We start from the raw sequence: 71,549 nt of genomic DNA, 5'->3' as shown, positions 1-71,549 counted from the left end.
CGTTTGTCAAGTGAGGGAGTCAGGGCCGTTGTTACTCTACCACAGGGCCAGGCATCAACAGACACCACCAGCCACTTCCCCACAGTCAGTCAGACCTGGGCCACTGAGTCCCCTTGCCTTGTTGCTTGGCAGCTTTCTTCAAGGCCTGGCCTGGGCAGCCACACCCAGCATTCTCACCACACCCTGCAATTCTCGCCACCCAGAAGTTCTTGCCACACCCTGCCTGCTCCCGGAAGGTAAGTGAGGCCTCCAAAGAAGGGCTGCATTGTGTGCTTGCCCTCTTGGCCTCGGCTCTGGAGGCCCCAAATGGGCCTTTGGCTTACAGACTCGGCAGATCTATAAATGGTGAATAGAACAGAGGCCCTCCTGAACTTCAGCTGACCTCCAAGCTTGCTGGTTCTGAGGGACAAGCGCCTGGGCACCTGACTTCAGGGAACAGAATTCCTACACCACCCAGAAGGGGGAGGGGAGGCAGAGTTTGCATTTGGGAAAGATAGAGGGAGAAGCGTCATGCTCCCTGGGGAAGACTGAAGTTTGGTCATGTCACCCGGAGTAGAAGAAATTGCTGGGACATCAGTGACGCCCTCGGCAATGAGAGATGACTTTGAAGTTCCTTTCCGTGGAGCCCCGACCTGGGCAAACAGAGCGGCTGAGGCATACAGAGTGCTTGCTGCACGTCCCCGCTGAGCCTCCGAGCCTTACCTTATTTGTGGATCACGCTGAGGGTGAAGCTCACTGTTTTCATTTCGCTAGCCAGGAAGCTGTGGTCCAGAGCCAGTCAGCAGGCTGCCCAGGGGCCGCTGATGAGCCCACAGAGGAAGAACTAGGTTCTGGACCTAGCCCCTGCCTCGATGCTGCTCCCGAGATGTCAGAGGGAAACATCTTGAGTCTACTTTTGTCTGTCACTGGACACGCAGAAAAGGGATTGCTTTGGGGGTGTCTTTATCTGTTTTGACTGCTGCAATAAAATGTCACAAACATTTATTTTGTGACTCTTTACAAACAGCAGAAATATGTTGTTGAGAGTTTGGGAGTTTGGAAGTTCAAGACAGAGGCACTGACAGATCTGGTATCTGGTAAGATGTCCACCTCTGGTCATGGGGGGCAACTAGCTGTGGTTCTTCCAGTAGGAAGAGGCGGAGCACTGGCCCCACCCATTCAGGACCTCAGCACCTTACAATATCACCTCATGACTTTCATATACGGGCTTCATAGGATATAAGTAAACTATAACAGAGAGACTGCTGGGCTGGAGAGATGGCTCGGCGGTTAAGAACACTGCTCTTCCAAAGGTCCTGAGTTCAAATCCCAGCAACCACATGGTAGCTTGCAAACACCCATAATGAGATCTGACACCCACTTCTGAGGTGTCTGAAGACAGCTACAGTGTACTTACAGAATAAATAAATAAATCTTAACAAAACAACAACAGCAACAACAAAAACAGAGAGACTGCTGAAGATCTCCCCAAAATCAGATCTCCTCAGAGTAGCAGGGCCATGTTTAGAAGGTTGGAAAAAAACTTGGCTCACTTGTCCTAAAAGCTTCAGAGTGGCACAAGCCTTTAATCCTAGTACTTGGGAGGCAGAAGCAGCCCGATTTCAGAATTCAGCTTAGTACAGGGTTCTAGGACGGGGTTGTCTTGAAAAACCAAAAGGGAGTTGGAGAGATGGCTCACTCGTTAAGAGCACTGGCTATTCTTCCAGAGGACTCTGGTTCAATTCCCGGCACCCATGTGGTAGCTCACCACTGTAACTCCAGTTCTAGGAGAGCTGGCACTCTTACACAGACATACACGCAGGCAAAACACCAATGAACATAAAGTAAAAATAGATCGCACTCCTTGTTACCCACGTGTACTGAAAGGATAAAGGAATGCAAAGATCCCCTCACCGAGACTCTGCAAGGGGCAGTTCTGCATCTGACCTCTGGTGTGGCCTCCCTGGATTGTCCCTGTGAGGTAATTTCCTGCAAAGGATGTGACAAATACCCCTAGACAGAAAACTCCCCAGCACACAGACTGAACCCTCCAAACTTTACAAAACACAGGCAGCATCCCATATTGTCCAGGGTTTGCAAGACAGTGGTAAGCAGGCACTCCCACTGTAGTGTCTGGAAGTAAGCCTGGCTTGTTAGGCTCTTGGTTAAATGCCCCTTTTGCAAGTCCTCCAAGAACTGTTCTGAAACATCAACTTACTTTTCTCCATGTTCTGGATCTTTCTTCTAATTGGTATGCTTGAAATATTTCAACACTAGCAGACAAAGGTTTGGGATCCGAGTTGTTTTTTTTTTTTTTGTTTTTTGTTTTTTGTTTTTTTTCTCAAGTGGGAACCCACATAGTTTAAGTCATGGGTGCCCTCTGCTGGAGACCCAAGAAGAAACAAGGCCTCTAGCAAGAGCTGGCCGGAAAGGTGCTCCCTCCCCTTCTCCTTGGCTCCTCCTTCTGTCCTTGGGAATGCCAGTGAGGCCCAGAGAGGAAAGAGCTAAGATATGAGAGCACGCTGGGACGTCAAATCCTGGTTCCTTGTGACCTTGGGTTACTGAATCTTTCTGTGGTTTACCATCCTGAAAGACTGTGATAAAAGTTAGAGCCTACGGCTCAGAACACCTGCAAGATGTAAATGAAAGCCTGTCATGAACACTAGAGGAAGGCCTGTAACAATACTAAGAAGCATTCTTGGCACAGAGAGAGGGGTGTGCTACCCGGGCATGCATTGGTGGTTGCTCTATGAATGGCATCATCACTTTTTTTCCCCGACTAACAACATTTAAAAGAAATCTTTCTTCCCCTGCCTGAACCCCAAGGGTCACCCTCATGGCCATGAGGAATTCTAACAATTTAGGAGTCATCAATGGGGAGGTGCAGCTGAGAGGGCTCCAGCAGAGATAATGCGCACAAACAATATCGTCCATCGACAAACATCCAGTGACTCAGCTGTGAACCACTCCTGCTTTGGCATGGACCTTGGAGCGGTAGTTTGGAAGGGATGGAGGAAGTCACTCACGCTCTTGCTAGCAAAGGAAAACCTTTCCCAAAGGTGAATGGTAGACTACATCTCCTATCATTCGAGTGCTTCCAATATTTACTGGGTGTCTGCACTTAATCTCTCTGATGGCAAAATAAGCTGTGTATGATCTTCTGTTTCTGGGATTGGAAAGCTGGCTGTAGCTTTCTGAGGAAGCAACAGCTAATCTCAACCAAACAATTAGAATTCTCAGAAAACTGGAGATTATACAGGTGCACATTCACATACAAAATAGGACTTACGCACATACAATGCACATGTCTGCAAGTCTACATGCTTAGATTCCATTTTAAGGTACATGGTGCACCTATGCATACACATGTGAATGAAGTATGCTTAGAAATAGCCCGGATGCCTTATAGATATTTGTGACCATTTGGGTCAAATTTTGGTGGTTGTGGGAAAGGAAGTAGACATGGAAGATATTTGAGGTGTATCTGAGTGCCTCAGTAGTTGAGGGATTCCCAAGCACTGCGCTCCGGTATGGCTGGATGTAGGGCAGGATGTGGGTCTTCACCAGACAGCAGGGCAGGCCTTAGAAAATGACATTGTATCTAAGCAATGCAACAAGCAGGTATGCCTAAAAGGTAGATTTTTGCCATGGTGACTTGCCATGGTGACGGTGTGGCAGAAACAGAGGCAGAGGTAGAGGCAGAGGCAGGTGGATCTCTGAGTTAGAGGCTAGCCTGGTTTACAGAGTGAGTCCCAGGACAGAAAAGGCTACATAGTCTCAAAAACAAAAACAAAAACAAAAATGTAGTGGTGAGTTTGTTGCTACACAGCTTTGTCTCCCACCCACACACCATCTAGGCACTATCTTTGGATCAATCACACACACACACACACACACACACACATACACACACACACACACACACTAGCTTATTTTTAAATGTCTTGGCTACTTCAAAGTCTGGGCACTCCTTAATCTTCCCCTGGTACCCCAAGCCCAATTGGGGATAATTTCACATGGCTGTTTGGCTTTATCTCCCTCCTGCCTCTGCTCCTGTGCCCCATCCTTCTCCAAGTCATGGTAATTCTGCCCCTAGTTCCTCACTGTGTCCTCTCCGGTGAAATTCTAAGCATCCTGCTCCATGCCCAGCCATTGACCATTGACATCTTTACTGATCATCAAAACAAAAACAAACAGAAAAGGACAATAATCTGCCAGTGAAATCCAATGATGTCATAGGTGGATCTACATTTCATGTGCATTCATGTACCAACTAATAATATTCCAGCCAGTGACAGGCTACATATATGATGGGGAATTCCATGTGGTTGAGTCACTTAGTGGTTCAGTTTTGTGTAAGCATGTTCACAAAGCAATGTCAGAGTTCCCTAACAACACATTCTCAGGATGCATCCAGTTGTTAATCTGTGTGGGAATGTATTTGAAATTGCGCAAGACGGAATGCTTACAAAGTCTCACAAGAAACTGCAATTGTCTAAGTTATAAAACACCCAGAATTGCTTAGTTTCAAAGCTTCCCAGACAAATGACTTGTAAACTGTATCACTTCAGCTCTAGGACAAAAATCCATTTCACGAGCTGTGCAGCTGTTCACTCAACTCAGAACTTCCAGACAACTGCGCTGTTATTAGAATTGAAAATACTTTTTTATATTATAAAACTATGTCATGTGAGCATATATAACAAGTAGTGCAGAAAATCACCAGAAGCAATGCATTTATCTCAGACATTAGATGCCATAAAAAGGTTCTGGAGACGTAATAGCCAGCATAATATGATATGCTTATAGCTTAGCAGATCAATTTATGCACAACATGAGCACTCATATCAAAGAAATGAAAAGTGCCATTTAAAGACAGTTCTGCACCAGCTAGCATAGATTTATGAGCTCTGAAACATTTATTCATACTTTGAATTTATTAATATAGGAAAAGTGTCTTTGAATCCCATAGGCAAATCCCAGGAATGTAGTCATTTCATAAGACCCACTGGCCTAAAGATACTACTTGTTTCCCAGAATGCAAAGATCCAAGGTACTTAATTTTGTCTCTTAGTAGAAGAGAAAAAAAAATGATAGTTTTGTTTGATGTATCAGTATCTCATGGGTTTAGTTTTCATAAGTTACCTCTTGAAATACTGAAGAAAATCAGTCTTTCCCAACTTATAAGCCAGAGCCTGCCTTCATATCTAGGCAACCCAGTCCCTAGTGTGTGGTGGTATACACCACACGTGGGTAGACCACAGTTTTACCTACACACTTTGGCTGAATTATTACAGACAACAAGAACTTTTTGAGAGACAAGTTGGAAGCACTACACAGTTGACAGGAGACATTGCTGGTCATTAAGCATTTTGGCATGTCAGGCACAATTATAGCCTTTGGTGCATTTTCTTTTTGTTTTATTAATGCAGTGGTCCATGTGTTTAAATGAACGGGGAGACTAAGGTACAGAAGCATTGAGTTACTGCTTCTCTAGATCATCCATTAGACTGTGGCAGAAATGGCTGCTCCATTGCCTCTTGTTTTGTATTAAATATGTCCATACAAGCTATGTAAAGTGGATGGATAACTGTCAAAGACAATTTTGGAATGAGGCTATATAACTGCATCCTCTTGTTTGGAGACTCCAGGTTCTTAGGATGATGTGGGACCATGAAAGGTAGTCTGTGTTCTGGTTGAGCTAGGCTTAACTTCCGGAGACCCAGTAGATATTTTACAAGGAATGGACCAATTGGCCATGCTCCCAGACACTAGGCTTCTGACACGAGGCCCCAGGTCCATAATTCCATGGCCATCTGTCACATAGGGCAACGCCCCAAGGCCCTGGTATTCTGTCTGGACTCCACCCCCACAGTTACCTGGCAACAGCCAGGTAGGCCCAGCCCGCTATAAGAGGGGCTGTTTTCCTCCTCCCCTCTCTCTTACGCTCTTGTTCTCCTTCTCTCTTCTCTTACTCTTTCCCCTCTCCCTCTTCTCCCCATTCCCTTCCCCCTTCTCTCCACATGGCCATGGCCAGCCTCTACTTCTCTACCTTCTCCATCTCTCTACTCCTCTACAATAAAGGCTAAAACCATGAACTGCCTCTTCCCATCTGGGACAATGGGGCAGGTCTTCCCCTAAAGAGCTACATGTCTAGTCTCCCTCTAGAAGGCCTCCCAGCGTTCCCAGCCAAGGCCACCACCAACCTAAGCCTTCTGCCGACCAAGTCAAGGACACTCTTGTTCCTGCAGAACCCAGCTGGAGCTCTCCCCCCCTTTCCCTCCCCACTTTCCCTCCTTCCACCCCCCCCCCCAGGTCCCAGAGCCCCCACCTGGTTCTCAGCTTTTCCGAGACATCCAGTGACATCTGTGGTGTTCAAGACTGAGGACCTGTCAGCCTCCATGAGGCCCAAGGATCCACAAGCTCTGCCCTGTCAGTTCCCCAAGTGACCCCCAAGGACTGCCCTTTCCCACCCCTAGAGCAGGGTCCAGCGGCCACCAAAGCCTGATACTTGTCTGGCGGTTCCTTGCCCAGTTGCCTGTTATGGGATCATTAACCCTCTTATCATGTAAGCTTATCAAATATAATCCATTGTATATGCTCTGTTTCTTAGCAGTAGTGCTCTTTAGGAAAACAGGACTAATGAAATGTGTGTATATAGATGATGGAAGATGGACTGGTCTTGCTTACACAATAGGAGCTGGTCTTTCATCTATGCTGGAATCCCAAAACATAGGCTTCAATTCCACTGAAGGAATAGATACAGCAAGATGAGGACCATCAGGCCAAGGGCAAAAGCTCCCTTCTTCATGTCCTTATATAAACTTCCAGCAGAAGGTGCGGCCCAAACTAAAGGTGTGTCTTCCACCTCAAGATCCAAATCAAAGATGTGTGCCCTCCTGTCTCAAGATCTGGATCAAAAGGCATATGTCTTCCTACCTCAGAGTTCTGGAATATACGTAGATTTGCCTACTTCAAACCAAGCAAAAATAGTCTCTTACAGGTGTGCCCTCCATTTCTGCATTTCAGTTCATTCCAGATGTGGTCAAGTTGACAACCAAAAGAAGGTATCATAGCTGTGCCAGTAGAAGCTTGGGGAACAGCAGTGCTGAGAGCAGTGTGGGTCCAGCTTAAAAGTCTTCAGAGGGAAGAGTATTAACAGCTGGTATAGAGGACTGCAGTGATATTTTGGCAAAAAAAAAAAAAAATGTGGCTGCTTTTTGCCCTTGTTCTAAAAATCTGCCTGAGGCTAAATTGATGAGTTTTGGATCAATGACATTGGCATGGGAGATTCCAAGACAGCCTAGTATTGACTGAGTCCTGTGGTTGTTAGTAATCATTCTCATGCAGAGCTTTAATGGAAAGGAGAAAACTGGGCAAAGAGAAATACAAAATATACAGTTTAAGGAGAAAAGGAACAACAGGAAGTGTAGCAGAGCTAAGTCCAGTGCTCAAGGAGATAAAAAGTTTAAAGTAAAACCCGATGTTAAAGGGAATAAAGGGAGTGGTGACCTGAGGGTGAGACCCACCCAGCTCAGCTTCCAACTTCTGAAAAGGAATTAAAGGAAAGCCTAGAAGGAAGGGAACCATCAACCACCGAAAGCTGATGTAAATGTACTTGACTAAGGGACAAAACTCAAGACCCATCAAGCAATAGAACTTGGCAGCTTTAGCCTTGTGGTTCTAGGTGCAGAGACAAGATATGAGAAAGCAGTTGTGGAATCTCCTGCATGGCTGAGAAAAGCCACTGAGGCCAGGCATGTGCCCTATTACCCATGACATCAATCCTTGAATCCCAGAAGTGTACTTTCTAAGAGGGTAGGCCAGAGAGGCTGGCTTTATGGACTTCAGGACAGAGTATACACAGTTGGGTACAGAGTCTCTGTAACTGCCACAACCAGCAGAGTAACAGTTCACACGAGGCAAAAAGACAGTTCAGTTCAACATGACTAAAAAGCTAGTGTAGGTTCAAACTTCAGGAGTCTGACCTTGAGTGGTTTATTTTAGGCATGTTTTAGCAGAGGAGAATTTGGTAAAAAACTATCCTGATTATAATTATCTCAGTCCTGTGCACGAAAGACAGGACTACATTGAAAATCTTTGTAGAGTACCCGTGACATCTTCCATAAAAATGAGTTCTATAGATTGAGTGCATGTGACATCTTCATAAAGATAGGTTCTTTAGATGGACAAGCTCACAAAAAGGGTTTTGGGGATGATCCAGTGTCATCTTGGCCACATAGTGAAATAGGTCACAGGCTATTAAACACATCTGCTCCCTGCCTTCTGAGTGAATAACAGGCTATACATCCTTCTATTCTGAAGAAACAGCCCTGCATGTTTAACATTCTCTAGTGCTTATCTAGGAGCACAAGGACCTCTGTGCCTCCCACAGTTGGGGAGCTCTGGGGAACTCTGCACCTTGAGGCCTGGGTTCTCATCTCTGTCCTCTATTCCTGTCTCAATTCTGGTGGCCCACATCTCCCCAGTCAGGGAGGATGTGAGGAAACAGAACTAGGAAACTGTCTAGAGCAGAAGTTCTCAACTTGTGGGTCACAACCCCTTGGGGGGTCGCATATCAGCTATTTACATTCTACATGAGTTCTATAGATTCATCTATAGATACAATTCATAACATAGCAAAACTATAGTTATGAAGTAGCAACAAAATAATTTTATGGTCGGGTGTCAGTGGTCTGTGTGCTAGAGGCTATCCGTGGAGATCTCTGCACTGGCTGCACCGAGCAGAGCTGGCTGGTCAGTGAAGTGCAGGGCAGCTTCTGGTGGAAGCTTCAGGGAGCATCCTCTTCCCAGACAGCGGTACAGCTTGTGACAGATGCTCTCAAGAGGATGGAGTAATTCGCACACCTTTACTCCTCAGGATAGGATCTTATAGACAGTTTTGGGGTGGGGTGGGTCTGACAGCAGGTGCTTCCTATTGGCTTGGCCTGAGATACCTCATCTACATGAGGAGGGACTTGTGGGTGCTGCCCCTACATGACTGATGGCCACAATTCTCTCTATGGGGGTCTCTATGACAGGGACCTGGAGTCGGGAGCAGGAGAAGCTCCTCACGTCCCTTCAGAGTCCCTGGGGCTTCAAGCCTTAGCTCTACCTTACCAGGCTTCCTCTTATGGTCCGCTGCCCCACAGTTTGGGGTCACCACAACATGAGGAACTGTAGTAAAGGGTTGTAGCATTAGGAAGGCTGAGAACCACTGCTCTAGAGTAAAAGTCCCAAAAAATCTAGGAAATGAGAGAATCCCAAAGAAACAGCTGAGCAAGGCCTCCCTGAAGAACAGTCCATCTGTTATTAAGTTCCATTCAATACATACACAGATACATAAACTACACATATGGCACACACAAACTGTATACATATAAACATAAAAGCACATGCTCTCAGACAAACACACACACACACACACAAATACTCTCACAAAAGCACTCACTCCACAATTCACTAACAGAAATACACTTACACGCCAACACACTCACCCAACATTCTTACACAAAATTCACACGCACACTCGCACACTCACATGTGCACACACACACAAACACACATTCTCACACATTCATAAACTCACAAATGAACACATTTACACACATTCACACACACTTACCCAAACACACATAGGCACACACACATACATTTACATAAGCATGCACAAACATACTCTTCCATATACTCTCACACACATGGAACATTTAACACACATGCACACACACAAACACCATACACTCGCCTACACTGCCACACTGAAGTGTAGCAGGCCAGTTTATCTTTCCTTACAGCCTAGTGACAGACTTCAGGGAGAGCAGCAGACTGAAGCCAGGATTTTTTTTTTTTTATAAGTTAGCTGCAGGGGTCAAACATTTGGCAATGATCTCACTAGAGAGGCCCTCGTGGATTCTGCCCTCCCCCGCTTTGGTTCTCAGCACAGGAAAAAATAAAAAGCGATACTGCCTCATGGTGGGGAGTAGAAAGTGAGGAGAGACCGTGAAGTCGGAAAGGTCGCTGATTCCCATTTTTGGAAAACCCCCTCACCACTGAAGAGCAGGGACTTTGCCAGCTCCTGGGATTCATAATGAAAAACCATAGCTCCTGACCGCCAGATGAGAGAAAGGAAGGCTTTTCCACGAGCACAAAAGCTAACAGTCCCATGGAAACGCACTGAGAGCTAAGGTGCTTCCGGCAACATGGGGAAGGAGGAAGCCTGGATCTGGAGCACAGGACGGTCTTCGGGGAATTGATGCAGGGCTTGGAGAAGCTTGTCACACTGTCTGTCTGTGAAAATGCCCATGGAGTTGTGTGGCTTCCACACACTGGCCTCCCGTTGGCAGCCACCGGTGCAGACCCTGGGATAATGACCGGTCACATGTGCTCTTAGGGTTTTCACCGGTGTTCTTGAGAAAGAACAGGAGCTGCAGAGAAACTTTCGAACCCCCTATGAGGTGGTCATGGGGTTGAGCCAGTTGAGAAGAGATGGGGGCTTTGTCAGGGAAAGTTCCCAAGGTAAAATAAAGGAAAGGGCGCATGTCGGTGTTGAATATTTACAAGATCGAATGCTGAGGAGAACTTCATAGCTGTGGAGTTGGACTTGGTGCAGATCCTGACCACGTTAGCTTGGATTACTGTTTGTCACTTTAGTAGTTACTTGCTGCTCACTTCTGTATTTGACCTGCCTACAGTCCGCTTGACCTCCCAAGTATAACCTTTGGACCCCTATTACTAGCAGACTACTATCCTCATCAAACCAAGCACTAAGAAAGCCTTCCGATAGCATCGGAAACCTATTGGGGAGATGTACCAGTGTACTTGGTAGAAGCCTTGATTCGCGATGGTCTTAGTTCCGTAACTAATAAAATCTCACGTGACTCCTTCCACGGCAGAACGTGCTATTTGGAGCAACAGAACCCCTGTCTCTACATCACGGTAACAACTCAGGTTTGGGTCAAGAATGAACTCTCACTCCTCGCTCGCATCAGTTTTGCATGGACAATCTGACACAGGGGAGCCACCAGGAGTTGCACAGGAGGTGTCATGTCTCACGACCGACTTGTTAGAATTCACCGCTCAGCTGAGCTTGCGCTGCAAAGGGTCTGAGGCAGAGTTGAGAGCAGTGAGCCTGGGAGAAGAGCCCACCCATTCCAACCCCACAACGGTTCTGTTGGCTCGAGAAGCACCGGAATACCGCTAAGCACCCTGGGACGACAAGAGGAAACACGCAGGTGTCCCTTCCTTTCTTAAGTCTCCCCGTTAAGGAGGCTCTTTTCTCCCAGACTCTATTCCCCTAAATCCATTCGTTTCTTCCCAGACTGAGAGATGCAAGGGGACTGAATACATGATATAAGCTTTTAATTTGTTTTTAATTACCCTGGCTCAGTAATCTTCCCAAAGGCCCTTCACAGAGAAGTAGTTGTATTTTTCCACTTATTAGCCTCATTCTCTAGGCTGAAAAAAAAAAAAAAAGAATTCTGCCATTTCTCAAAACCTCTCCCTTTCATTCTTCCAATTCCTTCTTTTGCAAAAAGTAATGTGTGTAAAATGAGAGCCAAGTATATTGTGGCTTCAAACTCAGGCATGTTTGAAGCAGGAGCCCGTGGGACTGCTTGGTCTCAGCCCCTGGGGCATCAACCTCTGTGGCCTCTGTTAGTGAAAGGGAGGGGCTTGAATGGCCCTTTGATTAGGCCCAAGTCTGGGGGTGGAGGATGGGGAAAGAAAGGCCTGTTACTTGACACTGTGTTGGGCTTGGCAGGGCTCGGCCCCTCTCTGGCCTCCCTAGAGCTTGCAGGCCCCAGCTGAGGATGCCCTGACTTGGCAAGAACTGAGATGCAAGGAATTCCTGGCTCCCTGGGCAGTATACCAGCAACCCCAAGGGCTTGCTGGATTCCATTCCCCTGCAGGCTGCCCCTCCTCTGAGTTTCCCCTCCCAACACACACACACACACACACACACACCCCGCAAAGCTCTGCGTTAACCGTGTGATTGCTAGCTGATGGCTAGCTGACTTGGAAAGTATTAGTTCTTGTTGTTTGCAAAGAAGAGGAAAACAAAACAACAAAACAGTAGACAGTCAACTCGTCGGAAGCATTCATTTTGGAAGTGTGGGGGAGCTGAGCAAGTATGAGCAAGAGGAAAGTATGACATCATTGTCTAGGGTCCTTACCAATATACGAGGAGTTCCAATCCCAGCTCTTCCATTTACGACCTTGAATAACTGACTTAACCTCTGTGCACTTCTGGAGTCTCCAGATGCCTTAGCCATAGATGGCTACAGTAATAACATCTTCACAGAGCGATTGTGAGAGAGAATGCCTTCCATCCGTACAAAATGCTGGCCGCTGGGTCTGCGGCTGAAGATCACGTCAATGCAAGCTGCTGCGCTACAGCAGGATGATACCCTGAAAGATTTTAAGATTGACAATCAAACATTGACGCTGTGTGACACAGTAATGAAAACCTCAAATCCAAAAAATTTAAAGAACTACATTTATGGCCGTTGTCATAGCATAAAACAAGATGTCTAGGGATAAGCCTAAAAAGATGCACATAAAGTTTAAAAAGAAAATTATAATTTTAAAGAAAAGTGTGTGTGTGTGTGTGTGTGTGTGTGTGTGTGATGCTTGGGGTATGTGTGATTGTGTCCTCATGTGCACACCTGGAGAAGCTAGGTGTTGTGTGTCTTAAGATTACTACGGCTGTGATGAAACACCGTGACCAAAGCAACGTGGGGAGGCAAGGGTTTATTCAGATTATGCTTCCACATCATAGTTCATCACAAAAGGAAGTCAGGACAGGAACTTAAGCAGGGTGGGAACCTGGAGGCAGGAGCTGATGCAGAGTACGGCTTGCTGGCTGTGACTATGCTGGCTATGGCTTGCTTTCTTATAGAACCCAGGGAGGGCCACCAGTCCAGGTGTAACTGCCCGCAGCTACATGGAACAGGTTACCTGGAGGAGAAGCTGGGGGATGTATGGGAAGGCGGCAAAAAGAGGAGACCAAGACAGCATTGCTGTTCAAGGTCTCAAAGTTTAATGGAGAACTCCAAATATATAGGCAGGGGAAAACCCATCCCCCAAAGGCTGGAAGCTTCTCAGCAGAACTGGTTCAGTTGCTCCGCAGGTCCTTGAAGAACAATGGGCTTCACCTTGGTCTGAGCACTCCACTGCAGGTGGAGGGGATATGGCTAACACAGGAGTTCCTGCTCGAAGGCTGGGAGAGGAACTTCACATTGGTCGATGTCAAGTTCCTGCCAGGTGGCATGGCACCCTAACGAGGCACTCTACACCCAGGGATGTCCCCACCCACAATGGACTGCCCACCCACCATTAATCACTAATTTAAAACAATGTCCTATAGGCTTGTCTGTTTACAGTCCAGACTTCTGAAGACACTCAATTCTGAATTTCTTAATCGAGGTTCTCTCCTCTCAGATGACTATAGCTTCTGTCAAGTTGACATAAAACTACCCAACACAGAGGGAAAGGAAGAAAGACATTGACTTTTTACAGAAGAAATAAGAGGGCAGAGGCCAAGAAACAGGCAGGAAGCAGATAGGATCAAAGGGTCACTGTTTCTAAAGCTAAATAGTTCCTTTTTCTTTGGTGAGGATCAAACCAAGCTAGTCAAGTGGCCACTGAACTATGTATCCACCCTAGAAAATAATTCTATTCACTGCAGAAGTAGGGCCCAGGAAGGAAGGAAGGAAAGAAGAAAGGAAAGAAGGAAGGAAGGAAGGAGAAGGAAAGAGAGAAGGGAAAAAGGAAGAAGGATAGAAAGTTGGGAGCACCTCTGTCCAGTAACTTAGAGAGCACAGGCTCATGACTGTCTTCTCCACTCCATCCCTCAGGAAGAAACAGTGCCTCACGGAGAATGGCTGAGATTTTGTTGGTTGGTTGGTTGGTTGGTTGGTTGGTTGGTTGGTTGGTTGGTTGGTTGGTTGGTTTGTTGGTTGGTTGGTTGGTTGGTTGGTTGGTTGGTTGGATGGATGGATGGTTGGATGGTTGGATGGTTGGATGGTTGGTTGGTTGGTTGGTTGGTTGGTTGGTTGGTTGGATGGTTGGTTGGATGGTTGGCTGGTTGGTTGGCTGGTTGGCTGGTTGGTTGGTTGGTTGGATGGTTGGATGGTTGGTTGGTTGGTTGGTTGGTTGATTGGTTGGTTGGTTGGTTGGTTGGTTGGTTGGTTAGATGGTTGATTGGTTGGTTGGTTGGTTGGAGTTCTTTTTTTTTCAGGACTGAATATCAAACCCAGCATTTCATACCCACTAAGCAAGTGCCACTGTGCTACTGCCCCGGTCCCTTCTAAGACAGACTTGATTCTTAGCTGCCAGTTCCTTCTGACTCTGATCTTTCTCAGGTGCACTTGGGGCTGGCTGATGAAGGAAGACCCTGCAAAGAAGAGTGCCACCCACTGAACCATCACAAGCTCAGGCACTGCTGGGCGAGAGGTGGCCCAACTCTGTTACTTACTCTTGCTGGTACTGTCTTCCTGTGTCTAGGTGGGCCCTAACTCTGCTCTCCAGGTTACCCAAGAGAGTCAGCTTAGCCACTGGGTGGTCTTCTTATAGACCATCAATCTTTATGGCCGGCCAAAAAAACAAAAGAAAGAGGCTAGCCACAGCTTAAGGAGCACAAAGGGCATAGCGACAAGAAAGCTAGGCGATACTTTCCAATCAACACAGGCTCTTTGAGCTATGAGCAGATGGGCAAACAGAGCTTTACGTTGGGAAAATTTGCCTTCTTGGAGTGCATAGGTCAATGGAAGAGAGAGATATTAGCTGTGGATTCTACCCATAACTAGCTTTTCAAGTTAGAAGTGTAAATCACGCTCTTTCAAGAATTAGCAGATCTATAACACACGTCGAGTATCCCTTATCCAGAGCGCTTGGAATCAGAAGTGCTTTTTTTAATACTTCAGATTTTCTTTCAGAGTTTGGAAATCTAAACACAGACTGTCCATGTTTGTTGGTGTTTTGTCTAAGCTCCACCCCACACCTACCTGGCAATAGCCAGGTATGCCTTGCCCCAGAGATCTGGCCCACTATAAGAGGGGCTACTTGTTCCTCCTCTCCCTCTTTGCTCTCCACTCTCCCACATTCTCTCACCTCTCTGCCCCTTGGGCTCTCCCTCCCCTCCACGTGGTTATGGCCTGCCTCCACTCCACTTCTCTACTCTCTCTCTATTTTCTCTCTCTCTCTCTCTCTCTCTCTCTCTCTCTCTCTCTCTCTCTCCCCCACTAACTCCCATCCCCTACTCTGAATAAACTCTATTCTATACCATGCCTGTGTGTGTGTGTGTGTGTGGTCCCTCAGGGAGAAGAGGTGTCCGGACAGGGGCCTGCCTGGGCACCCCCTTTCCCACGCTACCATGCCACACTCCCTTAACCCCCAAATCCTCTCCTTTTTAAGCCCTCACAATGTTTATGTTTCCTGTGATGACAGGACCTAGGAAAGGGACCTCAGGACACGCCCCTGGAGGATTATCAACATTATAGTGAGTAATGTGAGAAAGCCCATTTTAGTGGTGGGTGGGCGCTGCCATTCACTGTTCTTTGCTTCTTTTTAGAAAAAAATGTAAATACTATGTGTGTGCATGATGTGTGTCTACAAGATGTGTACATGGTGTACATGTGGACATGGTAAGTGTGTGTGCATGGTGTGTGTGTGTGTGTGGTGTGTATGCATGATGTATTAAGAACCATCTCACTGTCCCATTCTTTGTTTTTTGACTGTTGATGCAATGGGACCAGCTGCTAAAGGTCCTGCTGTCTCGACACCCCACCATGATGGGCTCCTCTTGATTGTAGGGTAGAATAAACCCTTTCTCTCCTAACTTGTTTTTGTCATAGCAACAGGAAGCGGAACCGAGTTTCAAATGCATCCTATACTCACAACCTAAGGGAACTTTAGCCTATATTTTATTTATTATTATTGTTTTTGTTATTATTTGTGGTGTTGGGGGTCAAACTTACAGCCATGCAAATGGTGGCCAAGCACGCCACCCCTTTTTATATTCTTGGCATGTTGTCAGGAGCAGATGTCTCCATTTTGAACATCACATTGACATTCAGGGTTTCAGATTTTACCAGAAGTGGTGGCTCACATCTATAACCCTGCTGCCCAGGGGGTGGAGGCGAGACAGGATAACCTCGGCTATAGAGTAAGAATCCATTTTAGGAAAAAATAATAATAATTCTGGAGCATTTCGGTTTCAGGTTTTCAAGATACTCAACCTGTTATAGTTTCTTGTTAACATAGATCTTCCCAGACAATAGATGATATACAGAAAGTTATTATCAGATGAGCACCTGCAGATCAGAGATAAACGATCACTTGCCTTATCTACTTGTCTATTTGTTGGGACAGAGTCTCACTGTGTAGCCCTGGCTGGTCTGGAACTCACTTTGTAGACCAGGGTGGCTTCAAACTCACAGAGATCCTTTAGCCTGTTTTGTTTCTGGTTTTGAAGATAGGGTCTTGCTGTGTAGGTCATGGCAATCCTTCTGCCTCAGCTTCCCAAGGGTTTCCCAAGGATTTCAGGTACAGACGAGCATCTCTGAGCTGAGCTGACTCTCGGAACTGCGAGGGGCAAATGCACAAATACACCAGCAGTCAGTCAGCAGCTGATACACGGCCCGTGCCTGGTAAAAGCCAGCTGTGGGAGTAAAGCAGTCTTCACCCTTAAAGAGGGATCACCAGAAAAAGAGGGCACTTTGTCTGTTTGTTTTGTTTTGTTTTCTAGTTTTTCAAGACAGGGCTTCTCTTAGTAGCCCCTGTCCTGGAACTCATTCAGTGGGCTGGGTGATCTTTTAACCCTCTAGGATAGTGCAGTTTTAGAAACATGAAAGTGTGAGTGAGAAGATATTCCCGGATGTGTGCTACCACCTCTGATGTGGTAAACATTTACGTCCACCGACAGCTCTTCTGAATTAGGGGAGAGGGTATCCTTGGAAGAGGAACTGTATCTTTTCAATGGACACTGTGTGGACGGAGCCTGCAATGGCAGACCTCTGAGCACTGCTCATTTTTTTCCCCTTTGATCATTTCTTCTCTTCAAAGATGAACGTACTGACTGAGTTGTTCTGGTAGTTCATCCTCCTCGGAGAGCAAGTGAAACTACTAGCATCACCACAAGGTGGCGCTGTAACCCAAACCGTCACAGGAGCACCCCAATTGAAAAAAAACACAAAAACAAACAAACAAACAAAAAAAACCCTAGGTTCTTTTAAAGCTTTCTTTCCCCAGGGCTCCTGCAACTGCTGTGTACTGGCAAACTAGAGCAATCTTGCTGAACGGAAAGTTCTGGTTCCGTAGGTCTGGGGTGGAGCCTGAAATGCTGTGTTTCTAACAGATTATCATGTTTTATTAATTCCATCCCTGGTTCTAGGCCAGAGTTTAGTTTTAATTTCTCTAGTATTACACCTGATTGGAAGGGAGGGAAAACTAAATTGATGGGGAAAGGACTATGCTCTCTGTCAGAGGCAATGGAGGAGGAGGAGGAGGGGAGGAGAGATGAGGAAACCCGGGCAGATCTCTCTGGTCCAATTCGCTCCCGCCTTGCAGCACACACTACGCCCCACCCCCCGCCCCCCAACACCGACCCAGCAGGTGCTCTGGTCCAGGCGAGCTGTGCAGCCTGCAGGACCCTTCTCAGACCTTCTTTCTGGACGTATTTGATCATTCAGTATAGGATTTGCAGTAGCTGAATGCCAGGTGCTTCAGCAAGCACTCCCAAATGCCCCCCAAAAGCTAACCTAGAGGTGACAGCAGAGTCCACACTGGGGAGGGCTAGCCACAGACCGTAAACTGAATGTTAGAACAGGAAGAGCCGCTTTGATGGTGGCGTTACTCTTACATGCACAGTCGGGTCTATTTTAATATATGAACTTCTGCTTTCCTGAGGGAGAGGGCTTGTGGGGAACAGCGCATGAAGTGGAACCGCTTCTTGTCTTGATTCCTGGCAGGCCCTCGCTTGGACACAGGCGCATCTAGAGGGGGAGGAGGGTTGTTGTCAGTGGTTCCTGCTGTTCTTCCTTGGCAGACTCTGACTTTTTATTTTTTAGATCTTGTCTCTCTCTCCCCCTCCCCCTCCCCCCTCTCTTCCTCTCCCTCTTCTCCTTCCCCTCCTCCTCCCTCCCCTCCCTCTCTCCCTCTTCTCTCTCCCACTCCATCTCCCTCTTCCCCTCCCCTCCCCCCTCCTTCTTCCCTCCCCCTCTCTCTCCCTCTCTCCTTTCCTCCCTCCCTCAGCTTCCTGTGTAGCTGAGGATGGCCTTGAACTTCTGATACTCCTAACTCCTCTTTATGCCCTGGAATTACAGGTGTGTGTCCCCGTACTTGGTCATCTACTGCTGGCAATAGATCCCAGCCCTTCTCCAATCCCACAGTCTACACAGCCCTTCTCCAATCCTACACAGTCTACACAGCACTTCTCAAATCCCACAGTCTACACAGTTTGCCATCAAAACAGAATGGCTGGATTTTTGAGACAGGGTTTCTCTGTGTAGCCCTGGCTGTCCTGGAACTCACTCTGTAGACCAGGCTGGCCTTGAACTCAGAAATCCGCCTGCCTCTGCCTCCCAGAGTGCTGGGATTACAGGCATGCGCCACCACCATCCAGCTGCTGGATTTTATTGTATAAAAATTGCAGACGATATAATCATTAATTATTAATTATAAATTCAACATGGATTCTGTCCCCATTTCATTTCCTTATCATAGTTTAAAACAAAAGTGATATGAACAGTTGGCTGTTTATCGGTCTAGTTTAATCTTTGTCTAGTTTCTTACTCAGAAGGCCAAGGCTCTGAAAGTCTGCGAGGCCTAGATTAAATTAACACCCGAGTTAATGTTCTCCTCAGTCTTTCCCCCCAATTTGCATAAAGCCTAGAGCAGAGAGTTCTAGCTGTGCACACGTGGGGAAGTCAAAACTGGGCTTTTATTTGGGCGGCCTTGACTTCTCTATAACTGTATGCAGGAACTGACATGTGCAGACAGGAAGGGGGTGAGCGGGGTCAGGGCTGGCCAGCCGAGGAAGGGGTGAGAGCGGGGCATTTGGAGCTAAGGATCTGGTATGCCCTCCCTGTCCTCCCTATCCTCCCTGTCCTCCCTGTCCTCCCTGTCCTCCCTGTCCTCTCTGTCCTCTCTGTCCTCCCTGTTCTCAGCACCCCCAAGAAGTGTGAGGTGAGCTCTGTACACAAGCATCTCACGGCAAACTGCCCAGCACACCCATGGGCAGGGTTCACATTTTGTTTTGTTTTGTTTTGCTTTGTTATTCAACATATCATTCCCATCAAAACAGAATGGCTGGCTTTTATTGCATGAAAATTGCAGACAATATAATCATTAATTATAAATTCAACATTAGATGACAGGGTAAAGACACGCCATGCCTTTGTAAAGTTTAGAAAGTTCTTCATCGTAGCTAAATACCTCCATGGAGAGAACGGCACTTCATGAGCTTTGACACCCATGGTGTCACCATGACACCAAATCAAGAATGACATCTCATCCCCTTCCAAGTTTCCGTGAAAGCCATTGGAGGAATTTCTCATGGCTTAATAGCTTGGTCAAAGAGCTTGCTGGTCCCAAACTGGCAGAGCAATTATTTTATTTTTATGTTTAAAAACAATCACATTTATCTATTTATATAGGGGACGGAAAATAGCCGGTAGGAGTCGGGTCTCTCCACCATGGGGGTGCCAGGGATGGAACTCAGGTTGTCAAGCTTGGGGGCAGGCACTTCCACTCACTGAGACAACTCACTGGCCCACAAATCATTTTACACTGAATGTCATTGGGTCACTGCCAGCGCCTTGTCTGAAACAAGTCACATAATCATGCAGTGTGTGTGTGTGTGGGGGGGGGGAGGAAGCGTTAATGAATGCCAACCTGCATAAACCAAATATTCTCCTCTTGGGGCTGCCCAAGAGTGTGCACACCCTCTGGGGAAAGCACAGACCCTGTGCATGTCTATATACATGTGCTCTCTGGGCCTTTTGATCAGGATGCTGCATATGTGTCTGCGTCGATACTGACATCACTGTGTGCCTGCACTGGCATCGCACGGTCCCCCGGTGGTTGCTACTATTGTGCTTCTTTGAGAATGTCTTCCCCAGAAATCTGCCTGCCTCTGCCTCCCAAGTGCTGGGATTACAGGCATGCACCACTGCTCTACTATGGTCATAGCAGCCTTATTTATAATAGCCAGAAGCTGGAAAGAGCCCAGCTGTCCCTCAATGGAGGAATGGATACAGAAAATGTGGTATATTTACACAATGGAATACCACTCAGCAATTAAAAACAATGAATTCATGAAATTTTTTAGGCAAATGGTTGGAACTGGAAAATATCATCCTAAGCGAGGTAACGCAATCACAAAAGAATACACATGGAATGCAATCATTGATAAGTGGATATTAATTAGCCCTGAAGCTCTGAATACTGAAGATACAATGAGCATATCAAATGATTCCCATGAAGAAGGAAGGAGAGGGCCCTAATCCTGGAAAGGCTTGATCCAGCATTGTAGGGGAGTACCAGGACAGAGAAAAGGGAGGAGGAAAGACAGGAGAATGGATGGAGAGAAGAGGACTTATGGGACATATGGGGAGGGGGGAACTGGGAAAGGGGAAAACATTTGAATGTAAACAAAGAATATAGAGAATTAAAAAGAGAGAGAGAGAGAGAGAGAGAGAGAGAGAGAGAGAGAGAGAGAGAGAGAGAGAGAATGTCTTCCCCAGAGAAGCGGGAAGGCACGAGGAATATTTGTTTTCTGGAATATTCAGCTTATCACTAAGAACTGGACAGAGGAATCCCGCTTGGAACCATGTGCTCTCTGAGCCTCTTGATCGGGACATCGCTGCGTTTCTAGAACGAAGTCTCTGGCTTCCACACTCTAGGAAAGACAGCAGGGTAAGCCGAGAGGTCCCGCACAGAGACAGCATGGTCCCCCTCCTGAGAGAAGTGGTCTTTCTGTACCTGGTACATTAAGGCCAGCAGTAAGGACATGCATAACTCCATCGGTGGACGGCAAGAGTGACAGTGACAGGAACTTGGCTGTTGCTCTGTCTTAAAAGCCACCCTTGGAAGATTACCTGACATCATGGTGGCTGATGCTGTGGGTATCTGAGAGTGGGGACACAGCAGAAAACACACTGTACCAAGATGCCGTCCTTAGGAGTTGAAGGCAGGAGATACTACAAACTACAGATGGACTCCAGCACACACTGGTAGCTTGACCCAAGGCTTACTGGTGAGCAGTGGAAACTCAAGAGTCCTGAAGCCATCTTTTTCCCCCCTATTTTTGCTTATTTCTTTTTATTTTGTGTGTATAGGTGTTCTGTCTGGGCATTATGCACATGCCTAGTGATTGGAGAGGCTGGAAGAGGTCCTCATATCTCCTGGAACTGGAATTACACATGGTTGTGAACCCCCATGTGTTGCTGGGAACTGGACCAAGTTCTCTGGAAGAAGCAGCCAGTGTTCTTAACCGCTGAGCCATCTCTCCACCCCCCAAAGCCGTCTTGCATTCACTGAGAGCCACCACAAAGGCAACATCCATCTGGTTCTCAGCTTCAGGTGATCCCACACCACATTAACCACATATCGTCAGGCTGCCCACCTTTAATGGAGGTTGGCTATCAGCCTCTAAGAAGACCCTGGAAGCTCCCGGAGTGCGGGGAACTACAGAGGGGTAGGTGGCTAAACCTGAAAAACACCTTGAATGGGAGAAGTTAGGAAGACGAAGGTACACATGGGTCTGTGTTGGGGCCAAGAGCCCCCTGCTTGAAGACTATCGTGAGTCCTGAGAGCAGCGTGTCCCGGGAAATTCAAGTGGTCCGTGGCAGAGGCTTTGCTGGCTGGCACAGCAACGAGAAGGAGGGATGTTAATCGGGGAGCCATGTGGTGTTTTGTATAATCAGCAGACTCTAAAACAGTTCTAGGGCAAACCCCTGAAATCAGGCATACCCCAGGAGGAAGTGGGAGTTGTGGAATGTGTGTGTGCTGGAGACTTGGGGTAGAACAGGGGAAAAACGGGCCAGGCAAGGCGTAGCTCATAAAGTATCAGCAAAAATATACTTACTGGAGGGGAAGAATGTCCCAGGGGTAAATTCTGCATCCTTTACATATTCCAACGTGGGGGTAGCCTCAGCAACAGAGGCTCTGCTGAAGTTCCCGCGAGCGGGACCGGCAATGCCTACTGACAAACGGTTTCCTTCAGAGGCTTGTGGGGCGGCCAAATGCTAGGTCCTGTTCCTGACCCAGCTGATGACACCTGAGAGCGAAAGCAAAGATGTCCCTCTGACACTGTCTGGATCCTGGAGGATGAGGTCAGGGAGCCGGAAGTCCGGTAGATGAGGGAGCCATCCTCGGCTAGCTCACCCGGGATGTCTCCACAGGAGACCGCGAGGCAAGCCGGGAATACATGAATGGATTTAGTATTAATGATATAATGATATAAATGATAGTATTTCCATTCGCACGCTTTAACTTAATTCTTAGAACCTACACTCTTTCATTGTTAGAGCAAGGGCAGCAGGAGCACCAAGGCGCCCTCTGAAGATGGTGCCTCTGCTTGGAGGACACAAGGCTACATTCGAGCTGCGTGGGTCAAGAGTGCATGTTCCATTTGCCTGACTCAGACCTGCGGGATCCCATCTTGGGCTGTTCCTTTGTCATCGGACAATTGGAGCTTGGAGCGCACTATCCTCCAGCAGCATCGCAGAACCTTGTGATAGGGTGGGGTGCACCTCAGTAGTTGGCTGTTAAATTTGAGGTCCGGCCAGATGTAGTAAATAGCTTTGATCTCAGCACTTGGGCAGCGGTGACAGGCAGATCTTCGTGAGTTCAAGGCCGGAGTGAGTCAGAGCGGCACCGTGAAACCCTGTCTCAATGACAACTAAATAAAGAAATGAAACTGGCACTCAAGTGTAAGTGACATCCAAACCCTTGGTTGCCTTTGTAGGGGACTTCGAGATGCACCTTTAGAGCCGGGGTTCCTCAAGGAGCCCAAGGGGCACAGCAGCGCAGGTGGAAACAGCTCAGAGGACGGAGGTTATCCTGGCAAGGTAGCAGGGATTTTGTTTCCCAGCAAATCGCAAAGAGGATCCAGGATGCCCTGGGTCCTCCACATGTCCTTTACATGACAAAATGTTCTGGATTATGGACCAAAGCGATTTTAGACCACCCTTTGGTTGATCTGAATGACAGACTCCATAGCAGGTAACTGATAGCACAGAGTGTGTCTTTGGCAGTGGGTATCAGGCAATGAATACAGGACACTTTGACAGTGGGAGGCTCTCAGCAGAGAGCCCAAATTGCAAATGACATTGGCTATAGACAGGATATTCCAAGGGACCAACACAGGGCTTGCACCTTTAGAATTACCATGCAAGGCTGAACATAATAGGAATCAAATAGAAGAGGTGATAAGGCCTCTTTGCAGTGGCCCAGGAGGGAAAACATTAGCACAGGTGTTTAAGGCCAGAATTGAACGCCTCCATTTCTCCATTTGAAATGGAAAAATCATACCTGAGCATCTGAGGTCTCCCCATTTTCAATACCCCATCTGGTCCTTTTGGGTCTTCCACTGTGGTCGAGAGAAAAGGGAGCTCAGAGGACATTTGCCATCTGCTTGGAGTTTGAGGGTGACAGTTCAATGATGGTTGGAGTCCTTACCACATTTTCTGAGAGAGCAGAAACAGATGATTCTGAGCAATGCAGAAATGCAGGACCGATCGATCACATTTGCCCACAGGTCAGCTTCAACCACGCGAATGGAGAGGTTAGACGCCTGGTGTGTGGTGGGGGCTTGACAAATGACAGGCGGCAAGTGGACCGGAGCCTGCCGGCTGGTTCACAAGATCTGGAGCACCCTGGCACGACCAGATGGTTCAGCTAGCTTCCAAACCGGCACATCCCCCTCACTTCCTGGTCCAGCAGAGTGGGCAGCAGCTGGGACGCGAAGTTCTGTGAGGCTGGAGACTGTGTGGATCTAGAAATAAGGAGCACTCGGCTCCCATACCATTCCTCTTGCCTGGCTGGAAGTCGCACTGGTCACTGCCAGGCTTTTTAGGGACTCCGGATGGCATACCAGGCTCTGAGGAAGGACTTTCTAATTGTCTAATCGGCCCAGCTGTGGAGATAGGAAGGGACTGAGAGCTAAGCCTGATGCTTTCTAATTGTGTGTGCTCTTAACCACTGAGCCATGTCGCCATTCTCTTTTTTTCTTATTCGATGTATTCTTTATTTACATTTTAAATGATTTCCACTTTTCTGGGTCCCCACTTCCATAAGCCCTTTTCCCTCCCTCTGTTCCCCCATCTACTCCTTCCCACTTCCCTGTTCTGGTATTCCCCTATACTGTTGCACTGAGTCTTTCCAGAACCAGGGACCATTCCTCTGTTCTTTTTGGACATCATTTAATATGTGGATTATTTCTTGGGTATTCCAAGTTTCTAGGTTAATATCCACTTATCAGTGAGTGCATACAATGATTGATCTTTTGAGACTGGGTTACCTCACTTAGGATGATGTTCTCCAGCTCCATCCATTTGTCTAAGAATTTCATGAATTCATTGTTTCTAATGGCTGAATAGTACTCCATTGTGTAGATATACCACATTTTTTGCATCCATTCTTCTATTGAGGGATACCTGGGTTCTTTCCAGCTTCTGGCTACTACAAATAGGGCTGCTATGAACATAGTGGAGCATGTGTCCTTATTGCATGCTGGGGAATCCTCTGGGTATATGCCCAGGAGTGGTATAGCAGGGTCCTCTGGAAGTGTCATGCCCAGTTTTCTGAGGAAACTCCAGACTGATTTCCAAAGTGGTTGCACCATCTTACAATCCCACCAGCAGTGGAGGAGTGTTCCTCTTTCTCCACATCCTTGCCAGCACCTGCTGTCTCCTGAGTTTTTGACCTTAGCCATTCTGACTTGTGTGAGGTGAAATCTCAGGGTTGTTTTGATTTGCATTTCCCTAATGATTAATGATATTGAACATTTCTTAAGGTGTTTCTCAGTCTTCCGAAGTTCCATAAAGTATCTTGGGGTGACTCTAACCAAACAAGAGAAAGACCTATATGACAAGACCTTCAGATCTCTGAAGAAGGAAATCGAAGAAGGTCTCAGAAAACGGAAAAATTTTCCATGCTCGTGGATTGGCAGGATTAATATAGTTAAAATGGCCATCTTGCCAAAGGCAATCTACAGATTAAATGCAATCCCCATCAAACTCCCAACTCAGTTCTTCACAGAGCTAGAAAGAGCAATTCTCAAATTCATCTGGAATAACAAAAAACCCAGGATAGCTAAAACTATTCTCAACAGTAAAAAAACTTCAGGGGGATTCAGTATCCCAGACCTCAAACTTTACTACAGAGCAATAGTGATAAAAACTGCATGGTCTTGGTACAATGTCAGGCAAGCAGATCAATGGAATAGGATTGAAGACCCAGAAATGAACCCACACACCTATGGTTACTTGATCTTTGACAAAGGAGCTGAAAACATCCAGTGGAAAAAAGATAGCCTTTTCACCAAATGGTGCTGGTTCAATTGGAGGTCAGCATGCAGAAGAATGCGAATTGATCCATTCTTATCTCCTTGTACTAAGCTCAACTCCAAATGGATCAAGGACCTCCACATAAAACCTGACACACTGAAACTAATAGAAAAGAAACTGGGGAAGACCCTTGAGGACATGGGCACAGGAGAAAAGTTCCTGAACAGAACACCAATAGCTTATGCTCTAAGATCAAGAATTGACAAATGGGACTTCATAAAACTACAAAGTTTCTGTAAGGCAAAGGACACTGTCCAAGGACAAAACGTCAACCCACAGATTGGGAAAGGATCTTCACCAACCCTACATCTGACAGAGGGCTAATATCCAATATATACAAAGAACTCAAGAAAGTAGAACCCAGAGAACCAAATAACCCCATTAAAAAGTGGGGTACTGAGCTAAACAAAGAATTTTCACATGAAGAACTTTGGAGGACTGAGAAACACCATTCTTTTTTTAACCAAACCAAAACGGGTGGTGGGGGCGGGGCGGGGCAGGGCGGAATGTTGGTATTCTGTCTGGACTCCACCCCACAGTTATCTTTCAACAGCCAGGTATGCTCCTCCCCACTATGATGATTACCGGGTAATAGCCAGGGAGCCCTGACCCACTATAAGGGCGGGGGGGGGGAGGGGAGGAAGGGAGGGGGCTTCTTGCTGCCTCCCCTCTCTCTCTTACTCTCTTTCTCCTGCTTCCCATTTGCTTCTCTCTTGCCCTCTTGGGCTCTTCCCCCCCTTCCCTTTCCTCCTCTCTCCACGTGGTCAGGGCCGGTGTCTACTTCTCTACAATCCCCTCTCTGCCTTTCTCTGCCTCTGCTACCCCCTTAACTCCCTCCCCATGCCCTGAATAAACTCTATTCTATACTATACTATTGTGTGACGGGTCCCTCAGGGGGAAGGGATGGGCCACACCTCACCACACCCCGTAGAACATATCTTTTACCTCTTTATTTTTTTATAATCACAACCCTCTCCACATACACAACAGCACACGCTCGCCCTTCTATCATGCACAGATACACAGTAATAATAACATTTATAGACCATTTGTGTTTTGAAAACTCTTACCAAAGTGAGGATATTACCATGAAATAGCTGAATCCTGGTGAGCTTAAGGCTAACCAGCTCATCTTGGAATGATGTAGAATAATTCACTCAAGGTTTGCAGGGTCTGTTGCACCTCTCCAAAAGCCAAAAGCCACAGTGTACTAGTTCCCAGCCTCCCTCTGCCCCACCCCACTGTGTCTTCTTTGGGTTTTCCTTTCTGCCAAACTCTCCACGGTAGGGGCAAAGGGGCACTGGGCTACAAGGGGCACTGGGCTGCACGGCAGGGCCTAAGTTCTAGTTCTGGCAAGATGTTAGCAATACTTGGCTTCTAGATCCAAGGCCCTCAGGTTGGAAGTCTCAACAAAACAGAGCAAAACAAAACAAAACAAAACAAATCCCCTGCTAACCAGGCATGGAGGTAAATACCTACGGTGCTAGAACCCGGGAAGTGGAGGGGAGAGTTCAGGGTCATGTTTGCCACAGAATGAGTTTAGGGTCACTTTGGGCTATGTGTAATGTGCCTATAAATAGATAAATAGCAAAAAGAAACAAATCAAATGAAAACAAAATTACTGGAATCAGATGTTTATAAAATATAAACCATAAGAAACAAGTAGATATAAACTCTAGTTTAAATGTTATGAGTTGGTTTTTTTGTTTAGATTAAATGGGACAGAACATAGATGGCTATGTAGGTAAAGACAAGCAAATTTTGCCAGTTTAGGCTACTGTCCTGGGTATGTGAACAAGCTGACATGGCACTATGGCTTCTTCAGAAGAACAGTGTTCTCTCTCTCTCTCTCTCTCTCTCTCTCTCTCTCTCTCTCTCTCACACACACACACACACACACACACAGACACAGACACACTTGGCTGAACTCCCATTCAGAAGGCCCAAGGACATAGTCTTTTGTCTGAGCTTTGCTATTTTGTCTTCCATACATGCTAATGTAATTCTAATTTTAAACCATAGGGTGGGATTAAAAAAAAAAAGGCTGAACCACCCGAGGCTCTCAGGAGAACTGACCCTGGGGTCATGAGAGCAGGTGAGCTGGCCCCGCCTTCTGATGATGGCAGCTCTGGGAAGCCTAGCTGGTCTGTGCTGGAGATTCACCCTGGTGGTGTGAATAAGGGAGAGCCCATCTGCAGACCAGCTCAGCTACTTACTACCTAGACCCAGATTCAGGGCTCTTGAGGGGGCCCAGCCCAAAATGTATATCATCTGCAAATGGTTGGGACTCCTAAAGGGGCCAGTCCTGCTGACCCAAAGCTGCAGGATCTCCATGGCTCTGGGCAACAACAAGATGACTGGGAGGACCCCCCATGAGGAGCCAATATTGGACTCAGACCAGACCAATGACTCATTGCAATGAGCATTTGCTAGTGAAGATGCGTGGACAGAGGGATCTACTGTGGGACACACTGTGACCCGCTACAGCTTCCACGATGAGACGATGAGACGTTTGCTACGCTTTGTCCTGGTTTTGTTGTTGTTTGCATTTTTTTGGAGGGAGAGGTTGTAAGAACCAAGTGAAGCTATGAGGATTGGGGAGATAAGCAGGACTGGGGTGTATGACGTGAAACCCACAAAGAATCAATATAAAGCTTAAAAAAAGGAGAGATGAGAAAGGGTGGGCTGCTTAGGAGAACTACTAAGGAGGGATCTACTGTGGGACACACTGTGACCCGCTACAGCTTCCACGATGAGACGATGAGACGTTTGCTACGCTTTGTCCTGGTTTTGTTGTTGTTTGCATTTTTTTGGAGGGAGAGGTTGTAAGAACCAAGTGAAGCTATGAGGATTGGGGAGATAAGCAGGACTGGGGTGTATGACGTGAAACCCACAAAGAATCAATATAAAGCTTAAAAAAAGGAGAGATGAGAAAGGGTGGGCTGCTTAGGAGAACTAGCAAGGTCACACAGAACCATTCTGGCAGAGAACAAATTACATGGTCCTTCCTCCAAGGTCTGCAGGAGGACTGCTACCTTGGAGAATGCCTCAACTCCAGATTCTCTCTCTTCTCATCAGAATTTGATCTATTCATGTTCTTCCCTCACCTCCCAGAATTTGCCTTCAAATTATAAGTCCTACCTCGAAGCCATCCGAGTCCCAGCCAGCCATCAGGACAACCCAAAAGCGACCCACAATCCACCAGGAGCTCTCCGACCCTGGCATGGTGCTAACAGCTGCTAAGAGTAGGCTCCCACCCTTCGGGGGCTCATGGCGCAGTGAGGTAGGGAAACTTTTGTAACGGGTACATGCAGTCCAGTGACAGAAATATGTGCAAAGTGGTGGAAACATGAGGGGGCATCATGCTTAGAGGGGGGGATAAGAGGTCTTTCAAAGAAGAGTTGACATCTGTGCTGTGTCTTGGATCAATAGGCAGACAAGCAGGATGTCAGGTATAAGGTCAGGACCTTAAAGGATGTTCTGGGGGAAGGGCCGTTAATGGATGGGGCTCATGCCAAGACACATGTAGATAAGAAGAGACAGGGTCTCATTTAAGTCCCTGTCCCCGTTATCATGTGAGTAAGCTAAAAGAAATTTTCCATCTGAGGAATCAACGTCATGGTTTTTATTTGCTTATATGTTTGCTAGTCTGTGGCAGGCCTTCACAAGTGCTAGGCAAGTGCATCTCTATCATTCTGTCACACACACACACACACACACACACACACACACACATCATGACAGTTGTCTTTTTAACCATAATTTTCAGAAATTATGGAGAGGAGGGACCAAGCGAAATGAGTAGGGACTGTAAGCTTTCAGAAGTTGCCTTCTGTTTTGTTTTGTTTTTCTTTTTGGTATATGTTGGTGCTATTATTGTTTATTTAAGAAAAAACAGATACATATTCATCCTAAGCATTTCAAACATAGAAACACAATGTAGGAAACAAAAGTTCCTTGCAATCAAACAGACCACAGTCACAATTTCTATACAGTCTGCTGATGTAGTCTTTGATTTTGTTGTATAGACTAACATATTAATATAATCTGTGTCTCCACACCATTCTTTTTAATGGCAATGCATTGTTCTGTTACATTGGCATTAATTCTTGTTCTGTGGATATTAAAGATGCGCTTAAAATCATGAACAAATCATCACCACTATTTACATAAACCTTTACAAACTTGCTCATGAGGACATTCTTGTCTAAGAAGTCAAGGGATTAACCATTTTTATTTATTTATTTTATTTTATTTTATTTTATTTTATTTTATTTTATTTTACTTTATTTTTTGGCTTTTTGGCTTTGGTTTTTTCCAGATGGATTTCTCTGTATAGCCCTGGCTGTCCTGAAACTCACTCTGTAGACCAGGCTGGCCTCGAACTCAGAAATCCTCCTGCCTCTGCCTCCCAGAGTGCTGGGATTACAGGCGTGCGCCACAACCACCCGGCAACCATTTTTATTTTAATTGATTGATATTACAAAGCCATCATCTTAAAGGTTATATCCATTTCTCTTTCAACAATCAATGTGGGCATGGTGGATTTTAGAAGCTGTCTGTTCTTACCAGAGAGATGGTAGAACCCTGGAATTCCTGACTAGGCTTTGTGAATGTCTGTAGCTCACACCTTCCCCTTGTGTCTGATAGATTAACATTAATAGAAGCTCGAAGGTTTGCCCAAAAAAGCCCACGTTTGCGCCTGTCCTTGGGCCACTCTAAGTATACTTTCTTTTCCAAAAGAGCCTTCAGCTTAGGAAACCTGGTAGGAATACAATAGGAGGGGATGGGTTCCAGTAAGACGGGAATGACGTCATCGTAACTGTCACCGAAGGGACTGTGATGGGCGAGATGGAGCTCATAATGGCACCACCCGTCCTGGACGAAGTCAGGCGACAGCACGAGGATGGACTTATAGCTCTTCTCAGTGCAGCTGATAATATTTTCAGCAGTGCTCCTGTCAGGGTCAAAGTTTCTCTCAGGAAGGCAGAGCAAGACAGGGCCATCTTCTGTCTCTAAATTGGGAATCAGTTCGTTCTTCACCCAGACTGAATCCGGTGCAGCATAGGAGATAAATGCATGGAACTGGACACTCCTCTTACGCTGCTCTCGAATTGTCTTCCTAACCCTATGCTGTGTCCGTACGCACTGGATCAGCATCCTGAGATACCAGCGTATGTCAAAGTGAAGTATGCAGAACGCTACAATCAAACCCAGAATCAGCATAACCAGCGCAATGGTGACAATCAGCATAGTTGTGTTGCAAGCTAATTCAGGAAGATAAACATCTTTTAGCAGAGTCCCCTTTAGACTCAAAGGGGACTCACAGGCATATGAGTCCGGCCATCCAGCCAGCAGGCCCTTGGAATGTTTTTCAAGCCAAATGAAATCTCTTAATTCACAGGTACACCGGAATGGATTTCTTCCTGCACTTAGAGTCTTCACCTCCTGGCAGCTCTGGGAAAAATCCAGAGATGGGCTGAAAATTAAATTCATTTCAACGTTCAGAATAGAAAGCTGTGCAAAGTGATTGCACCCAGGGAGGTCAGTCAGAAAATTAAAAGCAATACTTAGCTCTCGTAAAGACGTTAGGTGGGTAATCTCTTTAGGGACTGCTCGAATTTTGTTATTGTTCAGATCAAGTGTTTGGATACTTTTAGGCAAACATTGGAAAACAGAGCCATCAAATTTATTGGACGACAAGTTCAAAAGGATCAAGGTGTCCGGCCACATGCAGTCCTCCTGGTTTCTATGTTGCAACAGGTTCTGGCTCAGATCCAAGAGAAGCAAGGACGTGTGGTTGGCAAAGAGACTCACCAGAGAAAGAGTCTCCAGTTTGTTGCCCCTCAAAACGAGAGTTTTCAAATAAGGCAGCTGGATAGGGTTTTTAAACAGGTCATCTGTTAAGATGTTATTGGCAAAATTTAAATGTTGGAAACTTTGGGGGTGACTAGGGAAGAGCAGATGTGGCATTTGTGCATCCGATATCGTCAGGTTTTCTAAGTCCATTAGGGTGAAAAACAAGTAGATCGTAGCCTGGGGAATAAAGAAGATTCTGAAATGTATGTTCTCCAAGATTATAGTTTTCATTGCAGTATTTGAGTAGTCAAATGAACCGTGGTCACGGTTAACCATCCCTCCAAAAGTCAGGTCGCGAATCTGGAAGCATTCCACTGATGTCTGCCACACAAACTGGAAAACGTCGAGAAGGTCGTCCCAGAGCAAGTCAACTTGATGGAGTATCAGAGTGGATGCCTTGGTATTCTCCACAGAAAGAGTTCTCGGAGTCTCGTAACGTATAAACTGGCTCCTGCCATCTATATTTGAGATTTCTACTATTTTTGACGTCTTCATTCCATCGCACAGAAGCAGCCAGAAATTTGTGTTCATTGGTAAAACGATGTGGAGCACTGTGGTGTTTAGGACGGGCAGGCTGCCTTCTTCATAGTGAGACAGAGTCCTCAGCCCTAACAGCACAGTGCTGAGACGCAAATGAGCAATTTTCTGGAGATCTGATCTTTGTATCTTCGCCCCGCTCAAACCCAAGGTTTCCAGATGTGCCAGGTTGCCAATCTCCTCACAGGCAGGCAGGGTGTCAAAGTCGTTAAAAGAAAGATCTAAATGTCTGAGATCTGCCAAGGAAGACCAAATGATGGTCTTTAATCTATTGTAAGACAAATCTAAATAGCTTAACTCCTTGTTAAGGTCAAAGATCCTGGTGTCCAGCTGTTGTATCCTGTTGTGGCACAGGATCAGAAAACGCAGTTTGGAGAAGGAGTAGAAATCTGAGCTCTGGAACTGATAGAGGAGGTTGTAGGATAAATCCAGTATGGTCGTGGCTGGGGTCACATCTTGGGGAACTTTCCTTAAAGCCATGTTGGAGCAGTTGGAGATCAGTTCGCTTCCACCTGTCGGCCTTGGGGCCCAGGCTTCTGTTGACATCATGATGTTACAAAGTGTATAGAAGCTGCCGATGAGTCTCATTGTGTTTCCAAGGCCTCTACCCTCCCAGAGTAACTTAAAAATACAAGCTTTCTGTTGTTTTCCTTCACGTTGTTGTAATAACTCACCACAGGCTGAGGAGATGCCTTATACAACCGTTTCTCCTCACAGTTGTGTAGTAAGAAGACAAGATAATGAACGGGTTGAACCCTCCTCCGGAGGATTCCTTCTGCTTCACACAAATGAGGGGAGAGAAAAGAGAAAAGAGGAGAGGAGAGGATCTGATGGAAGGAAGTCGTGGACCTTCTATATCGCTGTGAAGTGCAGGTAGTCTTTTAGGTGGATAATTCCTACATTGTACAAAAAAAAACTAGTTACTCGTATTGATGATATAATTCTTATATCCTATAAGCTTTCGTTCCTGGTAAGTCTTCTCAAATGTCTTGGAGGGAAAAGTAATTCTGGTGAAGTCACTTCTTAAACACGTGACTTCCAATGATATAAGATGCCTTCAGGGTACAATATACAGTAAAGTATTATGGTATGTTAATATGCACTGTAATATCTTTAATACTCTTAATTATCTTAAAAAGTCAAATTAGTTCCTAACAGACTTTCAAACCATTATATTTGTATGGGTAGGTTTTCTGCATCTACTTCAAAATATTCCCAGAATGCCAGTTCTTAATTTGCCTAAAGGAGTAATTACTGCTCAATTACTGGTTGTGTCTATGATAGCGAGTGTGGAACTATGAAGTGTCACTTTTTTTTCCCATTTCCTTAAGACTACATGTTAAGTAATGGATGATCTCTCAGGCTAGCAAGATGGTTTATCAAGTAAAACCATGTGCAGCATAGCCTGAAGACCTGAGTTCGAACCCTGGAGACTCTACTTTCACATGTGTGTACTATGACACAAAACACAGACATAATAAATAAGTGGGAAAAAAAAGAAAAATTTAAAAAGAAGATTGATTATGCCACTAGTTCCAAACAATAATTCCCACACATTCAGTATCTCTTCTGAAGTTCTGTTCTTTTACAGATTATCACAGACAAGAGTGGGCTTGGCGCATGATGTACACTTTTAAGGGTTTGAGAAATAACTCAGTCATCAAGATGAATAATGTTTAAATCGAAATGAATGTGAAATCTACATTAAATAAATATCAAAACTTTTCACAAAGACAGAGTTGGTACTCTGGTTTCCTTGATGCCCTCAGGCTCTGGTTTGGCTTGGCAAGATCACTGGGTTGAAAGAGGCCATTTCAGTGCTTTTCCTCTCCCAGAACTCCTCACTTACTTTAAGCTTCTAGATCTGAGAACCATGACCCTTAAAAAAAAAAACCCACAGCAACTCCCACGCTGCTACTTTATATGCAGTCTCTCGGGCTGGGATGTCAGGGTTTCCATCTCTTGAATGATGGTTCCTCCTGCTCAGCCCCACAACCTGATGAGCTATAGTGAGAGAGGAAGCAACGCCCACTGAACTTCTCTTAATTTAAGACATAAACAGCGTGTGTCTCTCAGGCAATGCATATGCTTTGTGGCATCTCATTAAAACATTTTAGGAGTGAGGCATAAGCATTATTTATTGCTGTTGCCATACGGAGGATTAAATCAGAACACAGGCATGCTAAGCACACACTGGACCACTGAACTCTGACACTCACCTCAAGGTAAGGCTTCCTGAAAGATGGATCCAGTCAGTAGGTAGTATGTATTGTTACTGTGTTGACACTACCGATACTATGTTGAAAGCGGCTGAAAAGCAGAGAAAATTCTTCATTGACAGCTTATGACATAAAAGTCCAAACCCAAAGACACTGCACAGCAACAATTGGTAGTTTGCCAGAGAAACCTTACCCTGAGTCATTTTCCCTTTAATAATTTCAGTAAATGGAGAAAGGTGTAAAAGCCCACCAAAGGGTGAATGAACTCGCAATATAAAAAGTAAGATAGACCATCTTCTAGTGTTTCTATGTGTCTGACATGTGCCCTGTGTTTTCCATACAACATCTTGTTCAGTCTTTTCCACAACCCAAAAACTGGTGGCCACTATTACTCCTATTTTTCAGATCTAGAAGCTAAAACTCAGAGATTAAGTAACTTGCCCAGGCCAGCCCAGAAAGTAGTAGAAAAGGGATTTGAATCCCTATCTGTCTGGTCCCTTCTGGGTGGCAGTCAAATCCCAACCCAAAGCACCCCTCAAACTCTGAAGCATCGGCTAAGGCCGTGCTCACCCAGGTGGCTCCACTCACCTGGCCAAGGCTCCTCCTTCTCACCCCAGGGCCTTTCTGAGCGTCAGTGTGCTTCTGTGATGGGATTCTCTGTCAGAGTCATACATCAGAGAGACTTGGCCTGCATGGAAATACATTGTTATTAGTTTACAAGACAGCCTAGGTGGCCCCAAATCCCTGCATGTAACCCAAATACTACGGCAAACCCCCAGGCCTCTTGGGCCACTTCGGACTCCTGGAGCGTCCCTTGGAACAAGTACTATAGCCTTGAAGACCCATATGACCTGTCCAATTCTTTGGACATATGAGATGCAAAACAGTAATGGAGCTTAGGTTGTTAACAAGTACCACTGAGAAATAAAAACCCCAAAAGACTCACCATGATTCCTAGGATCACCTACAGGGGGTAGAAGAGCTGGCTGGGTGACGGTTGAAGTCTCTGAATCTCTATGGAGGTGCAGGTATGTGGATGATGCCTTGACGATGCCTTGACGAGGCCAGACGTGGCTGCGGGAACAGTTTGACTCAGCGCTTCCTGTCAGGTTCAGACCTTTCCCCCTCTGCTGGCGTGTGCTGGCGACATTGCACGTTTCATTGGTTAACACAGAAGAGCACCGTTTTGTTTGTTTGTTTTTGTTTGCTTGTTTTTACTGTAGTAAAAAGCACATTGCCTTTGCCAGACTGTGATTCTGTGGTAGTAAGGACATCCCCATGGTTGTTCAGTCCTCTCTGCTGTCACTGCGAGAACCTTTTCCTCAGCCATCCTCACAAACTGAAACTCAGTGTCCATCGACACCATCTCCTCGCTCCGTCCTTTGCGTCCTCTGGTATCTGCTGCTCTGTTTTCTGTCTCTGACGAGGATGGCGCCATTTGTAAGTGAAGTCAATGTTTGCTCTCTCTCTTTTTCCTTATAGGCTTATTTTACCTTTCTTGGTTTTAGTTTTGTTTTCTATGTTCCAGCATGCCTCAGAATACCTTTCTTTCTTTTTTTTAAGGCTGAATAATATTCACGAAACACATAGGCCATATCTTATCATCAGAACCCTGTGTTGCCTTAGGACTCTTGTGAAAACCGATGCTGTACAATGGAGCCCAAGCACACGCATTCCCTTCACGTAGAGTTGTTGGGTCATCAGGTGTTTCATGGTAACTTAATTTTTTGCTTAGCAGAACTGCTGTGCTGGCCTCCGCCAGCATCTTGGAGCACTTCAACGGTGCCTTACTTCCAGGCCCAGGTCAGTTACTCTGCCCCTGGAATTAGGTAGTGACAAAATGACAGGAAGCGAGTAATTCCAGCCGTTGACGTCCAAGAACACAAGAAGTAGCTATCTGTTAAAGTGAGTTCTTCAAACAAACATTAGTGAGCATCCAGTCTCGATGACAAACTCGCTGAGGGCGATCAACATACATTAGAAGAACTTCACTCTGGTTTATAGAGGTGTCCCGTACACAGTCACATCACCCTGATACCTGGGGTCTTTGGTGAAGCACATCATGGCACAGAACAAATTATGTAGCAAAGTTAGTCACCTGGTGGTACCCGTGAAGAAGGGGGTGAGGAGGGGACAGAGGGGGAGGGGAGGGGAAGGAATAGGAGAAGAGATATCAGAGGAAGGGGCTAGAGACAAATGCATCTTTCAAGGGCAGGTAAACACTCATAAATATGAAATAAAATAAATTTTTATACACACTCAGTGAATAAGGAATTGAGAATGGAAAAAGAGAAGGTCTATAAGTCTTTCTCACTAAATACGTACTTTCCCATTTAGTTTTGGCTTTGGAGAGTTTGTGTGGGTGTGGCGTGTTTGTGGGCTGCACACCAGTGTGAATGTGCAAGAAGGCCAAAGGTCCACAGCAGGTGTCTTCCTGAATTCCTCTCTGCCTTATGTTCTAGGACAGAGTCTCTCGCTGGACCTGGTGCTGAACAGCTGGCCAGCCAGTGAGCTCTGGTGATCTGTTTATCTCTGGACACCCAGTGCTGGGCTGCCACGCACCCAGCTTTTACATGGGACACAAACTCAGGTCCTCACGCCTGCCCAGGGTATCATCTCCCCAACCCCGTTTCTTTTTTTTTTTTTTTTTTTTTTTTTTTCCTCTTTTTTTTTTTTTTTTTTATTATTCGATATAATTTATTTACATTTCAAATGATTTCCCCTTTTCTAGCCCCCCCACTCCCCGAAAGTCCCGCAAGCCCCCTTCTCTTCCCCTGTCCTCCCACCCACCCCTTCCCACTTCCCCGTTCTGGTTTTGCTGAATACTGTTTCACTGAGTCTTTCCAGAACCAGGGGCCACTCCTCCTTTCTTCTTGTACCTCATTTGATGTGTGGATTATGTTTTGGGTATTCCAGTTTTCTAGGTTAATATCCACTTATTAGTGAGTGCATACCATGATTCACCTTTTGAGTCTGGGTTACCTCACTTAGTATGATATTCTCTAGCTCCATCCATTTGCCTAAGAATTTCATGAATTCATTGTTTCTAATGGCTGAATAGTACTCCATTGTGTAGATATACCACATTTTTTGCATCCACTCTTCTGTTGAGGGATACCTGGGTTCTTTCCAGCATCTGGCAATTACAAATAGGGCTGCTATGAACATAGTAGAACATGTATCCTTATTACATGGTGGGGAGTCTTCTGGGTATATGCCCAGGAGTGGTATAGCAGGATCTTCTGGAAGTAAGGTGCCCAGTTTTCGGAGGAACCGCCAGACTGATTTCCAGAGTGGTTGTACCCCAACCCCGTTTCTTTGATTCCTTTTTTGATGTAGGGCCTTGCATGTAGCCTGGGGTTTTCTCAGACTTACAACCTTCTGTTTCAGTTTCCTGAGCTCTAAGATTTCAGGAGTGTGCTCCTTGTCTGGCTGCCCAGCTCCAGCAATGTATTCTGGTTTGTGATACCAGGGATGGAAGCCAAGGTTGTGTGAAAGGTAGGCATGTCTGTCCGTAGCATGTAGATATGGACCCATGACCATACACAAGTCCGAAACACTTAGCTATACCCAACATCAACTATAGCTATCTTCGTGACCGTAGTTGGGAGTTACTGTGGATCCAAGGCTGAATTACATACGTCAGGCATGTGATAAACATCTTGTCAGATACTTCAGCTCAAGGATTTCCCCCAAGATTCCTTAGTTTGCATGGAAACCACACGCCATTGTCTTCACTGAAGGTGGAAAAAGACTCAGTACACTGACTCATGCTTACTAAGAGCTTGTCTAAGGCTTTCAGTGTATATTCACTTATGAGAACCAGTTTTTAACTGTTAAGGATTTTGTGAGACTGTTAAAAGCAACCAATACTAAAAATTGAGTTCAGATACTTGGTATCCGAATAAATGACCTTAATACCCAAAATAGTAAGTACTCAAACTCTTTACTTCCTGATAATTCTATTGTGTACTCATCATGTCCTAGACAGTCTTTCTGTCTACTGCACAGTAAAAACACGGTGTTGGGACACTCAAGCCCATCTCTGCACCTTTAATGTTGTCACAGTGTCACATGATGTCACATTGTCACAATGATGTCACATTGTCACATTAACACCTTGAAATTGACTATGAAAGGGACTGTGTGTGTGTGTGTATGTGTGTCTGTATCACAAAATTCGCAAACACTAATCAGATAATCAGAATTTTATTTAGTGTTTTATTAAATTTCTACAAGAATTTTCTACATTCTACATAAATATTGAAGAGAATGTTAATGACTTTTCAAAGCCTTTCCCTCTTTAGAATCTATTGTCAGGCATTTATCAGGACACTGCCACATCTGTTATTTATATCTACATGGAAAAGGGAAGACACCAGGCTTAGCAACACACTTCTACAATCCTGGTAGAGGGAAGGTTGAGGCAAGAGGGTCATCCTCAGCTATGTAATAAGTTCAAGGGCAGACTAGAATACTTAAGACTATGTCCCAAATTCAAAACGAAGGCTGAAAAATGGCTCAGGTGATAAAGGCACTTACTATATGAGCCTAAAGGTAAGAGTTCATGTGTGCATTTAAAAGTGAAGGGGAAAGCCAACCCGCAAAACTGCCCTCTCTCTCTCTCTCTCTCTCTCTCTCTCTCTCTCTCTCTCTCTCACTCACACACACACACATACACACACACACATGCATGCACGCATGCACACATGCATGCACTCACACATGCACACACACACACACCATGTCATGTGTCACCCACCACCCCCACATATACACAAATAGATAGATACATATTAACAAAAAGATAGCATTTCTAGAACTCAGTGGTTCACTTTTTGCACTGCAACACTGTCAGGGGTCCTATGGGAACAAATGACTTTTGGTTATATTGTTCAGGGTTTACATTATGTTCTATATAAATCCTGACACATAACCAACTTCAACATACCCTGGCAATCTATTATATGCTTCTTAGTTTTTCCACTTCGTTTGGGTCATTTTTCTATGTAGATGTTGTATTTGGGATAACATTTATCATACTCTCAAATAGCTGTTTACCAAAAAATTTAATATACTTGAAGTTATCAAATAAATAGTCACTACCCCCAGATGAACTTCCGCCACCTTAGACTAGTATCTTGGTCACTGTTCTACTGCTGTGAAGAGACACCATGACCAAAGCAACTCTTATAAAGAGAAGCATTTAATTGGGAGTAGGCTACAGTTTCAGAGATTTAGTCCATTGTCATCATGGTGAGGGGCATGATAGCACACAGGCAGACTTAGTAGCTGAGAATTCTATATGCAGATCCATAGACGGCAGAAAGAGAGAGCCACTGGGCCTGGTCTGAGCTTTGGAATCCCCTGTAATAATACATTTTCTCCGTCAACACCACACCCCTGTATTATTACACCTCTGTAATAATACATTTTCTCCGTCAACACCACACCCCTGTATTATTACACCCCTGTAATAATACATTTTCCCATCAACACCACATCTACTCCAAGGCTCTACCTCCTAATCCCTCTAAATTAGCACCACTCCCTGGTGACTAAGCATTCAAATATACGAACCTATGCGGGCCATTCTGTCTTTTTTTTTAAAGTTTTTTAAAAGATTTATTTATTTATTATATGTAAGTACACCGTAGCTGTCTTCAGACAGCTCCAGAGGAGGGAGCCAGATCTCGTCGTGGGTGGTTGTGAGTCAACATGTGGTTGCTGGGGTTTGAACTCAGGACCTTCGGAAGAGCAGTCAGTGCTCTTAACCCCTGAGCCATCTCTCCAGCCCCTATGTGGGCCATTCTTATTCAAACCACCACATCTACTCCCTGGCCCCCATAGGCTTGATACCATATCATAATGCAAAAATGCATTCAGTCCAACTTCAAAATTCCTTATAGTTTATAACAGTCTCAACACTGTTTAAAAGTCCAAAGTCTCTTCGAAGACTCTTGCAATCTCTTAACTGTAATACCCTGTAAAATCAAGATGAAAAGGCAGATCACATACTTCTAACATACACTATCACAAGAAATGCATTACCATTCCAGAAGGGAAGAAAGGAGGCACAGTGAGGAAATCCTGGACCAAAGCAAGACCAAAACCCAGCAAGGCAAACTCCAAACTCTACTTTTCCATGTCTGATGTCGAAGGGCTCTTCAGATCCCCAACTCCTTTTATCTTTTTCTTCTTTCTTTTTGGGCTATTTCCACACTATTTTCTGCTTTCCTTGGCAAATAGAAGGGATGCTTGGCAGAGAGAATGAGAGAGGGAACTCAGCTCCTTTCTGAATTCTCACCGACGCTGCTTTCCTGTCACCTCGCAAGCCAGGAACTGGGAAATTTTTATTAATAAAAAGAAAACAAAGGGCTGGGGTCTTAGCTCAGTTGGGAGAGGCCTTGCCTAGTGTGGACCAAGCTCTGGCTTCGGTCCTTAGCCCCATCTGATGCAGTTCGCACCTGTAACCTACACACTTGGGAGGTGGAGAAGACAGGGAAATCAGAAGGGTTTATCCTCTGCTACAAAGTGACTTTGAAGCCAACCTGGGCTACACGAGGTCTTGTCTCAAGGTGGGAAAAAAGGAGTGGTAATCTCATTCTTTTTTTTGAGTCCACTTTAACAAGGAAAACCTAGGGTGTTGACTTTATAGACAAGAAAAAAAAAAAAAAAAGAAAATGTCTGAGAGTGCGTTTTTAGAGAGCCTAGATTTATAACTTCCTTCACCCCATTTTATTTGTTTGCTGACTGGAAACTTTCCATGCATAGAAGAGTATAGAAGCAAACCCAGCACTGACATGCAGACAAGACAGCAGCGGTGATGCGTTTGCATATTATAGCCGCTCCTTTTTTCTTGGCATATCTTAGAATTGAGACCAAACTGTATTTGCAGTTTTCTATGTTGAGCTTATGTCATAGCTGTATAAGCAAGCATTCGCCTCTGCTAATAAAGTGCCTCCTCCGTGCTTAAAAAATTATGGTAAAAATACATAAGGCAACGCTCTCCACCTCAGCCCCAAAAACCTTATTATATTATGTATTTTGTGCACACACACACACACACGTGTGCAGGGGCATGCATTTGGAGGCCAGGGGGCAACTTCTGGGAATCACTTATTACTTTATAATATGTGACTGCCAGGGACCGAACCGACATTCTCAGGTTTGGCAGCAAGCACCTTAACCCGCCGGGCCTTCCCGCCAGCCCGTTAACTCTAATATTTCAAATGGCTATACAGTGTGTCCTTAAGTGAACATAGTATATTTGTCCCTCCCTGGAAAGCCGGAGTGTCTAAGTCTAACAAACTTGTGAAGAAGTGCTTGTCCATGTCTCAACTTATTTCTCTGGGAGAGAGTCCCAGAAGTGCGATGAACAGGTAAGGAACATGAGAATTTCACAGGTCTCAACACAGCACAAGTCACTGTCCACTCTCACTGTCCCTGCATGAAAGCAGCCATGCTGCTGCCCCTCCCTAGAGTGGCAATATGATAAAATGGAATTATGTCAACCTCTGTTGGTGAAGGTCCCCCAAGCACGTGGACCCATGTGTCATTAGTGCCGCCACCTTAGCCTGGTCCTGCTCTGCCTCAGGAAATAGCTCAGCTCCAGGGAAGGGCCGACTCACTCCATAGACCAGTGGTAGCCTGGCTTCTCCTTTGCCTGGAGGCGAGCATCCAGCCTCTTACAGGTGAGCACCAAGACAAAGATGCTCACCTGTCTAAGCTAAGGGGGAGGCTTCCCAAAGAGCAGATGTGGTTGCTCCTGATGGTAGTCCCAGTTCTTAGTAGACTGAGGCAGGAGGATTGCCTGGAGTTTAAGACTAGCCTGGGCTACAGAACGAGACACTGTTGTGAGCCTAAACTTTTGAAAAGGGAGAAAAAATGGTTGGCGAAGCGTCTAGAGAACCAGTTAAGTTGTGTCCCATGCAGGATGTATTCATATTTAACAAAAAGTTCTCCTCTCAGAAGAGAGGAGGATAAAATGAAGTTAAGGGAAACAAGCAGGACTCAGAACTCGCAGCAGCAGATGGAAAATGGCAGCTTCCTTTATTCTGACCACGAAGAGAAGATAAGCACACATTTTCAGGTCTAGTTTTCTTTGAAAGTGTTAGTTCTTTTTTTTAATAACCTTTTTTATAATTTTTAAGCAAAAAAGTTCTTCTTATACCGTAAGTTCATTACAGAACATTTAGAACAAAAAAGGAAAATATTTAGTAAAATAAAAACTATGTGTTGATGAGTATCCCAGTGAATATCAACTGTCGAAGTTACTAACAACAGCTAATGTTTTGTTATTTCTCATGTGTATGGGTGTAAATAGTGTATTACTTCTCTACTGCTGTGATGAAACACCAAAACCAAAAGTCATTGAGGAGGAAGGTATTTAGCTTACATACCCTGTACCAATAGTCTGTCGAAGGAAGCCAAGGCAGAAATTCAAGCAGGGCAGGAACCTGGATGCAGGAGCTGATACGGAGGCCATGGGGGGTGCTGCTTACTGGCTTGCTAGGTTTGCTCTCTTATAGAACCCAGGACCATCAGCCCAGGGATGGCCCCACCCATAACTGGGCTGCCCACACCTCATCAATCACTACTTAAGATAATGCCTGTGTTACAGTAGGCCAATTAATCCTGCAATTTATAGACCAGTCTTATAGAGGTCCTTTCTCAGTCCAGGTTCTCTCCTCTCAGGAGTCTACACCTTGTGTCAAACTGACCTAAAACTACTCTGAAAACAAAATCCAGATTGTCTCGTGGATGTTCTCTGTCTTGTTTCTCGCTATTCATTACATTCTGAGCATTTCTCCAGACCAGGATTGCTGACCTGTAAAATCAACACATGAGAAGGATAACCACCCCACTTATATGTGGACCAGGTATGTGTAGAACATTGTGAACGTGGGTTTGTCTTTTATGGGTCCTATTTACATCTCCTAATAAACATCTCATAGCTTGGTTCTAGGATCTGGAACTGAGAAGTCTACTCTATGAATGCTACACTTTGGGGAGCATGTTTGAGTTGATATCTGAAGATATAGAGGTGTTGACTAGCTACCTTAAGAGTACACTTTTTAAAAATCTATAACATAAATAATGAAATCAGCTTAGAAAGTTTAAGTAGAGTCCCTAAGATCAACACAAATGAATGTAGAAGCTAGAACTGAAATCCAAACTGGCTTCAAAGATGGCGTCTATTTATTTCTTACTCTTCTTCTTCCTCTCCTCCTCCTCCTCCTCTTCTCCTCTCCTTCCTTCTCTTCCTCTTCCTCTCCTCCCTCCTCCTCATCCTTCTCCTCTTCCTCCTCCTCTTCTGCTGCTTCTTCTTGTTCCGGAACTTACCCTGCCGACCAGGTTGGCATTGAACTCACAGATTCACCTTTGTCTGCCTTCCTAGCGCTGACATTAAAGGCATGTGCCTCTACCACCTGGCTTTATTGCCTCATTTTTATCTGTGCTTTGACCTGAATTCTCCATCTCTCCGCTTGGAATTCCGCAGAAGATGCCACAAATGCAGTTGCAGCCTCTTAGCTGCTCACGAGTTTAGCTGTGCATACACAGGACTGACCTGACTTCTCAAAACCTCAACTAAGAGGCTCTTGTTCCTTAGAATCAGGGGCTGAGCTGTGTCAGCCCACGGATTACACCATGAACCTCAGCATTTCAGAGTGGGGCCCTTCTCCAAAATGGGAGCATTGCAGGTGTAATTAAGATAGGAATAATATTAGTATTAGACAGAGGCCAGACTATAGAAATATGTATGAAAATGGGAAATTAGCACACAGAAACAGACATGCAAAACAGGGTAAAATGCAGGCGTGCAGAGATATGCAAGGAAGGTGAAAAACACAGGGAGCAAAGAGCCAAAGAGGAAGCAGGGAGCAGGCCCCGCCCTCCCAGGAGCGAACCCTGCTCACGCTTTTGGGCCCAGAACAGGAAGCCAACAAACTTCAACGGTTTGGCTGTGCAAAAGTGGTCTCTGCACAGAAATCCCCGAAGCTACTATACGATTGCTTGCTAAGGAGTCGAAACTGGATTGTGAAATCTGGAAGTGTGATTTGGGAAGCGTAGCAGGCCTAGAGGAAATGGAAGAAGCCAGTTAGAAGGGCTGTTGCAACTTCATTTCAGAATACCGCTCTCCACGCCTCATGGTTTATCGTCACTTCCTATTGAGTTCCGTAGACATTAAGCTGTATTTTATGAGTCTCCAGTTCAACAGTCTCAATAGTCTAGTTAAGGTCATTGATAATATGCTCCCCTTTCCTTTTCCCTCCTCTTCCTCCTTGAGATAGGATCTAATTATATAGCCCAGGCTGGCCTGGGATCAGGAACCTCCCACCTCAGCCTGGAAGCTCTGGGGGTGCAGACTTGCACCAGCATGGCTGACTGCAATATAGCTTTATCTAATTGTTGACAACCATATAATAGTCTCATTTGTCACAATGGTCATATCCACCCATGTGGGCCACTAGGCCCAGAACAAGTCTGGGTGTCCCAGCCTTTGTCCTCTTTATTACAATGGCCTTTCCATTCTTCACCATTACATACTGAGGCTTCCTTCAAGACTCAGTGAAAAGCCTAACCTATCGTTTCTGGGTTTTTGTTCTGTGTTGTTTTTGTTTGTTTGGAGGCAGGGTCTCTCTACAGAGCCCTGGCTGTTCTACAATTCACTACGTAGACCAGCATGGCCTTAAACTCATAGAGATCTACCTACCTTTGCCACCCAGGTGTTGAGATCAATTACCTACTATTTCTAAGATGGCCATGTTAAATAATCACTGGATTCTACTATCTGTTCTTATTTCATTACGCTTTCTATATCTGGAGACATACAAGCCTCTCCGATTCCCTGGCAGTTTTGTGGAACAATAAATTGACAGTATATGCAGCCCCTTTAATCCCACCATTAAGTGGAAACCAAGACAAGAGCTTTATATGCAAGCAATTTATGTGGAAAAGTAACATCCAGGCCTAAGAGTGAAGAGATTCATGGTGAGCTAGAAAGAATAATGGGGAAGTCAACCCGAAGTAGAGCTGAAGTTTTCTACTGTTGACCAGACACACAGAAATACGCACATCTGTAGAGAAAAGGACTTCTCCTGATTCTGCGGTAAATTCAACCAATGTGATTAGAGCAAAAGGAAAAAATGGATCCCTGAAGTGTTTGAAATTAATGGTTTGGGAGCTGGAGAGAGAGATGGCTCAGCAATTAAGGGCACTGGCTTCTCTTGCAGAGGACCCAGGTTCAATTCCCCACACCCACATGGCAGCTAAGAGCAGTCCACGACTTCAGTTCCAATGACTTCAATGCCTGCTGCTAGCCTCTGAAAGCACAGGCATGCTCATAGTGCACAGACATGCATGCAGGTGAGACACCTCTAACATAAAACAATAAAAATGTCTTAAAATGCCAGTGCTCAGGAGGCAGGCACAGGTGGATCTCTGTGAGTTTAAAGACAGTGAAAACTACAAAAAGAAACCCTATCTTGAAAAACAAGAAATGCTGGGCAGTGGTGGCACAAACCTTTAATCCCAACACTTGGCAGAGGCAGGTGGATGTCTGAGTTCAAGGCCAGCTTGGTCTACAGAGTAAGTTCCAGGACATCCAGGGCTACACAGAGAAACCCTGTCTCAAAAAAACAAACAAACAAACAAACAAGAAAGAACGAAAAAGGAAAAAAAATAAATGAGTGATTTCAACCCAAATTATAGTATCCCACTAGATTTTAGTGGCAAACTTGGGTTAAAAAGCACAAATTCCCACATCATAAAGTCAGAATCATTTTTAGGTTTTTGCTGGTATGAATGGTACCATTATTTGAACTCCCCAGAGCAGCAACAGCAGTGAGGTGGATATTCTTACTGCTGTGTATAACTCGTTGCTTCTGCCAGGTTAACCAATTTAACATTAATGGATGCTCTTAGATTTGCCCAAAAAAGTCCCCGTTTGTTCTTCTCTGTGGGCCATTCCAAGTAGGTCCTTTGTGCCATGAGATTTTTGAGCTTGTGGTAATTGGTAGGGATGGAGTACTGAGGAATCGGCTCCAGCAAGACCAGGATTAAGTTATCAGAGCCTTCGTGGAAGAGATTGTGATGGGCAAAGTAGAGTTCATAATGGCACCACTCACTCTGGATGAAGTGGGGAGACAGCACGAAGATGGACTTGTAACTCTTCTCAATGGAATGTATGATGTTCTCCACAATGCTCTTGCCAGGCACAAAGTTTCTCTCATGGAGGCAAACCCGGATGTCATCTTTCTCTAGGTTGGGTAGTAATTCATTCTTCACCCAGGCAGAATCGTGCCCACTGTATGAGACAAAAGCATGGAACTGGAGGTTTCTCTGGAGTTCCTCTAAGGGGATGTTCCTGGCCCTGTGCCGGGTCCGTGTCCACTGACACAGCATCCTCACATACCAGGGCACATCAAAGTAGAGACAGAGGAAAGCCCCAGTGGCAGCCAGCAGCAGCATAGTGGCCCCGATGGTGACAGTCAGCAGAATGGTGTCACAGGACAGTGGAGACATGTGGAAGTCCTGCAGTGGGGTTCCCTTAGTGCTTTCTGGGTAGTCACACTTATAAGCGTCAGGCCAGCCCTCCACCACTTCTCTTGATGCCTGGCCTATGCTTTTGGCGAACTCCCTCAGCTCGCATGTGCATCGGAATGGGTTGTTGCCCGCTGTCAGGGATCTAATATTCCGGCAGCTCTGGAAGAAATCCTCAGAAGGGTGGGAAACTGAGTTATGGTCAATAGCCAGCACAGAGAGGCTGCTGAAGGCCCCGCATCCGGGAAGATCAGTCAAAGAATTGGATGCTACATTGAGTTCCTGCAAAGCTTGCAGGTGGGTGACATCTTTAGGGATGCTCAGTATCCTGTTGTTGTGAAGGTCAAGGACCCTGACCTTGGGAGGTAAGCATCCAAAGACAGAGCCAGTAAGCATATTTGAAGACAAATTTAAAACCAACAAACTCTGGGTCCAGGAGCATGGGTTTCCCCCATCGCTATATCTTAGAGAATTCCGGCTAATGTCTAGTTTTTGTAGGGAGGTCATTTCTGCAGACATAAGAATTACATTTCCAAGGTTTTTTAACTGATTCTTTTGTAAACTAAGTGATTTCAATCCAGTTAAGTTTCTACAATCTTTAAAAACCATGTCTGTTAAAAGGTTATCTGTAAAGTCCAAATACAGAAATGGGCTAACTTGGGACGGGCAAAGCATGTGGACCATGTGTGTTCCAGATACTGTAAGGTTTTGGATGTTCATATTGGAAAAGATACTGTATATGTAACGTTGGGGGAAGCTGAACACATCAGCGACAACTTGACGTATGGACAAAGCCTTCAGAGAAGTATCAGAATAAGTGAACCTGCTGGAGGCAAGTTGACCTTGTAGCCTCACATTGGAAATTGAGACATACTTGGCTGGTGAATGCCAAACCCACTGGAGGATGTTAATGAAGGAATTCCACACTGTTTCCACGTTGTTCAGGATAAGATGTGAGAGCTTCCGATTCTTTCTAAGCTTTAACAAAGCACGTAAGAAATAAGCACAGTCCCGCTCTTCAAGCACACACTTGATGTTAGACAATTCCAAACTGATCGTAGTGCTGACAGACATGTCCAGAAGAAAACGAAATTCTCTTTTCGAAGGGAAAACAATATGCAGAGTCTCAGTGCTAATGTGCTGAAGACACTTGGGATCTTCTTTTTCCCCATAAGCATCTCCTAGCACCAGCAAAACCTTACTGATGTTCAAATGACCAATCAGCTGCACCCTTGAATTTTGGACCTGAGAACCACTCAGTCCCAGAAATTGTAGTTGGGACAGGTTGCCAAACTCTTTGCATATGGGCAGGGCATCAAATGCATTAAAGGAGAGGTCCAAATGTTTGAGGTTCGCTGTTGGGTGGCAGGAGATCACCCTTAACTCATTGTGTGACAAATCCAAATATTCCAGCTCCGTGTTGAATTTGAAAACACTGATATTAAGATACCGGAGTCTGTTGTAGGACATTATTAAGGCCCTCAGCTTGGACAATGAGAGGATGTCAGAAGTTCGAAGCTCAGATATATTGTTTTGTGATAGATCTAAAGTAGTTGTTTGCAAGGGTAAGTCCTTGGGCACTCTGCTAAGGTTTGCATTTGGCCTCTTAATGATAAGCTCACTTTCATCAGATAATTGGATTTTGGTAAGTGTCAGTCCTAAGACGATGATGCAATAGAAGGCAAGGGAATTAGTTTTAGTCATTGTATGGCAATAGGCATGCGTGAGGTTGCCGCTATTCTTCAGAGCATCTCCACATGATATAGGTCCTAGAAAAAAATCATATTACATAATTATATTAACTTAGGCATTACAATTTTTTTCTTATTAAAGATTCACAAATTGGAGGTTACATTCTTTAGAGTTATACAATCTAAAACCAGGAAGATTGATCAATTAGATGAATGGTAGATAAACAATAAATAATATAAAATCTAATCAAACTGATAGATGATAGAGAAATGGATATGGATTATATATAGATGTGTAGACACACACATTTATATGTATTTATAAATGTGTGTGTGTGTGTGTTTGTGTGTGTGTGTGTGTGTGTGTGTCACAGTGCATGTGTGGAGGACAATGTGGGAGGAGTCAGGAAGTCAGCTCCCTCCTTCCATGTGTGAGACCCAGGGACTGAACCCGGCTTCTCAGGCCTCGCAGCATGAGCAGTTACTCACTCAGCCATCTTGCTAGCCCCAAACAACTTTTTATACAGCAGGAACTGGAGGAGGCTCCAGAGACACCACAGCCCTGCCGGTGCCTGGCTTTGTACTTTCAGCTTCCAGAATAAATTGCCATTGCTTGAAGCCACTAAATTCATGATGATTTACCGCAGGAGCTGTAGGGTTGGAACACAGATGGTCCACAGAAACTCCTCATCCTGGATAATTTAATGTTAACTTGATTCAAGCTAGAGTTATCGAAAGGAGGAAATCTCAATTGAAAAAATGCCTTCCTAAGAGCCGGCTGTAGGACATTTGTTAATTAGTGATCGATGGAAGAGGGACCTGTTAATTAATAACTAATTTTAATTCCATGGAGTGGTTAAGGGTAACCTAGAGGAATGAATCAGGGGTAACCATAACCACTGAGACAATAATTCACTGAGTAATTCATTTTGATTGATGAGCTAGATGCAGGTGTTGCCATCCTGGGCTGGTGCTCCTGGGTCCTATAAGAAAGCAGGCTGAGCAAGCCAGGGGAAGCAGGCCAGGTAATCAGCACCCCATCATGGCCTCTGCATCAGCTCCTGCCTCCAGGTTCCTGCCCTATTTGAGTTCCTGTCCTGACTTCCTTCAGTGATGGACTATGGTATGGAAGTGTAAACCAAATACATCCTTTGCTTCCCAACTTTCCTTGTCACAGTATTGTCTTACACCAATAGTCACCTTAACTAAGACGGTCCCTTGGCTCTGGCCCTCTCAAATGCATTTAGAAGCCAGGCTGAGACTCACTTCATGCCCCTTTATGCTTTGACATGAGAAGTTTGGGTGTCTACAACTTTTTTAAGAGACCCCTGGGTCACTGTGTCATGACCTCCCTGCTATCACTTGTTGTCGCCTACACAGGTTTTGGAGACTAATTTTGGTCTTACTCAAAAGCTGATAAATATCACAGCAAATGTTCATTCATCCATCCATCCACTCATTCATCTATTATTTATCCAGTCAAAATACATTACTCATCTGCCAGCCATGCTTTAGGGTCTAGACACAGAATGCAGGGCCTAGACAGAAGAAAACAAAGTCTGACTCTCAAGACAAAGACCTGTTTATGAATAACTAATTTTAATTCCATGGAGTGGTTAAGGGTAATCTTGAGGAATGAATGGGGGGTAGCAATAATCACTGAGACAATATTTAGTAATTCATCTTGATTGATTCACTAGAGAAAACCTTTCTGAGATGACCCTGAGGCAGACACAGACACAGAGATGAATCCAAAGAGCTAAAAAAAAAAAAAAAAAAAAAGCCGCTCTTGCAAAAGAAAAGGCAAACACAAAGACTTGAGATGAAACTGAGGTGAGCTGGTCTGAGGAACAGAGTGGTCAGGGATATCCTGGGGTAAAGCAAACACAAGAGACTTAGGGCCAAGATCACTCAAGGCCTTGTGAGTCATGGCCAGGAATTAGGGTTAGTTTCCATACTGGTCACTTTTCTTTCCTCTGATAAAAGCAACTTGAAGAAGAATAGGTTTATTTAGTTTGTGGTTCCAGGGGAACAGAGTCCATTATGGTGTAGAAGGCACGGCTTCTAGAGCAGGAAGCTGGATAGTCACATTTTCATCCATACACATGAGGCAGAGAGAGAGAGAGAAAGGGGGGGGTAGTGAGGGAGTGAAGGGGAGAGGGAGGGAGAGGGAGAAGGACAGGGACAGGGAGAGAGAGAGGGAGGGAGGGAGGGAGGGAGGGAGGGAGGGAGGGAAGGAGGGAGGGAGGGAGAAGGACAGGGACAGGGAGAGAGAGAGAGAGGGAGGGAGGGAGGGAGAGGGAAGGAGGGAGAGGGAGAAACAGACAAGGCTATAAATCCTTAAAACCCACCCCCACAGTGACACATACTTCTTTCACAAGGCTCTACCTCCGAAAATTAGCTCCCCCCAAACAGCACCACCAGCAGGGACTAAATGGTCAAATACATAGCCTATGAGGGCATTTGCCATTCAAACCACAACAGATCCTAAGAGTCACAAAAATATATAGGCATAATAATAATAATGCATGCATGCATCCATCCATCTATTTATCCAGCCAATATTGGAGGTATTTAAAGATGGCAAAGCTTCAGAAAAAAAAATCTTTTTTTTTCATTCATTCACCAAATGATGATTTTCTCCCTCTCAAGTATGAGACATTGTCTGGGGTTGTCCCATTGCTCTGGTTATCAATCCATACAGATGCTGTCCTGTTGTCGCCCGTCTAGTGGCATATGAGAAAAAAGGCAGCTGTGTTGAGAGGAACCATAGAGGTGCTTTACATGTAGGCTTCCCGGCTATGCAGCTGTCTCCGTGAATTTTAAAACTCCCTAGAATGTCACTAGAAAAACAAGCCATCTAGGTCAACAAAGAGCCAGATTCCTGCGCACATGTCTCTCACCACACATCAGATGGCATAGACAGATCTAAAGAATTCGATTCTCAGAAATAAACCTATGCTATAGACGTTCCAGGCTACACACACAGACCGCTCTACTTTCCAGCATCCTGACTGCATAACATTTCTGCGGGGGTGTCCATGCTTGCTCTTACTCGCCTGAGTTCTTCAGCAGCTTCATTCACAAGCACTCTAAGCAAGAAAGGCGACAGAGCTTCAAGATTCGTGGGAAAAGCAAGGCCGGCCTTTTCGCGGCATTGATTGCCCTTGGAAAGGCCTAGGAAGATTCCAGTTACCCTAGCCCAGCACCCCAAAGAGCTACTCACACCAGGAGCCATGTTTAAATGGATGTTATGGGATGAAATGGGCCCTCCCCCTGAAAGTTTTGAACTTGAATCTTCAAGGGAGTGGGATTAGGACACAGGCCCCTTGGAAGGCAGAGGTCGTGGAGACAGACTTGATAGGGCTCTCTGCCTGTTTCTTCCAAGAAGGCATGAGATGTTGGCTATTCACAAGAGCTCTTTTGTCAGGTCCCAAGCATAGGGCACCCTCAACACAGATTCCCAGCTTTTAGCACTACTAGGATAAATTTCTCTTGCTTTGGAGTGTGTGTGTGTGTGTGTGTGTGTGTGTGTCCACATGGGTCTGTGTATGTATGTAGTCCCAGAGATCAAACTCAAGACCCAGCACATGCCAGGCAAGCTCTCTGCCATGAGTCACACCCCTAGCATCGCGATCCTGTCATCTAAAGGTCACTATTGTTCTTGTTACAGTTGCTTGTTGGATCTTAAGAAGACAATGAAAATCAAAATAATACCCAGTTACCTCCTGGGTAATTTCTGGATACTGGCAAGGACTCAGTATCCCAGGACAAAACTGCATGTTATAATCAGGTCAGAGTAAACAGAATTGGGTTTAAGACTTGGACTTCCCTAGTTACTTCTTCATATGCATTTAAACCAGAGACGCGCCCCAAAGTCCAGCCCAGACTTCAATGAGGCAGTCGTTGGGCATAAAATGTGGGGAAGTCTCCATGAGCAAGATGAAGTATCTTTGTTCCCTTAACAGCAGCAACCTCAAAGAGTTAGAATCTACCTACGGCCAGGCGGTAATGAAACAGCCTGACCTGAGCATGCAGCAGCGTGATTCAGCTCTGCCCCTACCTGGATCAGGTGGCTCCAGAGCCCTTCTTCCACTTCAAGCCATTAACTGGAGGTTCTCAGCTCATAAAACTACTTTTTCATTTGTATCATTAGGAAATCAAGGCGTTGGAGAGATGGCTCAGTGGTTGCCCTCTTCTGGTGTGTCTGAAGACAGCTACAGTGTATTCACATTAAATAATAAATAATTAAAAAATATTTTTGAAAAAGAAATAAAAATATTAGGGCTGGTGAGATGGCTTAGCAGGTAAAGGCAGTTGCCGCCAGCCATGACAACCTGGGAAGCACAGAGAAGAAGGAGAGACTCAGCTTCCGTAACTGTCCTCTGACCTCCACATGTGCCCATTCAAACACACACACACACACACACACACACACACACACACACACACACACTCAAAAATAAAGAACTATCTTTAAAGAAATCAAAGTGTTATATACATAAAGAAATTAATTTTAGATACTTATGGAATCTCTAATTGTAGATAACAACCTCACTAAAAAAAAAAAATCAATGTGTAAATTTTCTAGTCCAAACAAAAAGAAACTCTTTATTTTAATGTTTTTTAATTGGATATTTTCTTTATTTAGATCTCAAATGTTATTCCCTTTCCTGGTTTCCCCTTCTCCTGGAAATCCCCTATCCCATCCTCCCTCCCCCTGCTTCTATGAGGGTCTTCCTCCACCTACCCCACTCCCACCTCCCCACCCTCAATTCCCCTACTCTGGGGCATCTATCGAGCCTTCATAGGGCCAAGGACCTCTCCTCCCATTGATGCCTGACAAGGCAGTCCTCAGTTACTTATGCAGCTGGAGCCATGTGTACCCCTTGGTTGATGACTTAGTCCCTGGGAGCTCTGGGGGGGGGGTCTGGCTGGTTGATATTGTTGTTCTTCCTATGAGGTTGCAAACCCCTTCAGCTCCTTCAGTCCTTTCTCTAGCCCCTCTATTGGGGACCCTGCGCTCAGTCCAATGGTTGGCTGCGAGAATCTGCCTCTGTATTTACAAGGCTCCAGCAGGGCCTCTCAGGAGACAGCCTCATCAAAAAAGAAACTCTCATTGTTACTATGTTACTATTTCTTCAGTTTTTGTTGTTGTTGTTGTTTTTTTTTTTTTTTTTAGACACCCTCCCAATATGTAATCCTGGCTATCCTAGAATTCAATCTGTAGCCACATAGACCAAGGTGGCTTCAAACTTGCAGTGACCCTCCTGCCTCAGCCCCTAGACTGCTGAGATGACAGGTGTGAGGCACTGTGCCCTGCCAAAGTAAGGCTGATCAAAGTCTTACGGATGGTCACTGACCCCCATCTAACTCAGAACCCCCACACCACTTTAAAATGAACAAAAAGGATGATCTGTTAATCGAAGGAAAGATTGAAAGGAAACTTTAAAAGCATGAAAAAATCTTTAGATAAATTTATGTCCATTTTATAATCCAGGACAAGCTTAGCTGACACCAAATAGAATAAGGAAGTGACAAGCTTATATTACCTCTGCTCGGAAACTCTGGAGACATCAAATCAGGGCTTGGCTGGTTTTAAGTGGCAACACCTACACAGTGAACCTCATTCATTAAGTTCAGTTCTGCAAACATGCATGAAAAGCTTTCTCTGTGCCAGAGTAACTATTAACTGCCCTGGCAGCTCCGTGGTGCAGGAGGGGGCCAGGGGGGGCCAGAGCGGTCCTGGCTGGCTTCCTGTGTGGCTGGGGAGATTTCTGCACTGATCAACTTGGATGTAGCTTGGTGAGCATTTTCAGAGCCTACAATTCCACCCTGACTTCCAGCTCCCCAGACCAGTTTCAACAGTCTGAGCAAACAGACAAGACTATCTAGTAAGAATGACCAGAAGAAAACCAAAAATAAGCTTCCCCATTAAAACCAAGGAGCTGTGCATCACGGTGCTTCTCCAGGAGAAATAAACCATACTGTACAGTCTCCTTCCATTGGCGTCGTGAAATGCCTGAGACAGACTGCTTGATAAAGAAGTTAATTCTACTTACAGTTCTGCTCCACAAGCAAGGGGTCAGTCACCTCCTGCGATGACCTTGATAGATAGCAGAATCCCAGCGCAGCACACGGCGAGAGATGGGGACATCTGTCTGCATACCGGTCTCAGCCTGCTTCAATTAATCTACCAGTATTTATGCACGGGCTTCTGCTCTGACGATCTGATGGAATCCAATCTTAGTTTCCTCCCGTAGGACCACCTCCAAACGCCACAGTCAGACTGTGCTTCCTCTCTCTTCTCTCCTCAGAGGAGGTATCCAACGTGGACTCTTGGTAGACACACTCAAGTGTGTGTGGGTCACAGCATGTTCCGTCTTCCTGAACATTTCACTGAGGGCCATGTGGATAGGGGAGAAGGAGAGGTTAGGAAGGTTATCTAAAATCAAAACAGCTGTGTCCAAATACCAAAACACCTGTAACCAAGTACTCATTGCCTTACACACACACACACACACACACACACACACACACACACACACACACACACACACAGAGAGAGAGAGAGAGAGAGAGAGAGAGAGAGAGAGAGAGAGAGAGAGAGAGAGAGAAACACAAGGTCTGAAAATAAATCACATATCACACGAAGGGAAGTTTTTCTCTGATTTAGGTTGGACAAATACTAGTTTCAAATCACACAGTCACAGTAAGTAAATATGCTTCTTAGAGAAGCATCCACGAGGAACTTGATCATGGAGACGTTTCCATTTCTGCATGGCAACTAGCACTGTCCTTGTTTTTTTTTTTAAAGAAAAATAAAACAAAACAAAACAGAGTTATCTGTTTTACTTACCAAGACAACGTGCCTGTCCATCAGAGCAGTAAGAAATCCAAGTACTACTTCCTCCAACATTTAATTGGTAACTGTTTTCTGCATTGAAAGAAAGGGCTCTTTACCGCCACCTACTGTTAATTACTGGTATTACACCATAGGTTAAAGATTAATTGGTAGCGACATACACAGTCATATCTTTATGGTTCTACATTTTACTAAAATAGCTTCATTGTTGTCCCGGCTAATGGGGTGAAACTGGTAGACTGTTATTGGCTGAATCCAACCTGCTTCCCACGGTGGCTGTGCGTGCTGGGTCTGTGGTTCTGGTCAACCTCATCTAATTTGCTTCTCCTCTGGCCTTTTGGCCAGCTCATTGTCTAGTGACTGAGCAGAAGTCAGGGGGCAAGATCAAAGTCTTGCAAAAGATTTTTTCTCTTCAAGAGGAAAGATGATTTGTGAGAGGCTTGTAGGACAAAAACTAGTCATGTCTTTTGGGTCACTAGTTTTCAAATGCAAGTTGGAGCAAAACTTTTCCACAGATATTTTCCAACTTTCTTCAATACATCACCTTTTAAAACTCTGTGTTTTTTTTTTTTTTTAAAACATGCCATCAAGGCTCTGTTTTCTCAGAGAAAATGCAAGCATCTAAGATGCTTCCTCTAGCTTGGTTTTGGCCAGCCATCTTTTGGGGGGGGGGGGGGATTAGCACTTTATTGTAGAGAAGTAGAGTGAGAGAGGGGAGGTAGAGAGGTACAAACTGACCATGGCTGTGTGGGAAGAGAGGGGGAAGGGAATGGGGAGAGAGGGGGAGCAGGGAATAAGACAGAGACAGAAGAGTAAGGAAGAAGAGAAAGAGCTTGGCCAGCCCTCTTTAGGGGTCTGTTCTGGAGGTCACGCTCTTGTAAAACAGCCACAAGAAAAGGTCGATTGAAGCTAAAGAGTGACAACTGCCTCCACGCTTGTCCTCAGCATACAGCAGCCCAGTGTCCAGGCACAGTGTGGTTGTGGAGACCACAAAACCCCCTCCTGCTCTCCCTCCACAAACCTCCATGGTAATCAGCTTTTCTGATACACAGATAATGAGGTTCATGTCCTCTAAACTAAGAACAGGTGATTTCACTTTGACTTTTCTCTGTTCCCCAACTCAGAATTTGTTTAGTGGAGAATATTTAATTCCAGTAGTCGACAACCAAGAACAGCCACCACACCTCCTGACTATGCCTGTTCCCCAACTCAGAATTTGTTTAATCAGGAAAATGTGTGGTTAGATATAGTTCTGAAACTGACAAAAAAAAGAAAATGAAGCACAGCCCCCCCCCCCCCACACACACACACACTACTTCTTCCTTTAAACTCATAACTGGGGATGGGGGATGTCTTTGAGAATTGAGACCATGGCTCCTGTAGTAGTCAGGGTTCTCTAGAGGAACAGCACTGGCTAAATGGCTCTGTGTTTATATACGGGGTGTTTATTACAGGCCTTGGCCCTGCTAGGTCCACAATGGCTGTCTACAAGTGTCCAGAAGTTTTTCTGTCCACGAGGATAGATCTCGTGCACCTCGGGACCTTAAAGAAGTAGACTCTAGTCATAGCGAAGGGACGGACATTCCAGTGAGAGCAAGGACAAACAGGCAAAGTGAAAATTCTCCCCTCTTCCTTGTCCCTTAAATAGACTGCCACGAGAAGGTGTGGCCCAAATTTAGGGTGGGGCTTCTGATCTCAGATGATTGGACTTAAGGCAGATCTTCCTACCTCAAAAGATCCAATTAACTAAAACTACCCCACAGAAGCTTGGGTGTTCAGTTAATGCCAGATGTAGTAGTTAGCAACCAAGAGTACCCACCACAACTCTCAGCGGCACAGGCTGTGATCCCAGGTCTAAAGGATGCCTGAGGACGTACCCACTGGGACAGCAGCAGCAGCGGCGCAGAGGTTGTGAGGTAATCAACCGCTCTTGAGTCAGATCTGATCAAGAGGAAGGAAATCCCTCCTGGTACCTAGTACTGTAACCCAGTTAAGCTGCCGTGAATCAGGAGGTTATAAGCACTGGAGGGGGAACTGACCACTGTGTGGTCTTGCTAAATGCACATGTTGCCAAACTGCCTTCTGAATTTTAGTGTTTATCAACATAGATTAGCAGTGCCTTCAACCTTGGCCAGAGGAATCTCTGTCTGCAGAGATTCTTAATGAAGAGACTCCTAGTGACCATTGGATGCTCAGCCCTATAAAGGACACTAAGAAGGACATCAGTGTGACCCCTCTCCCAAGGCTCAGGGGACAGTGTGGCAGACAAAGCATGGGAGGAAGAGTGCTGTGGGGTGGTGGCTTTGGGACGTGAAACCACACCCATGAGCTCAAAGCCGCTATGTCTTCGCACACAAGCTCTGCAGAAAGCCAAGACATCACTCGACATTCCAACAGGCAGCACTAAAGGGGAGGGGAGGCGGGGCAGAGGACAGGAAGGCCTGAAGGTGTGTGTTGGGGGTGCCTGGGGGAGTGAGAGGGGGAGTTGAGTAGTTATGACCAATAGGCATTACACACACGGGTGTTGTCAAAGAATAAAAGGTACTCGGATTTAAGAGAAAGCTACTCAAGAAGGAAGTTACGTGGTGCCCAAGCTACTCAAGAAGGAAGTTACGTGGTGCCCAAGGCAAAGCACACTCTCACCCTGGCATGCCACTTCCCTCCACCCCTCAGTGAGCAGCCGCCCCACCTTTTCTCTCTCCCCCCTTGATAGCCAGTGGATAACCCTCAACAAACACGACCTTGTAATGATGCATGCCCAAGGATCAGTGCAGCCACCCCTCCCAAGGAAACCTTTAACTCTCAGAGAATATGGCTTTTTACATTTGTAAAAGTAATTAAAGTATTAAAATTATAAATTTTACAATATTAAAAAAAGCATATCTAATACAAAACATTATCAATTAGGGTGTGTGTGCATGCGTGCGTGTGTGTGTGTGTGTGTGTGTGTGTGTGTGTGTATGTGTGTGTGTGTATGTGTGTGTGTGTATGTGTGTGATTCCAAGTCTTCAAAGTCTGGTGCGTGCTCCCTAATCATCTCATTTGGTCTACCCACCCACATTTCAGGTGCACAATGATCACATGTGGCTAAAGGCCGCCATCTTGGACAGCACCAAGCTCATTGACACAGTCATAGCCATGAAGACACAGACAAGCCCAAGTCTCAACTTTTCACCACGGCCACTTCTCTGTCCCCTGTGTCCCATGTCCAGGCATGTCTTTTTGGATCCAGGACTGTGTAAATCAACTGTTAAGAAGGCTTGATTTGTGGATTTTTTTTTTAAAGAGCTTTATTGAACTATAAAAATAGAAACATAAAAAGCAAAAGCAAAAAAAAAAAGATAATTCACACATCATAAGCCTTTTCAACACCATGAACACTTTTAATGTACTTAATGCTGTGCAGTCACTGTCACAATCAATTTGCAAGATTTCATTCTCTTAAAATGAACCAGTGTCTCTTGCCCATCGTTGTCTACCTGCACACACCAGCCAATCTGTTCTCCAGAAGACACTAATTTCTATGCATTTGTCTCTTCCTACTACTTGAAATAGGAGGCTTTATACGCTGGGGCCCTTCTTGGCTGGCTTTATTCCTAGCATCATGGTTAATCCATGCTGTCCTAAGCGCTCTCTCTCTCTCTCTCTCTCTCTCTCTCTCTCTCTCTCTCTCTCTCTCTCTCTCCCTCTCTCTCTTCCTCTCCCTCCCCCTCTCTTTCCCTCTTCCTCCCCTCTCTCTCTTTCTCTCTTTCTCTCCCTCCCTCCCTCTCTCCCTCTCTCCCTCTCTTTCTCTCCCTCTCCCTCCCTCCCCCTCTCTCTGTCTCTCTGTCTCTCTGTCTCTCTCTCCCCTCTCTTTAGTTTTGGTTTTCATTTTCTTGAGACAAGGCTTCTCTGTGTAGCCCTGGCTGTCCTGAAACTCACTCTGTAAACCAGGCTGGCCACGAAGTCACAGAAATCCACCTGCCTCTGCCCCCTGAGTGCTAGGATTGAAGGCTCGAGCCGCCACCACCAGGCTGATATTCCATTCTTACTCCGGAGCGATTTTCAGTTGTCTGGCTACACCGCATTCATCACAGATGCACATCATGGTGCCTATGAGCAGCGCTGTTATGGGCAGTGTGCACACATCTGTGGGTAGACATGTTTTCTCTTGAGGGCCCAGGACTGAGATTGGGAAGAGCACGGTAGCTCTGTTTGGCCTTCGGAAGAGCCGCAAGGCTGAGAAGAGCTGCAACACTGCCCTGGCCGGCCAGCACTCTAGAAGAATTCTAGCTCTCCATGTCCTTTCTACACTTTAAAAAACCTTTTATTGGTTCTTTGTGAATTTCACATCATGCACCCCAATCCTACTCATCTCTCTCTCTCCCCTGGTCTCCATCTTCCAGCCTTGCAACTTCTGCCCAACACAGAAAAAAAACAAAAAAACAAAAAAACAAAAAAACAAAAAACAAAAAACCTCACAGTGGAAGCCGTAGTGTATCACCGTGTGTCTCACACCATACCCTTCTGTCCACACATCTTTGCTTGCAAATGTTCACTGCAATGACTCGGTCTGGTACAAGGCCTCTGGCTTCTGTTACTGGACCCTCACTGGGACTCTTCTCTTATATCCTGTTGTTCTTCATCATGGAGACCCTGTAGTTTTGGATCTGTGGAGCTGGCCCCTCATGCACTCAGCAGTCCATCCATTGGGTATGTTGGGGTGGGCCAGTTCACAGCCCTGGATCTGGGTCTGAGAGGTATCAGCCTGGTCAGATCCCTTGCTCTTATGCTCACACGGAAGACTCACTAGCAACCTGCTACCAGGACCAGCTCCACCCTGCTGCCCAGGAGTGGTGCAGGGCCCACAGTCCCGAGTGTGGTCACCCAGTAAGGGACATGGCCAGATCTCCCACTCTCATGACCCTGGGGGCTAGCTCTCCTGCCTGACATAGATGGTGAGGGATGCGGGATGGGAAGAGGGCATCTCTCCCTCATCTGCACCACTGCCCAGCAGACAAGAGGCAGGCCTGGCTCACCTCATTTCCCGAATCCAGGGCCAGGTCTACTGTGTTTCCTAGGGGCTGCTCTCCTGCCAGCTGTAGCAGGTAAGGGGCAGGGCCAGCTCTCCCACCCTGATGACCTCAGGGACAGCTTCTGTATGCCTGCCATCGGTGGTAAGGGGCAAGAATGGAAACATCTCTCACCCATGTCTCCGCACAACAGACAAGTGGTGGGACCAGCTCTCCCACGCTCAGGGCCACTCACCCACACCCCACCATCAGGGTCAGCTCTACTGTGCTGCCCAGGTAAGGGGCAGGGCCTGCTCTCCCTAGGGCTACAGGTGGTGAGGGGCAGGACCAGCTCTCCTACTCTGATGACCTGATGGGGCGAGGAAAAAGGGGAGAAGATGGGATCTCCCCATCACTGACACCATTACATAGCAGGTGAGAGTCAGAACCATCTGTAAGTCCTAATTCTGTCACATGAAGTCACATCCTCTGACTTCACTCCTGCGTGCTGGGATTATAAGGGTTTCTTATGTATTTGCATATGTGCCATTATACTTTGTCCTAACTTAAACATATAATTCAAATATTATTTTATTTATTTATTTATTTATTTATTTATTTATTTGATTTTTCGAGACAGGGCTTCCCTGTGTAGCCCTTGCTGTCCCAGAACTCATTCTGTAGACCAGGCTAACCACAAACTCAGAAATCTGCCTGCCTCTGCCTCCCAAGTGCTGGGATTAAAGACATGTGCCACCACTGCCTGGTTTCAAATATTATTTTAAATATAGGTTCCATCTATGAGAGAAAATGTGACATTTATCTTTATGTGTCTTCATGTGTCTTCCCACCTCAGTCTAATCTAGAAATCCACTCACAGGCTTGTCTCTTAGGTGGTCCTATATCCTGTCAAATCGATAAGCAATATTGACCATACACATACATATATGCGTCATTATACTCATCCCAATTTGAACATATAATTCAAGTATAATTTGGATTGAGTACTGGGTCATATGGGGGGCAGGAGTGTTGGGTCCATCTGTGGATCCTTGTCCTCTGTTTCCTCCCTCTGGGGAGGCGCCACTGCACACCAGACTGAAAGGATGAAGCGGCATCCGGAACGGGCGGAGTCTGAGACGATCTTAGCGTACACATATGCCTTTATCCAGGGTGGGCTTGTACACATAGACTTTATTCGGAGTGAACCATGCCTATTTATACACGAATCTTGGAAAGCGGGAAGGGCTTCTTCTTAGGGTGAAGTTTCACTGGCTGAGACGGGGATACCTCATTTGCATGGACAGGCATTCCAGGAAGTTGAACCTGTAATTTCTCTAAGGATATTCCTCAGGTAGAAGATTGGGGTTTGGGCTCCCCAGACCAGGTGGAGAAGAGGAAGCCCCATTAAGAAAAGGGAGCCCTCTGTTTTGTGCTAAGAATAGGAAAGCTGTCTGGGACACGGTAGACCACACCCTTATTAAGGAGTTGCAACAATATGACAGTTCTGCTTTTAGCTCCTTGACCAAGCTCCATTCTGATTTCTATTGTGGCTGCACGAGCTTGCGTTCACACTGGTGCGCACAGAGCCCCCTCTCCACGCCCTTGTCAGCATTGGCTGCCATTTGGCCTCTTGATTATAGTCCTCCTGAGTAGAGTGGAATGAACCCTGGCATGGTTTCAGCTCCTGTTTCCCTGAGGAATACAAAAGTGTTCATCAGGGGAAAGTGACTTAGAACACTCTTCAACAGTTTGTTGGATATTTATATTTCTTCTGCTGAGAATTGTCTGTTCAGTGCATTAGCTCATTTAGTAGATTAATGATTTGGCTCTTCAATGTTTAATTTTTGTAGCTCTTTAAAGATTCTAGCTATTAAATTCCCTGTAGACTGTGTAGCTGGCAAATGTTTTTGTTTTTCCTTCCCATTCTGTAGGCTGTCTCTTCACTGTGGTGATTGCTTGTTTTTCTGGATAGGTGCATGTGTGTGTGTGTGTGTGTGTGTGTGTGTGTGTATGTGTGTGTGTGTGTATGTGTGTGTGTGTGTGTGTGTGTATGTGTGTGTGGGTGTATGTGTGTGTGTGTGTGTGTACACATGCCCGTGCATGCACTAATTTCATGCAATACCATTTGTTGGTTCTTGGGATTGATTCCTATACTGTTGGAACCCTTCTCTCTCTTTTTTAAGATTTATTTATTATTATATGTACAGAGCCATATTGGGGCAGTCATGCACTTGGTCGGAGTTTGACTTTGGTCAAGGATAATCTCTGGCCTCAGGCAGGAATCTGCCTGTAGGGCATAATAGGGAAGTAGGTTAAAGCAGGAATTTTTATCCTAGGGTGAAAAAGCTCAGTGAAGGTTAAGTTCATTGTTCCTCCAGGTCTAGGAATTCCTGAATTAAGCGGGTGACCCACCCAGCTGCCGGAGCAGTCAAGACGAGGACCTCCAAGAGAAGCTAGACAACTTCCACCGGAACTCAGCCCGGAGTCTGGGGGGAAGGGTTTGTCCAAACTGTTAAAAGGTCTGGCGCCATTAAAGTTTCCGGCCTCGATCAGTGAAACATTGTCCTGGCCATTTTTCTTTTTGCCCCTTCCCTATCCATCCCTCAGCTTCTGTTCCAGAAACCCACTTCGTAATAGCTGCAGGCAGCTATGGAACCCAACAATTATATATAAGTACACTGTAGCTGTCTTTAGACACAGCAGAAGAGGGCATTATGATCTCATTATGGATGGTTGTGAGCCACCATGTGGTTGCTGGGATTTGAACTCAGGACCTTCAGAAGAGCAGTCAGTCCTCTTCACGGCTGAGCCATCACTCTAGCCCAGGAATGCTTTTCTTTTCTTTTTTTTTTATTGCATTTTTTTAATTTTTTTTATTCGATATAATTTATTTACATTTCAAATGATTTCCCCTTTTCTAGCCCCCCACTCCCTGAAAGTCCTGTAAGCCCCTTCTCTTCCCCTGTCCTCCCACCCACCCCTTCCCACTTCCCCGTTCTGGTTTTGCCGAATACTGCTTCACTGAGTCTTTCCAGAACCAGGGGCTACCCCTCCTTTCTTCTTGTACCTCATTTGATGTGTGGATTATGTTTTGGGTATTCCAGTTTTCTAGGTTAATAACCACTTATTAGTGAGTGCATACCATGATTCACCTTTTGAGTCTGGGTTACCTCACTTAGTATGATGTTCTCTAGCTCCATCCATTTGCCTAAGAATTTCATGAATTCATTGCTTCTAATGGCTGAATAGTACTCCATTGTGTAGATATACCAAACATGTGAAAGATCTGTATGACAAGAACTTCAAGACTCTGAAGAAGGAAATGGAAGAAGACCTCAAAAAATGGGAAAACCTCCCATGCTCACGGATCGGTAGAATCAATATAGTTAAAATGGCCATTTTGCCAAAAGCAATATACAGATTCAATGCAATACCCATCAAAATCCCAACTCAATTTTTCACAGAGTTAGAAAGAGCAATTATCAAATTCATCTGGAACAACAAAAAGCCCAGGATAGCTAAAACTATTCTCAGCAACAAAAGAAAATCTGGGGGAATCAGTATCCCTGACCTCAAGCAATACTACAGAGCAATAGTGTTAAAAACTGCATGGTATTGGTACAGTGACAGGCAGGAGGATCAATGGAACAGGATTGAAGATCCAGAAATGAACCCACACACCTATGGCCACTTGATCCTCGACAAAGAGGCTGAAAACATCCAATGGAAAAAAGATAGCCTTTTCAACAAATGGTGCTGGTTCAACTGGAGGTCAGCATGCAGAAGAATGCGAATTGATCCATCCTTGTCTCCTTGTACTAAGCTCAAATCCAAATGGATCAAGGACCTCCACATAAAACCAGACACTCTGAAGCTAATAGAAAAGAAACTGGGGAAGACCCTTGAGGACATCGGTACAGGGAGAAAGTTTCTGAACAGAACACCAATAGCTTATGCTCTAAGAGCAAGAATTGACAAACAGGAACCCTTTTCTATGTCTGTGTCTTGAGGCATTTTTCATGTTTTCCTCTAGCATTCTCAAGGTTTCAGGCCTTACTTCTCTGAAGTATTTTGAATTTATTTTTGTGTCAGGTGGAAGATACAGATCTAGTATCATTCTTCACATGTGGACAACCAGTTTTCCCTTTGCCAATTGTTAAAGAGGCTGCCTTGCTCCAAAGTATGTTTTTGTGGGGTTTGGGTTTTTGGTTTTTGGTGTTTTTGTTTTGTTGTGTTTTGTTTTGTTTTAGTTTGGGTTTTGGTTTTTAAGATAATCTTACAAGGAGGCTTGGCTGACCTGGAACTTACTACATAGACCAGATTGACTTCAGACTCATATAGCTGAGCCTGCCTCTTCCTCCAGACTTCTGAACTTAAAGCTATGCATGACCATGACCGTCTCCAGTGCATGTTTTTGACAACATTGTTTTAAAAAAAATTAGTTGTCTGAGCCAGGCATGGTGGCACACCATATTACACACTTAACAATTTGTCTTTCTTGAACCATGGATTGAAACCAACTTGGTCACAGTGAATGATCTTCTAGAAGTGTCCTTGAATAAATAAAACAGAGACTAAAAGAGAATAAAATAATCATAATAGAATCACTCAAAGAGGTGGTTCTTTGGAAATTATATGAGATAGACAAAATGCTGGCCATAATGATCACAAGAAAAAGAGAAAACCTAAATCAATAAAGTTAAAGAAAAACAGAAAAGATTATGATGGATTGCAATGAAATCCAGAGAATTATTAATAAATATTTTTGTGTGTATATATGTTCACACATATGTGCTATGCACATGTGTACACATGGATGTGAAGGCTGATGTTCATCTTGTGTAATTACTCTCTACCTGGTATTGTGAGGCAAGGTCTCTCACTTGAGCCCAGAGCTCTTGGATGCACCTAGTCTAACTGGTCTGCTTGCCCCAGGAATCCATTGTCTCCTCCTCCCCAGCACTGGTTTTAAAGGGTGGCCACCACACTTACCTAGAATTTATGTGGGTAATGCAGACCCACATTCAACTCCATACACTTGTACAGCAAGTGATTTGTTCACTGAGCCATCCATCTCTCTGCCTCCTCATCCCCCATCAGGGAAAACCACAAAAACTCATATTTTAAAAACAAATAAACTGAAAAGTCTCCCAAACTGTTAAAGAAGACCTAGTGCCAATACTCAAACTGCCTTGTAAAATAGAAATACCCAGACTATATTTTTCCTTCTCTGTATTTAATTTCTTAAAGTGTCTTCTACAGTACCAGACTAGGATCATGAACTATCTCAGTTTATGCCTGTCTTGAAGTGCCTTTAATTTCTTTTAGAAGATAGTTTAGCTAGGTATAGCAAAGTTGTCTGACAATTATTTACTTTCAGAGTTTGAAATATACCTTCCCACACTATCCCCCAGATCTTAAGGTCGCTGAAGAGAAACACGATGTTTGCCTTTATGTGTCTTTCCCTTGATGCTCGAGTATGATTTCTTTACTTTTCTTTGCTGGGTTGACATTTTTACTGTCATGGGGAAAGTCTTTCTGGGTCACGTCTACTTGAAGTTTTAAATGTTTCTGGTGTCTGAGTGTAGATTTTCACTATAGCGTTGTTGAGTAGGTCTCTGTGTTTTTGTTGTCTCCCTCAGCCCTTTTCCTATGCCACAGATTCCCTGTTTGGTGTCTTAGCCGTGTCTCTGAACACTTACATAGCGTAGGCATGCTCATCTTTTTCAAATTGTCACTGTGGTGCAGTCCTTTGTCAGCTATGATCTCCATCCTTGAGGATATTCTTGCTGACTTTAGTTGATGCCTTCCACTGAGTTTCACTTTGAGGCATTGAAGTTTTCATTCCCAGTATTATTTATTATTATTATTATTATTTATTATTATCATTATCAGCAGCAGAAGCATCATCAATTCTTTGATACAAGGTTATGATGATGATGTTATTGTTATTAGTTTTTTGATACAATGTTTCTCTGTAGCCCTGGCTGTCCTGAAATTTACTTTGTAGACCAGGCTGGCCTCAAACTCAGAGATCTGCCTGTCTCTAACTCCCAAGTGATGGGATCAAAGGCGTGCACCACCACCCCCAGGCTAGCTTTCACCTGACATTTCACGTTGATTCTTCCTGTCCACCTGCTGCCTCTCCTTCTTGTTGCTGACTTTCCAGGCTCTGAATAAGATTCTTTCACTCATTTGACTTTTCTTTCAGGTCTCTGATTATTTTTAAGTGGACTTCTGATATATTTATCTGATATTTTACTTTTTTGGTTGCCTTTTAAAACCTAATAAAAAAATTACTTCACTGAGAGTTCTGTACAATGTGTTTTGACCAAATTTATCCCCTAACTTTTCCCAGGTCCATTTCCCTTCCCTACTCACCCAAATTTGTGTTAAAAATTTTTTCTTCAAGATAAATTTGTGCTGCTCAAATATTCGGAGCTGTGTGGCCTTTCACTGTGGCATGGTCAGGTCACCAGGAGCTATTCACTGTCCTTGGATCGGTAGTTGATTTTTTTTCCTGATCTTTTGAAGGGTTGTCCTACCTTACTTTTCCATGCTTCTTGTGTTGTGATTTTTGTGTCTGCTTGTTTGGATATCTTCCAGTTCCATTTGGGCACCTTCTCTTTGAGTAGCCTGTGAGTGGAGGCATGACCTCTGCTATCACTTCAAAGGGACAAAACCAAACCAACACAACCACAAAACCCCAAAACCCTGCTGTGACAGCAATGACATCACCCATACAAGACCTGTACAGCTAAGAGCAGTTACAACCCAAGATACATCATCACCCTTAATCACAATACTGAAAAAGCCAGGCGGAGGCCTTTGCTGACCATACTCATATCTGCAGGCCATGGAGTAGGCAGGGTCTGTCACCGTCCGTGATGTGGAGCAGTATCTCATAATTGTCACCTTATTATGTCGCTATGCTTTTGTCAGTTAGTGACAATTTGCATCTCTTTAAGGAATCATTTGTTTGTGAGATATTCCTGTTTTCATTTTAGGATTATAGTTTAGTTTTATTTTATGCAGGTTAATTGTATTGTTCCTTTTCTTTTATGTTATGGACACTGGCCCTGCCAAACTCTGTGCAGACATTTCACTTCCTGTTCATCTTTTTTATTGCATGATTTCTTTGAAACAATGAATCTATATATTTTACATAATAGACTAAAGTTCAGTTTTCCCCCCTGATTACAGCTGCCAGGCAGCTGTGTGCTCATGAGCCAGGCTTAGAAGACTCTGGTTTTAGCATTTGCTGATATTCAGAATGTCACTGTTCCCTCCACTGCTGATTTCCGGCTGCCAGCTAATCTTGCTGCAGAATCACTGGGTATTTTTAGCAGTTAGTCATCACATGTCTGCACAAGCCAGCTTCAGCATGCCATTGGTATTTGATCTAGGGTCTTACTGTGTAGACCAGGTTGACCTCAAACTCAGAGATATGCCTTCTTCTGCTTCCCCAGGGGAAGTATGCCTTGCTGCGTTGATATTTTCAAAGTTCTTTTCCACAACAAGATGAAATGTATATTATGTATATTTTTCACCTCAAACAAAAGTTCTTAGTAATTTCAATTTTTTTATTATCAAAATAAAATGTTCACTAAGATGCCACACCGATCCCAGTAGAATCTGTATGACAAGTTCCACAGACTGAGGCATCAGACTTCAAAAGAAGGAGGCCTCCTGGAACTGCCTGTGGAACTCTCAGCCAGAGAAAACAATTGAGCCATAGTTCTCATGGCAGTTTTTCTTTTTTGCTCTCTTTCCTTTTCTTACCTACAGGTTCCTGGGAGCCTAGACAATAATCTTAAGCAAGAATAATGGGTACAAAACCACCCCTTGAGACAGCTCACTAACATGGCCAACGCTTTACTTTTCAAATGGTTTACAAAATTATTATGATAAAAACTTTCCCAACAATAAAATTTCATGTGGCTGCACATGTGTCATCGGAAGTGGTTTTTGGTATATGGTAAAGAAAGCCTTAATTAGAAAGAATTGAAATAGTTTAAATTTATGCTTTGAAGATTTATTAAAAAAAATCAAGTATTAGATGTTAAGCAATAATTAATCATAGGGGCTGAAAAGTTAGCTCAGCGGTTAGGAGCACTGACCATAAAGATTTTGTTTGTTTGTTTGTTTGTTTTTCAAGACAGGGTTTCTCTGTGTAGCCCTGGCTGTCCTGGAACTCACTCTGTAGACCAGGTTGGCCTCGAACTCAGAAATCCGCCTGCCTCTGCCTCCCAAGTGCTGGGATTACAGGTGTGCGCCACCATGCCCGGCTGACCATAAAGATTTATTAACCTGTTCTTGGGAATATGCCACTAGCCTTGAATGATCACCCTATTGAATATATTCTTTTAGAATTGTTATATTTTGATGATGATGTTACCTGTTCTGTTTGTGATTCACTGAATACATACTTTCAGAGATGTAATGCTTGGATGATTTTTGTATTTTACTGTGCCAAATGATTCTTGTTGGTATTCACAATTGTTTCACTGGATATGGTTTCCCAGAGATATGTCATGTTTGATTTTATGTATAAAAGTCCCTGCTTGAGAGCTGCAAAATACACTCAGATTCAAACTGCCTCTGTGTTTGTTTCTGTTTGTCACCACCGAATCCTTACCCACCTGGACTTCGAGAACCCTCATCCCAGGGACCCCCATACCTGGCTGGGGTGGTCTGTGGCACTAAGAAAAATCAGATCACATGAGTAAGTGAAAAGATAAAACTCAAGTCAACAACAATCCCACCATACTGTTGTCGCATCAATGTCGCATTAGTTTTTACGCGAACCCTATGGACATGTTTCAGCTCTTGATGCCAACTGACAAACTATTGTTCAGAAACTTTTACTAATACACACACACAGACACACACACACACAAGGGTAAATCTCAGCCTAAAGCCAAAAAGGACCTACAGGAGTCTTTGAGGACTGGAACATACAGTTGAGGCTGCCTTCTTTCTCGCTAACATGAAGCCATGTAGACTCTGGCTCACACTGAATTGATCCAGGAAAGGAGGAGGGAGAGAGAACTGTCTCTGAATGATGGAGGATTTACTCAAAAAGGACTGTGTCAGCATGAAAGCAGATGGTTTCAGGCCAAGTCCTAAATTCCTGGCTCTGGGCCCTGAGGCCATGCGGTGTATCAAGGCAACGGGGGCATGTGATGGAGGGGTTGTTTACCTCGTCGTAATAAGGAAACTGAGTAAGGGGTTAAGGGTGGGGGAGAAAGCAAACTCCTAAGCTAACTGTGCTGGTTCATCCCTGTAATCCTAGCTCTTGAGTGGTTGAGGCATAAGGGTTACTCGGAGCCCAGGGACAATCTGGACAACATATGGCGAGACCCTGACATAAGAACAAGAAAAATGAGCTTAAAAAAAAATAGTCTTCAAAGACACGCCCCCAGTGACCGACTTCCTCCAGTCAGGTCCCATCCTAAGTGTCCATCCAGCTGTGCACTCAGCAGCGGGCAAGTCCATTAATGAAGTTAGCGCCTTCATAAACTACTTCTAAACATGTTGCCAACTAAGACACCACAACAGAAGTACCTCCAGGTAAGAATTTAAAACCACAATGTTCATTGGAGTCCGGGTTGACTATTTATTCAGTTAGAAACCCAAGCTTCAAGTTCTCACATCATCCTCATTGACTAAGGTTAACTTCATAACAAAAGAAGCCCTAAGGTTGGCCCAAAACAGCCCACGTTTGCCCTTCTCAGTAGGCCATTCCAAGTAAGTCCTCTGTGCCATGAGAGCCCGCAGCTTGTGGTATCTACCAGGGATGTTGTTCTGTGGGATGGGCTCCAGCAAAATCAGGATTAAGTTATCAGAGCCTTCGTGGAAGAGATTGTGATGGGCAAAGTAGAGTTCATAATGGCACCACTCACTCTGGATGAAGTGGGGAGACAGCACGAAGATGGACTTGTAACTCTTCTCAATGGAATGTATGATGTTCTCCACAATGCTCTTGCCAGGCACAAAGTTTCTCTCATGGAGGCAAACCCGGATGTCATCTTTCTCTAGGTTGGGTAGTAATTCATTCTTCACCCAGGCAGAATCGTGCTCGCTGTATGAGACAAAAGCATGGAACTGGAGGTTTCTCTGGAGTTCCTCTAAGGGGATGTTCCTGGCCCTGTGCCGGGTCCGTGTCCACTGACACAGCATCCTCACATACCAGGGCACATCAAAGTAGAGACAGAAGAAAGCCCCAGTGGCAGCCAGCAGCAGCAGAGTGGCCCCGATGGTGACAGTCAGCAGAATGGGGTCACAGGACAGTGGAGACATGTGGAAGTCCTGCAGTGGGGTTCCCTTAGTGCTTTCTGGGTAGTCACACTTATAAGCGTCAGGCCAGCCCTCCACCACTTCTCTTGATGCCTGGCCTATGCTTTTGGCGAACTCCCTCAGCTCGCATGTGCATCGGAATGGGTTGTTTCCTGCTGTCAGGGATCTAATATTCCGGCAGCTCTGGAAGAAATCCTCAGAGGGCTGGGAAACTGAGTTATGGTTGATGGCCAGCACAGAGAGGCTGCTGAAGGCCCCGCATCCGGGAAGGTCAGTCAAAGAATTGGATGCTACATTGAGTTCCTGCAAAGCTTGCAGGTGGGTGACATCTTTAGGGATGCTCAGTATCTTGTTGTTGTGAAGGTCAAGGACCCTGACCTTGGGAGGCAAGCATCTGAAGACAGAGTCCGTGAGTACATTTGAAGACAAATTCAACACCAATATGCTCTCAGCCCAAGTGCAGGTTCTGTCGTAGGTATGAGAGTTCAAAGAATTCAAACTAACATCCAGAGTTTCCAGAGAGAACATATTCTTAGTCATGAGAGATACCTTAAAAAGGTCCTTCAAACCATTCCTTTGTAAGATAAGTGTCTCCAATCTCCTTAAGGTGGAACAGTCTTGAAAAATACTGTCAGTGAAAACATTCTGGGTGAAGTTGAGGAACCTAAATGTGCTTGGGAACTTCGGGCACATCATGTGGATGAAAGGGGTGTCTGAGAGGCTGAGCGTCGCGATGTTCATCTCAGCAAACACAGAGTATAGCACCTCCTTCGAGAAGAGGAACACTTGGTTTGTGATGTGCTCTATCTTCAGTGACTTCAGTACCGTCTCCGAGTAAATAAATCTTTCCGTGTTGATGCTCTCCGTTATCGTTAAGTTGTAAATATTGAGGTACTCCACCGATCGGGGCCAAAGGAATTGGAAAAGTTTAACCAGGCACTTCCAGTTTGTTTCTACGTGCTGGAGGGTCAGATTCAATAAGGCTGGAC

At 45.1% G+C, this 71,549-nt stretch overlaps 3 protein-coding genes across 7 annotated transcripts in view; all 3 read right to left on the bottom strand.

The window, feature by feature from the left end:
* Positions 1 to 29,591: 29,591 nt before the first annotated feature.
* On the bottom strand, positions 29,592 to 35,693 carry Tlr10 (toll like receptor 10). 2 transcript variants are annotated; one of them, XM_052199153.1, is made up of 4 exons: positions 35,112 to 35,693; positions 34,754 to 34,853; positions 34,166 to 34,256; positions 29,592 to 32,842 (listed from the first exon to the last, which is right to left on the bottom strand). In XM_052199153.1, exon 4 carries the CDS (start codon positions 32,532 to 32,534, stop codon positions 30,099 to 30,101), a length of 2,436 nt encoding a protein of 811 aa, XP_052055113.1. In that variant the 5' UTR covers positions 32,535 to 32,842; positions 34,166 to 34,256; positions 34,754 to 34,853; positions 35,112 to 35,693; the 3' UTR covers positions 29,592 to 30,098. The 2 variants fall into 2 exon arrangements, with proteins under 2 accessions (XP_052055113.1, XP_052055114.1); XM_052199154.1 differs by lacking the exon at positions 34,166 to 34,256.
* Positions 35,694 to 40,828: 5,135 nt separating this feature from the next.
* Positions 40,829 to 55,352, bottom strand: Tlr1 (toll like receptor 1). 2 transcript variants are annotated; one of them, XM_052198288.1, is made up of 4 exons: positions 55,262 to 55,352; positions 54,465 to 54,801; positions 52,466 to 52,619; positions 40,829 to 48,480 (listed from the first exon to the last, which is right to left on the bottom strand). In XM_052198288.1, the coding sequence occupies exon 4, from the start codon at positions 48,413 to 48,415 to the stop codon at positions 46,028 to 46,030; it is 2,388 nt and encodes a 795-aa protein (XP_052054248.1). In that variant the 5' UTR covers positions 48,416 to 48,480; positions 52,466 to 52,619; positions 54,465 to 54,801; positions 55,262 to 55,352; the 3' UTR covers positions 40,829 to 46,027. The 2 variants fall into 2 exon arrangements, with proteins under 2 accessions (XP_052054248.1, XP_052054247.1); XM_052198287.1 differs by lacking the exon at positions 52,466 to 52,619.
* A 14,508-nt stretch (positions 55,353 to 69,860) lies between these two features.
* Tlr6 (toll like receptor 6) overlaps positions 69,861 to 71,549 on the bottom strand; it is a 5,045-nt gene continuing 3,356 nt past the window's right edge. For all 3 annotated transcript variants that reach the window (XM_052198939.1, XM_052198940.1, XM_052198942.1), the window contains exon 2: positions 69,861 to 71,549. This exon is cut by the window's right edge. In XM_052198939.1, the coding sequence (XP_052054899.1) occupies positions 69,904 to 71,549 (1,646 nt within the window). In that variant the 3' untranslated portion in view covers positions 69,861 to 69,903.

The sequence above is a fragment of the Apodemus sylvaticus genome, chromosome 11, assembly GCF_947179515.1.
Source record: "Apodemus sylvaticus chromosome 11, mApoSyl1.1, whole genome shotgun sequence".
Classification (NCBI taxonomy): Eukaryota; Metazoa; Chordata; class Mammalia; order Rodentia; family Muridae; genus Apodemus; species Apodemus sylvaticus.
Note: the sequence above shows the minus strand (reverse complement) of the source record. Positions and strands in the feature narration are given on the sequence as shown.

Excerpts from the sequence above, each read along its gene's own strand:
- Tlr1 (XM_052198288.1), bottom strand. The coding sequence starts at position 48,415 with ATGACTAAAACTAATTCCCTTGCCTTCTATTGCATCATCGTCTTAGGA.
- Tlr10 (XM_052199153.1), bottom strand. The coding sequence starts at position 32,534 with ATGAGACTCATCGGCAGCTTCTATACACTTTGTAACATCATGATGTCA.